Here is a 53,829-nt window from a genome sequence, read left to right as displayed (position 1 = left end):
TTATTTTCAGAAACAGTGTCCTGACTCCTGAGTGTCAAGACGAGAGTGATTGTAGAAGGTCATTTAATATTTCATATTTTGCTTACGCAGCAAAGGATGCTTGGACACACAATCCATGTCAATGTGTTCAATATCAGAGAGTGCACTGTCACAGAGCTAGTTTGGATCTATAAGACAAGAAAACCAATGAACCAATTTCCCGACTCAGACAGATTTTGGCTGTTGCTATGGTAAAACGTTAAATGATCTTGGTCCCCACATGAACACATTTGCCCTCAGCCTCTCCCGGCGGCCCCCCAAAGCCAAAGTGGGACAGAACAACATCTTGCTTGGATGATTGATCATGTCACAAGTGTGTAAAGTTAAGTGTCTGAAGTCTGCGTGAGAAAGAAAACTCTCATAAATGATTCCGGGCAGGTCATTAAAGATGTAAAGTCAGCATCATTGTGCACTCGGGTAGTCGAAACAACTCCAGTCGCTGCCGAGCCCGCCACTGTAAATCTTCTCTTATTCTTCAAGAGAGCTGAGATGAAAATGTGGCATTTGCTGGCATCTTGAGCAGCTGCCTTTGGCATCAGTGTTTGTGTTTGTTTGTTTTGGGATGGATGCGAGTTCACACCCTTGCCAGTGCGAAAAAATATTGCAGCGGGGGCTGGAGTGTCTTGATGGTGTGTATTAAAAGGATCCAAAAGCTGTTAGTAGAATACAACAATTCAGCAGGTGTCCCATTGAAGAAGTTAAAAAAGTCAACCAAAAAAATTTAATCATACACCAAGGTGTTAAAGTTGTGAAGGTGTTCAAAAATGACAGCATAGACGATTGGTTGTGATAGCACCAAACGTGTTTATTTCCACACAGCGAAAAGACAATTCATTTAAGAAACGTATATACGATCATTTCATAGAGAGTAACAGTGATTAGCGCTAAAACCAGGACTTAAAACATTCCAAAGCTGGTGTTAATCAATTAGGTGATGGTGAGGCTCTGCTCACCACTGTGGTACTTAGTCATCATAACAACAAACATTACAAATTCAACATTGAATAAAATGTTGTGTATTCAATGAAACGACTTAAGTGATTTTAAAGAAGTGCTTGTCAAAAACATACATTTATATGGAGACCACTTTTTTTAAAGCGCACTCTTTGACATCATTTTTTATACACTATGTAGTATATGCGAAAGGCTGTTTACAAAAATGTGGTCAAATCGTATAAAAGCCATTTGTGACGTTCAACGTGAAGCCACCCCAGACATCTGTTGTTTACTTTATTTCACAATTTGCCCTAAATGCTAAATGTTGCTAATTCAAGGTATACCAAACCATATCCATGAACATTGCAAAAAAAAATTCAGACATACAGATGAAGAAAGTTTTCAGAGCGATAATGGCAACGTCTCTCTCCCAAATGTTTCTTTGTCTTCCCTTTGAGTTAAGAGAAGCACAAGCAAGACTTTGTTTTTGGAAGAAGCAGAAACTCTGTACACATTTCACCGTACGCACGTGTAAATCAGAAACGACAAGGCAATAAAGTTTCTAGTCGGGAAAAATGCTTTTTTTTCTGGTGACATAACAAAGTTACTCTGATGATGTCAGGATTGTACAAAACAAAAAGTGCACAACAGTTGCAATTTGCGATAAATGTTATGATGCTACAATTTTTCACCTGGATAATAAGGAGAAAAAAAAAGTTTTTCCACAAAAAAAGCTAAGAAGTAGTAACAGTGAATCCATTTTTTTTCACGTTAGAAAATGCACAACTTATTTTAAGATATTTTCATGTGATATTATGACAAACAGACAATAATAAGTGATATGTGTGGATATGGCACAATTACACAGTCAATTAAGGTCAACTTCATGCTTGGCTTGATACAAAGTGAGGTTCTATACAGTAAAGACAAAGATGAGACTATCACAGTGGATGGAAAAGTCGACCCATCCTTTTATAAATTTGTGTGAAATAAAAATGACTCAAAGAAATCATTTCAAGAATGTTCAACAAAATCAAAATAAACTGACAGAATCTGGTTGCACTAGTGTGTACACTCTATTCACCAATCACATTCACAATCAAACTCATGGTAAATGTAGTCAGCACACAACTCCCACCATTTAAAGTGCCTCTGATTAACCCTAAATAAAGGTCAGTTGTTCTTTTATTCTTGTTTTGGGGGGCTGGTATTCCATACAGAAGGTCAAAGGTTATGTTAATTGGAACTTCATATATCTTCATCTTTAAAAAAAAAAAAAAAACTCAGCTCCAGTTGAAAATCCCATTAGTGTCAAGATGTTATCAGCAGGAAAGTATAATGATCTTTTGGGGATGTTTAATCATGGCCAAAAGGTATGAGTACATATATCCTGGGCTTCATTTGAGACGTGTTTAGGCCTTAATGCACTTTGAAATTTCTCAAGCTTATTCAATGTTGCTGTCTGTCTGTCTCTATGCAGCTTGCCTGATCTGTTTTCTGCATTGCAAATCAAATTTGCAGTCACGTCCATAGATTTTCATACATTCTGTATGGGAGCTGAAAACATTGTGTCCAATTTTGAAGGAAGTTACAACGGGACTGAATCAGCAAAGGGTTCCTAGAAGTTTCAATTTGGAAAATGTAAGACATTTTAAGACCATATAAAAACACTCAGAGGAAAATTTAATGCCATTTGCAGGGAAAATTTCATGCCTAATGTTGGAAAAAAAACCTATCTAATTCCTACTTAGAATGTCATTGACAATTCCACAACATAACTTTGGAGTCACTTTTTCAAGATTTGTAAATTTAAGATTTTGTAACAACTTGTTCAAGATTCTTATTACATCCGCTTGTGTAACTTCAAGAACAAGTGTGTATATGTACAATTAAGTGAGTGCCATCTCCATTCCAGCAGTAATAAGTGAACACACTTTGATCCAGTGTGAGCAACAACATTAGAACACAGTGTCAGTGACAATTTTACATCAAACTGACTAGTAAATGGAGAAGTGACAAACATTGATAAATGCTTTTGTTTCTCTGATTGCGCAGTCTCTCATTTTCTCTCTTTATTTGGTACCTTCTTGTCAGATGATAAATCCTGACTTTTGGGTGTCTGGAAGTCCATCAGTGCACGAGATTTGGACATTGCCTGCCAAATCTCTTTTTCCATTGGACATGAGACACGTCCGGATGAAGGTAGCATTGGCAACGTTGAGCAGGCAACCAGTCTCCAGCTGAAAACCACAACCAGGGGGTCAGAAAAACAAATCATTCAAATATCTCAAAGATGAAAGCCCAATACAGATAAGTCAAAATGTGCTAAAACAGCTGACTAAATGAGAAGCTCTGCTTTAAAATTGCCTGGTAGTGAATGAATTCATGCAAAGATAAGAATTTGAAAGACCCGTGTTTATTATGTGCAGTCTTCCATGTACCATGTAGCTGCGCGATGCAAACCAATCCAATCATCATATCATAAGGCCTAGTGCTGAGGACATTAATGACTCACCACAACAACCCAGTTTTCTTTTCTCATCATGAGGTAAATAATGATAGGCAAATAGTAGGTCAGCAGTGGAGCACTCACTGACCCTGAAAAATAACACCAGAGGCTTGTGAATGAATATGAGCCAGGTCAACCATCTCTGGGGCCAAGCATCCTTTATTCCATTCATTATTGTACCCAACTTCACCATGGCCTCTACTTTTCTTTTCTTCATCTATTCCTGGCGCATTCTGTCACAAGAGCTAATGCTGCTTTTTGTGCTCGAAGCAAAACTGAGAATGTGTTTCCATTTATTGGTTTGGACAATCACACATCTCACTTATGTCCAAAAGATTTATGTGTGTACTGTACATGAGCTAGACAGCATAAAAATAAAGGCAGTTTCTTATTTAAATAGCATGTCTGGCCAAATCATCACATTTTACAGTGAGCTTCATGCCTTAAGGTTCTATGAGCTGACTTTCTATGACAGCCAAACAGCTTAGCGAGCAGTCACTATTTTAGTTGACATTTCAAGGCAGCATATCAGACCTTGCCAAAGGTTCCCAACGCAACCACAGAGAACTGCATAGGGCAGGCGTGGGCAAACCGTTCCTCGAGGGCCGCTGTGGGTGCAGGATTTTGTTCCGACTGATCCAACACAAACAGTTTAACCAAAGAGATTTCTGCTGAAACAATAAGCACCTGACTGCAATCCACTGATTGCACTTCTAAGATACCAGATTGCTGGATAGGTTTCCTCTTATAGTTTGGAATGAAATCCAGCAACAACTGCGGCCCTTTCTGGAATAGTTTGCCCAACCCTGGCAAAGGGCGCGTTTATATATGTGCATTTTTTTATTTTTCTGAATGGGAAAAAAATCTGATGAGAACTGTTCTATAGCAATAGTACTTGAAATGTTGTCAGAATTCTTCCTAATTTGTGCAAGAGAGAGTTGTGACGTTCACAAACGAATCTCATCATTCAAAGGGCTCATTAACTTGAACAAAGGAAACAGAGTCGCAGATGGTTGGGAGCTGTTCATTTTTTCTCTCATGCATGCTCTCTCTCCATTGCGCGTGCTTGCTTTCTGCCATCAGTCTCTCGGCCTTTCACTCTCTCAACCCTCTCTCACCCAGAGTGGTTCACACACAAGATTAGGTTTTATAAGTGTATGGTCGGTATTCTTGGAGCCTATCCCAGCTGACTTCACTTTTACATACTATATAGAGAGAATTTAGAAAACAAGAAAACAAAGGCAGTACAGTTTACAAAAACTGCCCAGTGCCATATTAAAACTGTTTTAGTATCAAAAGGCATTCAGTTCTATCATGCTTCTAGGCGGCTGAACACTAAATGCAACGTAAAAAAAGGGAGCCAAATGAGGCATTTGTTTGAACGGATCTTTAAAATGAATGGCTCCACAAAAGCTTTACTAATAACAATCTTTATAAAAAATATCTTAAAATGACGCTACGGTATAAAATATTAGTCTAACTCTTACCTGGTTGTGGGCACCCTGTGTGGTGTTGCTGGTATTGAACAGACTATAGGCCTCGACTGAAGGTTGCGTCAGAGCCACTAATTGCTCCAGCTCCAAAGCAGCGCTCTGTGAAGGAGCCAAAGATGGCCGAAGAGGTGGACTCTGGAGCTTGTGAGATTGCCGAGCCTCCAGTGGGACTGGCTCCACAGTGTCCAACAAACCATTATAGGGACAAACATTTGTGGCATTTAGAACTGGTCCACCAGCAATTGGTGTGTTTGATACAACGGAGTCCACATCATGAAGAAAAGCATTATGTTTATTGGCTCTAAAGTTAGACTCCAGGGTCTGGAAGTTGGGAAACAAAGTGTTACTGTTTTCCATCTGCTCCTCCTGCCAATGTTTACTTGAGTCCAGTACTGAGATATTGTTTTTATTCTCCTCGTTGACAAAAGGATGGTGGTGGTCTTTCCCTGTCATAAGCATCAAGTGGCTGTTTCCAGAAAGGATGCCAGTGTCTACACTTCCTGAGAGGAACTGAAGCCCGCCTTCACTGATGGGCAGCTGCTGTGTTTGCCCGCTGATGGACGGAGTGGCAGGTGTAGCGTGCTGGGTGGCACTTTGGCCAGAGTTAGAAGAAAAGTCATAGAGTCCGAACCCAACGATGTCATTGGGCTCTTCTCTATTTGGCACACTGTCCAAAGACTCATGAATGTGGGAGAGGATTTCATTGTTGGTGAGCTCACGGAGTGTTGAAACATGACTAGAATCCATTTCAACCGCGATCATCTTTTCATCCAATAGCAAAACCTCCAGGTCCTCAGCATTTAGGCCGAGGTTTTCCAAAGCACTGAGGAGTTCACTGTTGGAGCATGTTTCCTCTCCATTCAGAGACAGAGAGTCCAGGGTGGCCAGCAGTGGGTCACACATAGACTTTTCACTGTTGCATAATGCCATCATCTGTGAGCCATTTGCAAATCCAGCTGTCCCCCCTTGCTGTTTGCTAAAAGTACTGCAAGGGTAGGACATGTGAGCCTCTGAATCTGGTTGGCAGACATAAACAGACTGATCTTGACTCATCAGCGCTTCCAGTAAGGACTTGGGATGCATGTCTTCTGAAAACCTCTTATCCAGGATTCCCTTCTTGGCTTTGGCTTTGCCCGTGAGCGGTTGAGGAAGGCCATAATGCAGGTAACTGGTCTGGTAAAGAAGAGCCTCACCCGTTGCAAAGGTGAAGGGAAGGTGCATGGAGCGTTTCCTCAGGTGTTCTCCCCCTTCCTCGTCCCTGTAGGAGGAGAAACCATTACCCCCAAAATACGGCCAACATTGTTTTCAAGTGAAAATCCTCCACTTACACCAGAGGCCTCTGTGTGGCTATAATGTAGTCTGGTTTGCCATTCTTATAAACAAGGCGGGCATTGGCTTGGACCCACTTCCATCTGTTGTCTTTGGTGAGCAACCGGAAGACTGTGAGGCCGCTCTCACCAGTTTTTATCACTAGAAATAGAAAAAAATATTAAAGACAATGCGCTTCTAAAACTCATGACCAGGTATTTATGTGTACACATTTATGTGAAGCTCTAAATCTCATTGTACTTGTATAATGACAATAAAGGCATTCAAATCAATTGAACTTTCCTCCTGTCAAACTGTATAGGTTACATATCTTTCTTCTACTTACATAGTGTTGCCTTGTCTGATTTGCGTACTGTAATGAGTAAGCAACTTACTTCTAATGTGATTTTCCGCACAGTGCAGCATGTCAGCAGCATGAATGAACTGATATCCTGAACCCCGGACACGCAGCTCTGCCTCTGTGTAACCTAGCACAATTTTACCCCTGAAATACATGATTGTGATAATCACTATGCATATAATGGCGTCTTCAATTCATGAACTGGTACTTTCTCCCCCCCCCCCAAAAAAAAAACCACACATACGTACTTTGCATCACAGGCCATTGGAGTGAAGTCAAGCTTGTGCTTGGTTCTGAAGATCATATTCTTTGTTCTTATTTCCAGGATAGATGGTGACTGCAGAGGAGTGGCAATGGCAAACAAAGCGAGCTGAAGTGGGCCACTTCGTACATTGGCACACTGCAATCCACTCTGCCCATGCAGGAATTTTAGTCGACCTTGGATGCTTAATGCCTAAAAAGGGGGGAGAAGTCTTTGTTTTCACATTGTCTGGCATTGAACTGTCTTAATCACTTTACAGGAGCAGCACTTAAATTCTTGTATTTTACATGCCATGACAAAGCTATTCAATACTTAAACCTGTAAAGTAAATTACAATGGTTTGTAAGAAAAACATTATATTACAATTTTTTTTACGTTGGTTACCTGTCACATTTATACTTGTAAACACGTAATGACAGTCATTACAGGACAATAAGAGAAAGATGATTTCAGGAGCGCTTTGAAGGAGCTATGAAATGCTGCAGCGAGTGACTTTAAAATGAAAGCTGTCCGTATTGTTGACACAATAAAAAGTGAAAGGAAAAGCTTAATAATTAAAGTAGAGCCTAAGGAATTTTGATTTGTAGTGCAGCACTAGAAAAACTAGACATGATCAATAATTTTATCACATCCTGAATGGCTGAAAAAAAGTGGGCGTTCCCCAAAGCATTGTTTTTAGATGGAATAACTATGAAATGGTAAAAGGCAGCGTGATTTTAGTGCCACATTTGTTTTTTTTTACATGTAAAATTACATTAGTGTAGTCAGAGTTGGCACTTTTGTAAACAAAAAAAAAACAAATTTTCCAAGTGAATTTAAATTGAATTATCCACCTAATAATCAGCACATTTTGATGCATTCATCACAACTCATATGAATGTTTACAGAATAAAAAATAGAAGTTGTTTTTTTTGTTATGCTGCATATGTGAAGCAACATTAGAAAATTAATGCAAACACTTTCTCCTAAATCCTCATTCCTCACCCCACCTGAAAAACACATGGTGTTGTCTGGTGTCGCTATGTTAACTCTGCTTAATTGATCTAGGTGGGATTATGAGCCGTGATGTTAGGAATCTGGTCCTGAATAGCAGGAGGGATTATGAAAACAAAGCCATAGTGACTAGTAGATAGAAGCATAAAGCAGGCTTATTGCTCACGCAAACACTTTGGGAGGGAAGAGAGGCACAAGTTTGAGTGGGCCTAGGAAACTATATGCATGGAATTGCAGCTGTGAACTTTGACCTCTTTAATGATAACCAAACTACATGAAAATGTAGTTGTCTAAGACAGTATACTGCAATAGTTTCACAAAAAATATTCAGTTCCATTTTGTGAATCAAATCTCACCAAAAATCCAGAAGAATTGTCTAGTAGGCAACGGAAACGGCACACAAAACATCTCTCCAAGAAGGATGAGTTTTCAGGAGGAAGCTCATCAGGGTTGCAGCCCACATAGTAGGAGGGAGCTGATTCCCCATCTACTTGAGTAAATATATGACCACAAAACAGAGAGATACTAAGTACATCAAGACTCTCTTTCACCTGCGTGTGCATCAACAGTGTAATGTTAAGATAATTGGAATTGGCACGTCAACAAAATGATCAGAGTTTGCATGCTCAGCATCTCTAGAGGTGAGAAGCCCTTTCTTGACCTCCAATGAGATTAAGAAACAAAAAGTGATGTACGGCAAGTTGAGGTGACTCTGTCTGAAGGAAGGCTACCTGCTGTGATGTCCAAATGGGATCCAACGTCGATGGCAGGGTTCAGGGCCCAGTGCAGGTTCTTCTTGAACTCTTCCTGGTCTTCCGTGTGGATCAACTCCAACACACTGTGGTTCATCACGTCTGTCTGACAGGAAAACGCCACAACGAGGACTTTTACGCTGTGAATTTAAAACTCCAAGGGCAAAATGACATCTGATACTCTCATTTTGTAACGATTTACATACGATTAAAGTTGGAACTGTACGTGTATATGATGCACTTCAAGACAAGTTTAGGGACAATAACGGTCTGATATGGTCTCTATACTGATAGCTGCTTTTTTGCTTATAGTATCTGAGTACCTGATGGAAGCCAAGGTAATCCTGGATGGTATGAGAGCAGTAAAAAATGATTCCCTCTGCTGTGATCACCAAAACAAATCCACTCAGAGCCTGCAGGGAAAAGAAAATTAGGGACTATCAGAAAACGTGACAATTTGGCTCCGCCAGATTCAAGATTTGTGTCAGGCATCACAAAAAAATGATGTTCTAATACTTATGTTCCAGGAAAAACATGCTTACCTAATTTGGTGTACAGAAATAACATCGACACATTACAAGTTTCAAAAACTCTTAACGAGGATTCAAATCAAGTTTTAGGGGATAGGTCACAACTCGCGTGATTCTGAACACCAAATGGTATGAAAAAATTGAGTTGGTGTGGCATCTGCTTGACAAATGAAAAGGTCTTTAAATATTTAATGTGCATGGACTTGCACCTGATGTTAAGAAGCATTTCTGCTTGAGTTAAATACTTTTATACCAATACTTGGATCCATAGTCGCCTTCAACTGAATTCTGATTTATAATAATGATTGATTAAAACATTTCCGAACAACATTATGTTGCAAGCCAAATTACATATTGTGCATGAATTCAATTACACACTTGAATTTGACTTCCTCTACTGTAAAATGGTGTGTCTTGCATTTGTGCTCACAGCACAAAACAATTAAACATCAGCCCATAACTGGAAACACTTGTATCATGGAGCACTTGTAAGTCAAGGTTCCAATATACTATACTAAAATAAAATGTACTGTATTTACCTGAAGCAGCAGTTGCCCTTCTGGCACACATTGAGCTGTCTGTTCTGGGGGCTTACTGTCTTGGTGATCAGTGATTTGGCTCGTGCCATTGGAGGGATGCTTTTTCAAGGCCACTGGAGACAAGCGAACAGGAAAGAGAAGATTGACTGTTGTTTTGTTATGTGGGAAATTTGACTGCAGGGTTGCAGGACAACCTCCGAAAATACACGAGAACCCAAGAGAAAACGTTTTACCATTTGGAGAACAAATGGAAGGAAGACCAAAACAGTTTTAGATGCTAAATGTCAAGACAAGACAGGAAAACCCTTCTGTTTTAAATACAGGCCTCACTTTCCTCTACACTCAGACAGTCCAAACCGCTTATAGGGGCTCCTATATGACCTCTGACCTTGAAGACAAAACCACTGAGGCAAGGAATGTGCCTCAGGGCCTGGGGATGAAATGAATTAAAGCAGGATGAATCTGCAGGAAACAAAGAGCTTTTCTAGGGCAGCAAGGGAGATGTTAATAGAGAAGGAAGTCAGTAAGAGCTGCTTACAATGAGGAGGCCCTTAATTGCTTATTTGGACCACATCTATGTGTAATTGTCTATTGGGTCTTTGTCCACCTCACAGCATGGGGAAAAAAGTAAACACTGATGTTTTTTAGTCTGACCTAAAGTTAATCTTTTCTATGAATAAGGCAAATTTAATGAAAAGATGCTCAACTACAGCTGGAACTACAGCAAACTATTGAATGAGAATTGCTGACAATATGTTTTGACCCCATTAAACTTTAATTAAAGCTAAACAAACTCAACATTATTATTCAGACATTTTCACAATAGATAAAGGGCTTTGTAAAAAAAATCAAACCAGGCAAAAATGGAAGACTATTACATTTAAATCTCTATTGATCGGTATTTCTCGCCCATTTCAGGCTATTCTTACACCCTGAGCCACACCTTACATTTTCCGATAACCCCACAAAAATATATATATATCGACCATTGTCATAGCGTACAAATGAGCGAAAGTAGCCAGATATTAAAACTTCCCTACTGGTTTTATTACAATTGCTGCTGTATCACTGTCAGCAATGTTTCCTCTAAGCTGCGCGCGTGCGCAATTGCGCACTCCTCTCATCTTCTCTGCACACAGCAAATCATATGGAGCGCACAAAATAAAATCCCTTTTTTTTTTTTTTTGCTGTGAGGCCGACGCGCGAACCAGTCATCCGCCGGCCCGCCCATTCATAGATATTAATCATTACATTTTATTTTTACTAAATCATTTATGTGTAGTAGACATACACCTGCTTATGGCAGGTGTGATACTGGTGTGTGTCCATAGCGAGCAATGATGATGTTGCTCACACCGGTACTCAGTGTTCTCAGGGAGGTTGTCTTTCTGCCCAGACAAAATTAGAGGGAACATTGACTGTCAGTATAACATTCAGAGTCATTGATGTAAATAACCCGCAGCCATCTTGCATCAGAGTTATTATTTCTAGTAGGGTTTAATAACAAAGTGCACAAATATTGTGTTCAGTCACATTTTGCTACCCATCAGAAATTAAAATTTTCTGCATGCATGTATAGGTTCTTTATGTTACGCCCATTTTTATTTTTTCCTTTATCCAAAAGCTCTCAAATATCAGGGACAAGAGCACTCAACACGATTTATTTGATAGGGTCCAGTTTATTCATTCGTTCATTCATTTTCTGTACCACCTATCCTCACAAGGGACACGTAGGGTGCAGTTAAACCATCAAAATATGCTCCCACAGAAAAATAACGATTAAAAACAAATCCAAACTAGCTGGGAATAAGGTCGCAAGGGGTATTGTGGTGAATATTATTGATCTGTTAATGTAATGTGTACTGGCAACATTTTCTGATAGTTGCATCAATATATGCACCCAAATAAACCGAAGATTTATTCACTTAGTAAAATTATCAAGATGAGATGGTCACAACTATAAAGGATGCAGATATAACAGTGGTAGCAAAATTTGACAGAGCAAAAATTGATAGACAAAGCTTAGCTGGAGACTATCCCAGCTGACTGCAGGCAAATGGAAGACTGCACCCTAAACTGGTAAACTAGAGAGATATGCAACCATTCACACTCAGAATGACTCCGCCACCAAGTGGCAATCGATCCCACGCTGCCCACATTGAAGTCAGGCAAATTAACCAAGGCATTATCGGGTGGCCACTATAATGCAGAGTGCAGAAATATCTACTCAGCAACATGAGAATTTATGCATTACTTTAATGAAAGAACCAATAAGCCAAGGTCAATAGTACATCACTACCAAAGAACATCCAAACAGGTGTTTTTTTGTCAATTGGGATTCAAATCTGTCGAGCAGTAAAAGTAAATAATTTTAATGTAACTGTTTAAAAGAGTGTGTGAGAATGTGTAAAAACACATAGTATGCATAATTCAACTGCTTAATACGTGGGAAACATCGAAATCCCACACTTTCTCGACATGCACACTTTTCATGGTTAATAGCATTGATTTTGAAACACAGTAGACGATGGGCTGTAGTTTTAAAACCAGTTTGAGAAACCACTTGAACCGCCACGACAAGAACATCAACTGGGTTGGTGTGCCTGCAAGAGTCAAAAGTTGAAAAGGCAACCAGCCCCCCCACTCCACTGCCCCCTTTGACAACGTGTGTAAAGTAGTGTGAGTGGATTATCTTGCTGTGTATTTATTCCCCAAAGCTTTCATCTCCTCCTGCCACCTACTCAGACCTACATTTCTCTGTGTCTGAGACTTTTTAGGAGGGAGGTCATGGCCACAGGCTGACCTACAATCCATTAACAAGTGCATTCATACACTAAGCGGCAAGGGTCATCCAGGGGTAATGCACTTGTTCTGAAGGATGAGAAATATAGGCTGACCTACTGTGTCAGTCTCCTCTATATTTGTCTTCCACTCATTGCTTTTGACAACTCCAAAATATCTCATGTATCAAAAACGTTAAGAAGCTGTGTTGTTTTTGTATCTCAGCCTTATTTTCCTTGTCGTCCACAATTTGTAGTCTTCATTGTCATGTAAATCTCCACCAAAACTCACTTCTCAAAATCTTTCTGTTCAACTCAAAACTCTTTCTAACTGAATGTGACTATTGTGCCCTGTGATTGGTGGGCAACCAATTCAAGGTGTGCCCTGCCTCCTGACTGTAGTTAGACGAGATAGGTTCCCGCATCCTCACAAGCAGTATGGAAAATGAATGAATGTGACCGATGGGTAAGGTCGTTCCCTTCCTTCACATTGTATGAACATTTTTAGGATGCCATTTCATACCTGAAAAGAATCTCTTGGTCCGGATATAGCTGACACTAAGCCTCAAAATTGACAGTTTGTCGAGAGTGGAGATGACATCCTCAGGGAAGGGCAACAAGCCTGCCAGCCTGTCCAGCTCTGTGTTAAGACGGTCACGGTGCCGTTTAGACGGGTTAGACTTGTCCCCCTCAGTTGGTGTTAGTTTGGTCCTGGATGTGATGACAGCAAGAATTTCAAAATGACATTTAGACTCTTTTTAATTTATACATCCGTGAAATTCCGCAATGAACTATTTCTCATGAAAATATTTCAATGAATCAAAGGATGAGTCTGATTGACACCAATTAAATGTCGCAACTATTTTTCACATTTCAAGTAACCCATTTTCTACCTTAGATATTTCTTAGAGTAATTAATTCTACTGCATTTCAGTTTAGCTGTTAAACATTCACTAGCAAATACTACAGAAACTGCATTCCCAATTAGTACTTTTTAGTAGTGGCGGGCTGTCAGGGCCTTCAAGGCCTTCTCTGCTGGCCTAAGAAATATCATATGTTATATTTTGGCCATCAATACTTATTAAATAATTCCAAATTGTCTGTTCGCTTCCTTTCATTGCTTTTCCCCCTGGTTGCATTGCTTCCAGATGTGTGTTTTCAATTTCATTGAAGCATTTAACCAATCACATTTCAGCCATTGACATCCATCGCTGTCTTTTCCCGGGGAAATCACCCCCCTGGCCCGGTTGTAATGTCTGAAAAGCTCCAGTATTTGTATTTAATCAATGAATGCTGCTAGGAAGTGGATTTTACCCCATTTTAGTGCAATTTTTGCCGTTTCGCGTATGGACGTATATGGACGTACCAACGTTTATCGCTGTCTTTTTTTCCGGGGAAATGATACTCTGGGCCCGGTTCTGATGTCTAAAAAGCTCCAGTATTTGTATTTAATCAATAAATGCTGTTTCCGGCTGGATTTTACCCCATTTTCGGGCAATGTTTGCCGGTACGCCATTGACGTTCATCGCTGTCTTTTCCTGGGAAAATCACCGCCCGGCCCGGTTGTAATGTATGAATAGCTCCGGTATTTGTATTTAATCATTAAATGCTGCTAGGTAGTGGATTTTACCCGTTGAAGGTGCTACGAGAAAATGCACGGACCACCACTGCTTTTTACTGACACAGACATATAGTGACGAAAATTTGCTGAATTTATCACGACTTTAGGCCACACATGGATTTCAAACCAGTCCAAAAGCCACAAAAGATCATTAGACATTGCAAAATAAACACAAAAATCCAGTTTCACTTTTTTGAGTCCCTAAAATATATATTTTTTTCAGGTTCATTAAAATTCATTAAAATAGTTCATTAAAAAAGCCTATCCCAACTGACTCCGGGCCAGAGGCGGGGGACACCGTGAATTGGTGGCCAGCCAATCGCAGGGCGCAAGAAGACAAACAACCATTCATGCTCACACCCTAGGGTCAATTTAGAGTGTCCCATCGCCATACCATGCAAGTCTTTGGAATGTAGGAGGAAACCGGAGTACCCGGAGAAAACACACGCAGGCCCGGGGAGAACATGCAATCTCCACACAGGTGGACCGACCTGGATTTGAACCAAGGACTCCCACTGTGGGGCCGACATGCTAACCACTCAACCGCTGGGCCGCCCCATATTAAAATCTCTGTGTTTTAAATGCTCTCAGTCAAACTTTCAGCATACTACAAACCTACTGAATTTGGCAAGTTAGGCGGTTCTTTATGTAAAAATTGCTTCCATATTTAACCACGTGCATTGTTTAATTTGGTACAGCACCAGTGGTCTTGAGAGAACAAATGATATAATAATATAATATACTAAATAAACCACCCTTTGGCCACACTGGTTGGACATAATCCAGTTTCATTTATTTGGTCTAAAATGATTTCTTTACTCCAAATTATGTAGCTTTGGTCACCTATGAATAACGACACGTAGCGACGGACGGACAGCGCCTTTAAATACTAGATGACAGATGATAGATAACCCACAGGAGATAAACAAGCACTTTTTGATTGTGTGGCGTGAGATTGTCAGATTACCCTTTCTGGAGTGGTTTTCTTCTCTTGCGTCCGGCGTACATGATGGCTCCAGTTCAGTCGCAGTCGAGCGGCATGTCCATCAAGAATTTATGCAGGCCGGGCGTGTTCAACTGTCCGACCGGCAGCCTGAAAAGGGTCCGGCCGAATGGGCTACAAGCACGTGACCTTTTCCTGAGCCAGTTTGAAATGGCGTACGAGTTGACATCAAACACGAACAATCCAAGTCTTCCACCATTTGAAATGACGTCATTCTACAACTTGAGGGTCTCCTGTCCCGGGGATGCTCAAGGTTGATGAGATCACATCACATCGCGTCTAGACCGCTCCGAGGAACACATCAATCGGGATTGAGGTCAGGCCTCGCCCACTTCTTCTTCCTTGGAGTCCACCACCGACCAGCTCCTCATCCTAAATCCTGTTAATGCTGACCGGGTCGCAGCGGATGGAGTTTTAAGTGGACTCACTTGACGTTTGACAGAGAAGGGGAAGGGAGGTGCATGAGAGGAAGGGGGGTTAGTGGGTGGGGAATATGGTGGATTTGGGTGGAGGGGTCGTTTCCATCCCCTCACCACCTCTCTCCCTGCCACGCTTCATCCCCTCACTTCAATAGTATGCCCGCATTGCTATGTTATGTTCATGTGGACATAAAACATGGAGTGTATTCAATCAATCATTAAAAATATATTCTAATCCGCTGCCTAAATTAAGACTATTGTTCAAATGTACTATTAAAAAGGTCACATATTTACATCATCGGGCGATTTCAGAGCTGCTTCCACGAGTACAAATAAAACTAATCCTTCCACTGTCTCATACAATCGGCTCTCTTGAAATTATGTAAACCAACATACACAAACATCAACAAAAAATACAAACAGAGTAAATAAATCATTAACACCTACTTGCAACCAAAATAAGCATCCTCTTTATTAGTCAATACTGACACCAAGTGGACGGTGCAAAGCAGCGCCATCAGTAAAAAAAATGTTAATAAACCAAACGATATTTTTTCAATCATTCAATTTCCCTGTCAACTCAACCCTTAGTTGGTGTCGATTAGTTAATTTCCTTCAATGAGAAGGCTAAGCAGACATAAATGAACACAAAAATCCTTCAAAAGTATGGTGTAACTTATAATATATTTGTGCCCATCCACCCATTTGGAATTGAAATGAATCAAAGTTCTATAACGATAATAATAATTAAACAACGAACAAAAAACAAACAGACCCAAAAAATTGCATCCATCTGAATTCTCCAAGGGTGTCAGCTGTGCGTGTTTATCAGATTTTAGCGGATTTAGGTCAAGTTCATCCGTCAGACCTACTTGTGAGTATCAATGGTTAAATGATATTCCCTTTGACTAATATATGCAGGAACCAATCACATCAATGAACAATTTTGAAGTGTTCTAGTATTAGTTTACCTTGCGTATTTTGGAGTACGTGGGAGGAAACTGGAGTGCCCAGATAAAGCATGGGGAGAAAATAGCAATCATCCCATTAAAACAATCCTGTTTTTCAGCCCTTCATAATAGCACTAGATCCAAACATGATCAGTTTCTTATGGTGAGTTATTTTGTTGGACCTGCATAAAAACAAATGAATAAAATTTAAAAACAAATGTTAAAACAAGATTTCCCTGCTTCTATTCTAACTTCTGTAAATATTTGTAGTCCAGTGCTTTTTTCTTTTTCTTTTAAAAGGCCACTCTCATCCTGTGTTTTGTATACCCGTTCATGCACAAATTATGATTTGTTTTTCTCTCTCAAGTGTCTTTATCACCTTTTTATAGGGCAGGATTTCAAACTTAGCGGCCCATGGGACAATGTTTTACAGTCTACATTTGACATCCAAATGTAGTAATTAATTAGAGTTGCGATGGCCAATCAAAAAATATATATGAACATTTTTAATAAAATGAACTAATTAAAGGATCAATTATTGAAAAAAATATTTAAATAGTAATCAAGTGTTAGGTAAAAATGAGAAATTCTAAAGAAGCCATGAGTAATAAATGTGAAATTATAAAATAAAATAACAACAAAATAATAAAATAAAATTGTAATAAAAAAAGAAATTACTCAAATAAGTGTAGCCTGTGTCCGGTTGGATTTTCTTTTCTTACTTATTTTATTTTGTTTTGTTTCAATAATCTCATGAAAGAGAATTACTGAATTGAAAATGGCATTGCAATGACATTCCCTTCCACACTGACATTGTATATTGTCACCATCACTGCACAATTGTTAGGTTTCGCATGAGTGAATTTGAATTCTTTAATAAACAACCTAAGATAAACCTCATACAAAACACAGGGAAACAAACAAAAGGCAATCCCATACCAATTTAAGTGGGAAAACGTGAGCAGACACCATGAACAGGACAAAAGCAGATCCAAAGCAGATGATCCAACAAGGGGAAGAAAATGAGAATGAGTTTAATTAGAGGTTGACAAGACTATGAAGAACAGGTGGGTGACATGAGGCTAAGAACACAAGATCACAGCAGCAATTAGTGATCACCAGGACAAGCGATCTGAAGAGAAAAAAAACTCAACATAAACAAAACCCCATAGTAACCCCCAAAAGACTCCAAACTAACAATGAAGAAAGAATTGGAGATTACTTTTTCCCCTAAACTCTGATTAATTTAATCTGTCAAGATTTCTCCAGTGTGAATTTAAGACCATTTTTTCTACTAAACCTCAGAGGCCTCCAACAGCTGGATACACTGATTACTGTTTGCCACACTGTGGTTCTGCATACAACTCCATTATTAATTCACAGAAAGAATAACATTAAATTGACATTTTCAACACAGAAGATACTGATATGTCTTGACGTTGGCAGCTATGGAATCTGATTACCTCTCACATATTAATTTTCTCTTATTAGGTTGGATGGATTTTTATTTTATTTACAAAAGGTATGACGTGTTTCTCTACAGTGAATGTAAAAGGGCAGATCAAATCACAAGTTATTGTGATAGATTCATAGATATACAAAAACTGGTCAGAATATAATTATAATGTTTTGACATATTTTCCCATCAATGTCAGCCAAATATCCAAGAACATTTTCTGCCATTATTTGACTGATAACCAACACAATTTAACTTTAAAGGGACTCTTCTAAGCTCCTATTCCTGTTAAGTGTTAATTCTTTTGATAAACACACATATTTGGAGAATAATGTCCATAATGCTCAATTGAGGCGCTTGCTCCTCTATTTGTATTGAAGTTTTGTATCAGAACAAACTGAGTCGTCATCCTCTTCATCTTGGTTGACCGTCTCATGAGTGACATAGGAGCCCTTTTGTCTGGATCGGTACCACAGCACAAGTGCCATCAGACCGAAAAGGATTAGGAGTGATGCACCAATGACACCTAAAAGAGGAGACACATGTAAAGTACATTACGATACAAGAACTCTTTCATTTGTCATTCAAAACAAAATATTTGATGGTTCTCTGACTACACCCCAATCTATTAAATATTTCAAGAGTTTGACACCCCTTCCAATATTTGCCACTTGCCAAATAACCGTGCACAGAGTGTAGCGCCCTTACTGTATAGCGCTTACCTCCAATCACGGCTCCAATGTTACTGCCATCATTGTCGGGGCCTTCGAATGAGGGAGAAAACACACACACAAATTGAGTCAGAAAGGTGCATAATTAATGACCCCACATCCAGTTTTTATTAACATTATGATGGTTATTTGAATGATTTTTTTTAATTTTGGTTTTAGTCCAAGATCTATTTATAACAATAATTTGGTTGTAAAATCTAAAACATTAGTCATGTTTTTATTCAAGAGCTTACCTACTGACTATGTTATTACTACATGCTGAAATAATATGACTTGTGAGTTCTAAAAATTCCCTGCCACCACCTTACAACTCAGTTGTGCAACAGTATTAAAAACATGCACACATAATACAACAGAACTTTTGCATAAGAGGCAAAATGCTCTGACATGGAAAAAAGAGCAGCTGCTATCAAAGTTACCTCTTATCTCCACGGCAACAGACATTGGGGAATTCATCTTACACAGATAGGACTCTGACATAGGGCTGATTAGACACTCCTTCACTGATGTCTTTAGTAGTGATGTCATTGTTCTATAATTCTAACACCCAATTCAGTATTTTTTTCTTTGTCTTGTCAATTTTATTTCTTGATTTATGATCAAAGAAGTCCCACTAGATAAAAAGCTTTGTTTATTTTATGCCAACCATAAAAACACTTCATGCTCAAGTTACAGCATATAAATATAAGACCTATGATAAATAAGGAGAAAAAGGGGTGGGATTTCAGCAGGTAGTTGAGAAGCCAATGAAAGTGTTCTGGTAACAAAAGCAAACATTTGTGGTTTGTGGTTTCACGGCATGACCAATCTGCTTCAAGTCTTTGTTGACTCTTATAAATAATATTTAACCTAATGTGTTTTTCTTTAACATCGAGATCTCCTTTGACACAATGAAAGTGTTTTTGAGAACTCTGTCACTTTCGAGCACTTTCCTTACTTTTATCCACATACCGATGGTGGGCTTGATCACTACGCTTGGACCCTGCGTTGCTTCCAAGGCGGGAGGTGTTGTAAAAACTGACATCTCTTGAGCAATCTTGACACACAAAAAATACAGATAATTACATTTTGTACATGTTTGATATTAAAACATTGCTTTGAGATTATAAACACAATAAGAAAGTCAAGTGAAGTTCACAACAAGCCTCAGTGTAATTACTTTTCAGGTTGTATATTTTCGTGTTGCATGTGCAGCAGTCAAACTCTCGACAAGATCAATGTGAACAAGGACACAGAACACGACCAAAACTTACCAGTCCAGTGAGTCTGACAGGAACAAATACAAGTGCATGTAGAGACGCACATGCGCACACATATAGATGGGTGTGGTGGATCTGGATCCAAGGCAACTCCCACTGGTGGTGATGCTACTCTTTTAGAGACGTCAACTTGGAATGCAAATAAAAGGCTTTTCTCCTTCCAGTGGTTGAAACAAACTTCCTCTTCTTAAGCTCACTTAAGAGGGAGGGAAATTGAAATGAAAAATAGAAAAAGGAAACTGTCATAGACATTCTCGGAGGTGCTGATGAAGTTGTCGTCATGGCAATGGGTATGTAACTGAACTGGGTCTAGTCAGCAGATTGTATCCATCAGTAGTGGGAAGTTCATTGAACAGTGCGTTTTTCAGGTGTCAATACTATACTTTTTTGTTAGACAAAATTTTACTTTAACTTATGACATTTGAAAGAATATCTTTCTAATTTTGACTCTTTACACTTTGTAAAAATGTATCTCCCTGTGACTTCACTGTGGCAAGGGGAAAAAATGTAAACAGAAAGAAGTGTATGTATAAGTCTTTATCCTGCACCCACTCGGCCTGTGGTTTGAGCAGCTGGTCAAGACGTTTAACTGAGCAAGTGATCTGGATGTCCACTAGAGAGTAGCAATGTGCTGGTTTTATTGATTGAACAACTTTCCCAAGAAGAAAGAGGGACCCTCCTCAGAGGAAAGAATACAAAGGTTTCACAACTTGTTTTAAACCTTTGAAAGTGTCTCATGATAAAAAATCAATTTTTAAATGTGCTCAACAAAACTGAAAATTCATTCGTGAAACACATGCTATAGGGAAGAGAGAAGTATATATCCCCCGAAACAAATGTTGAATTTTCTGGAATTAGATGCAGACAGATACACTGAGTTGCATGGGCGTGTGTGTTGTCAAACACATTACGTTCATAAATATGACAACAGCAGGCAAGTATTTTGAATTGTTCTAGAAATCTTTTTTATTTGTTGCTTTATTTGAGATGTCGCCATTTGAAATGAAAGCTCACCACAACTAAAGGGATATGAAATATAGTGTAACATAGTTTTAATCCTCAATGTGGAATATGCCAATTTAAGAGTATTAATATAATATAATATAATTGATGTAATATAATATAATATAAAATAATATAATATAATGTAACGTAACTTACTATAATATAATATAATATAATATAATACAATATAATATAATATAATATAATTTAATTTAATTTAATATAATATACTATACTATACTATACTATACTATACTATACTATACTATACTATACTATACTATACTATAACATAATATAATTTAATGTAACGTAACGTAACGTACTATAATATAATATAATATAATTATAATACAATACGATACGATACGATACAATACAATATAATATAATATATTATAATATAATATAATATAATATAATATACTATAACATAATATAATATAATGTAATGTAACGTAACGTAACGTACTATAATATAATATAATATAATTAGAATACAATACGATATGATACGATACGATACAATACAATATAATATAATATATGATAATATTATATAATGTAATGTATTATTATTATAAGATTAGATCATAAACATTTTCATAAAGGGTATCCCTTTTCTAAAAAAATAAAAATAGATAAATAAAAGAAAAACACTGATGGCTTGTTGGCACCGAAAACCTTACAATTGACTTCATGCCACAATGCAAATGTGTTCAATCGCATTTTAATGAAATCTATTTAAGAATTTTTGGTCACAACAGAAAACGACTCATGTGCCATACTCCCCTCCTAATCTCTTAATCCTAAAAAACCTCCACTCTCACAACTCCACCCCGATCGGATTAGAGGCTCCTGAATAAGAGTCACTCCCACCTGGTGGCCCATTTATCTAATTCCCTTTTCCAGGTTGGACTCATTGCACCACCAGGAACTGAATGACTCATGGACAGCAGGTTGCACTGCAACTTAAATTTAATTGTAATTCAAATTCAAACTTTATTTCTAAAACTCCTAATTCATCATGTTCTTAAAAGAGATCTGTGAAAAACAGCACCCAATAAATAAATAAATGAATAAACAAACAAATACATGAATGAATAAACAAATACATAAATGAACTAATAAATAAATACATTAATTAATGAATAAATAAAATAAAACACTTTCTACATTCATCGTTTCAATGAAGGCTTTTACTTCCCCTGCCATTGACAGCAATGTACCTTTTATCCATTTGGCTTCAGAAGGTTGACGATAACAGCCAAAAGAGGGGGTTTGCAGTTAATAATAATAGTATTTCAGTCCTCACTGAGAGCTTTAGATATTTGAGGCACGGTAGATACCTCTACGTAATGTGAGTTTTTCGTCTGCGCAGCATTGAAGCCCATCAAACAGTGGCTCTGAATTGGAAACAGAAAAAGCGAGATCTCATTAAGATAAAGGGAATGGGCCACTCAGTGAATTTGTCTCTTTCAAGCAGGTCACACTTTGAAATCCTGCCAGTGAAATTAGATGAAAACCCAACAAGGATGTCTGCTTCTGTGCATTTGAATGAAACTCATTTGTAAATAAGAAAGCTGATTTGAATGTTACTTGGCAGTTTTATCCTTCAAATGTGTCTGGTGACAAACTCTGTGTGCCATTTTGTTTGGTTGTGTGCAATGAGATTGATGTTAAAATTGGTGCCCATATTCAATAGATTGTGTGAAACACTGTATTATCCAATAGGAAAACGCATGTTGATTCTGATCCTATGCTAAAACTGTGTGTGTGTGTATCCATGGCTCCACCCCAGCTCTAACATCAACACCCCCTCATCTCATGGTGCAGTAGCATTCTCCAGTGCAACACTGTTCGAATGACTGAAACTTCTGGACCAGGTAGAGAGTAGCAATTAAAGCTATTCATCTTTTTATTATAGCCTTGAAAAGATATGAATCAAGACAGAGACAAAAACTAAAATATGAGGTGAGAACTAAAGATTATTATGGATTATTAACCCAGTCAAAGTGGACGAGATTTCAACCAGTAACCGGTCAGTTCACATTAATTTCAATGTCTTTTCTTGCTCAGTTCTGAGTATAAACTGTATTCATGCTAAAATATGTTTATTTAAAATGTTTGCTAAACATTATTCAAACTTATTCACACTGTCCATCTAGGTTATTGTGCATATGAGATGTATATTAGAGTAATATGCTGCAGATGTTTTTTTTTTTTATGTTTTAATTTTTGTTTTTTATTATACCGAAAGTTACTAGCAGATTATATATATTATTACAATATTACATTTAACACTCAACTACGGCCATGAATCATAAATTGGTTGATTGCGTGAACTACGCTGATTCTTCTATATACTTTGATTTCCCACAATATACAAAGTCTTGGATTAATTAAACTCCTAATGCCCAAGAATATTGAATATTCATGCCACAGCATATTAGTGAGTATGCCTAAACCCGGCTATTAAAGTCACCTGTTAATCTGAAAATCTTTAACTAGGCACACACACATTGATACTCGCATACACTCAACTCACGCACACACAGAAACACATTCTATCCATTCAGTGGGAGGAAAATTGAACCCTTTGTGGAATTTCTAAAAAAAAAATACATCATAAAGTGGGATCTGAGTAAGAAAATCACAAGACTAAACACAAAGAGTCTAGTTAAAGCAATGAAACAACAACATCCATGCATTTTCAACAGCACTTATCCTCGTCGGCGTCACGGGATCCTGGAGTCTATCCCAGCTGACTTGGGGCGAAAAGCGGACTACAGTCTAAACTGGTCACCAGTCAGCCATAGGGCACACAAGGAGACAGACAAGCAATCATTCATTAATTCATTATCCATACCGCTTATCCACACAAGCGTGGTGGGGGGCGCTGGATTCCAGCTAACCACGGGCACCAGGTTGAATTGGTGGCCAACAAATCGCAGGGCATAACCATTCACGCTCACACTAGTACCTAGGGGCAATTTAGAGTGTTTAACCATGCATGATTTGGGGTTGTGGGAGGGTACCCGGAATAAAAGCCACACAAACCCGAGCAAACAAGCAGGGTCCACACAGGAAGGTCCGAAACTGCGATTGCACTCTCGATTACAGTCAACCATTCGCTCTCATAATCACACCGCCATCGCCGATCTCACGCTGCTAATACTGAAGACATGGGAATCTACCACTACACCATCAATAACTGAAACACAAACAATTACGTTCATATTTTGAAAGTGAATAATACACAGAAACATTCGCAACATCCTGTCTTTGTAGATCTGACATGAGTAACCATTACCTTTCCTTTGCCAATGACATGCTTTCATGCACAAAGTTTACATAAAAAGATGAATAATTACTTTTATTTCTTAGGTTTCCTGGCTAACAGGGAATAAATAAAGACCAAAGGCACCATGGAATATTTCCCAACATTCGAACAATGACTTCTTCCTTCATGTTCAAATAAAAGCATGAAATGACCGGGGGACCCTGCAAAGTTTGGCCATGGCTGCCCATCGAATCATCAGCATGACCAGCAACAATCACTTCCTCCCTCGCTGCAAGTCTGAGGGGATGCTGGTGGATCTTAGTGAGGGGGGACCAGCCGGCCTCACTCAAGTCAGAGGTCAGGATGAACAGTTTGCTTTTAATGCAAATGAAACAACCACAGATACTGACATTAAATGTATCAACTGAGCATTTCCATCCGTTTTCCTTTCTCTACATTGTTGGTCTACATAATATTCAGTGGAAACGTTGTACATATCAACATTTTTAAATATAGCTTTTTTGAAAGATTCATTTGCCAATATATGCTTTACATTTACTGCTTTGCTGGTCTAACTTCATTACTGCTTCGGTGAAAGGCTCGATATGCATTAATGAGATGAACTCAAAATAATATACTTCAATTCAATTATGCATTCTTGCTTATTAAAGTATTTTTAGCACTACTTTGATAGTGAAATTACTGAGTGCGACTTCAGAGGAAATTCCTTTTCGCTTTTCATCCCAAGAAAGTATACATGCAACGCCAGAGGAAACAGTCATTAAAAACTAACATTAGCACCAAGAGAAAAAAGTATGCCAAGGTTGTCTCTATTTTTGTGTTAGAACAGTAGTGAAATTTAATCTCACTGATGTTGACTTAGATGTATTGTTGTAGTTAGAATACATTGTTTAGCTCAACTCCTCACTGCCTATTAGTTTGATGACCGGATACATTTCAAGTTCTACTGTGCATATTGTTCATTTAACTAATGTCAATCTGTTTTGCTTTCAGTGCCTTCGCCGAGTGCCTTCAAACTGAATCACACGGCCTCCTTTGGGGCAGCACAAGAAGTCGTCGCCATCAAAGATTATTTCCCCAGAAGTTTAACCACTCTAAAAATTACCAAAGGAGATCGACTTTTTGTTTTGGACACATCAGACAGCGAGTGGTGGTACGTCCACAATAACAGCGAGATGGGCTACATCCCTGCATCTTGTGTCAAACTGCTCAACTTCAGGAATTGCTCGCTCAGTGACAGTGGAATGATTGACAGTCCTGGAGATGAAGAACAGGGCCTAAAGGAGTTGGAAGGGTTAAGTGAGTGGACAGATGTGACTTCAAAATCTTTTCCGAAAAACTACAACCACCTCTTTTCTGATAGTCCCTTTATTCATCCATTAGATCAGAACTGCAAAGAGCCAATTTCAGCTAAGTCGTCTAATATGATTCTTTGTAACACATTTCCATGTCAAAAAGATGAGCACTTTGATGCTAGTACTGTCAAGTTTAGTGGCCTCAGCAGTTGTCCCAGCCAAGAAGCAGCTCAGCATCTCCAAAGGGATAATCGTCTGTTCAGGAGTAAACGTTCAAAGAGTCTTTCTCAACTCACTGTTCTCCAAGCACAATCAAATCCAAACATTCCCTCGTCTAGTTACTTTACAGGCCTGAAGGCACCCTGCCCAGAGCAGTTTCAGAGCCGAGAGGACTTCAGAACAGCGTGGCTGAATCACCGAAAGTTGGCCAGGTCGTGCCATGATCTGGAATCTTTGGGCCAAAGTCCCGGCTGGGGTCAGACTCAACCGATGGAGACCAGCATCGTATGTCGATTAGATAGCAATGGAGGTGTGGTTCAGCTCCCAGACACCAGTATCACCATGCACATTCCTGAAGGTCATGTTTGCCCAGGCGACCATCAGCTGATCTCCATGAGAGCTTTACTGGATCTTCCTGGAGAGCTCAACAATGATCGTTGCTCCACTGTCAGCCCTGTGGTGGAAATCAAGCTCAGTAACATGGAGACAAAGTCTTTCGTCACATTAGAGATTAAAGTGTCAGTCATGATCAAGAAGGAGTGTAGCACCTCTGCTGAGGTACTTTGTGTTCGGAGCAACTGCAAAGATGGGCCTTACACACCCATTCCTGGTTGCTACATTTATAACGACATGGTCCAAGTGCGTTTGGATAGTCTTGAACCATGCGTCTACGTGGCAGTTGTGGTTCAGTCTTTGTACATACACAGCATGACGGTGTGGGATCACATGCATAGGAAGATAACACTTGGCGTTTATGGACCCAAGCACATCCATCCTTCCTTTAAGACAGTTGTGGCCATGTTTGGGCATGACTATGCCCCTAAAACCCTACTGATGAGCGAGGTGGGTCGCCCAGCTTGCTCCACCCCGGCAGTAACCCTCCAGCTGTGGGGAAAACAAAACTTTATTCTGGAGTTGCCCCAGGACCTTCATGTAGAGCTGTACCCCAATGTCTCCAACTATCAGGTAGTTGCCTGCGATGGCGCTGGAATGATCCAGGGATTCCAGCTCAAACTGGGCAAGGTCAGCCGACTCATCTATATGATTTCATCGCGCGACCCTAATAGCATCTCAGATTTTACTCTCAGGGTGCAAGTCAAGGACACACTGAAGTGCATCCTCACCCAGTTCTGTGTACGTACGCCACAACCATTGCCAAAGTCTGAAGTGAGGATGACCGGCCAGAGGAGATTCTTGAAAAAAAGAGAGGTGGACAAGATCGCCCTGTCGCCATTGGCTGTCACCTCGAAATACCCAAAATTTCAGGACCGCTGTATTACCAGCCTGAAATTTGGCAAACTGATAAAAACTGTAATGCGGCAGCAGAAGAGCAATTACCTATTGGAGTACAAGAAGGGCGATGTAATTGCTCTCCTCAGTGAAGAGAAAATCAAGCTAAGAGGGCATTTGCGCAGTAAAGAGTGGTACATCGGATACTATCAGGGGAAAATGGGCCTGCTTCACGCCAAAAATGTTTTGGTTTTGGGGAAGGTTAAACCCATTTATTGGTCTGGGCCAGACCTGACCACGGTGACGCTCCTTGAGCAAATCCTTAAACCTTGCAAATTTCTTACATATGTTTATGCCACCGTTAGGACAGTCCTGATGGAGAATGTGGGAAACTGGAGAGCTTTTGCTGATGCTCTGGGCTATGGGAACTTGTCACTTAATTACTTCTGTCGGTCTGAGCTGGACAATGAGCCAGAAAAGGTAGCATGTGTTCTGGAGAAACTCAAAGAGGAGTGCACTAATACAGAGAATAAGGAGAGGAAGTCCTTCCAGAGAGAGCTCATGATGGTGAGTAAAAAGACTGCCTAATGAATGTGAGTGTCACTCAGATGATTGTGTTAACACTATCAAAAATGTGAGTGACCCCTATGTAGTAGTAATCCCCAAAACATGTCAACTCAATTTCATACTGCATCACTTCTGTATCAGAAGCAAAACAGTAGAGCCAAAACGTTCAGTATTTGTCTGTCTCTATCAGATACAATTTGTCCAGAGTGTGTTACAATAATTGGGTGCAGTAACATTCGCAACTTTGAACTTTAGCCCGTCTTTCATCATTATTGCCCCATGAAACATTCCCAGCTGTACAAAGAAAATCCTTGTCTAAAAGACAAGCCTCTCATTGTTTTTTTTGTGTTTTCTTTTCTGGCTAAAGAGTGAAGAAAAATCCAGATTACAATTTATTAGCAGCTTTGGCCCAAACCATTTTGCCATATAGAGATGTTCCCATGAAAAACTGTGGGAAGTGATAACTGAGACCACTTCTGGCAAACAAAGAGGGTGGACACACCCCGTGAGCCATGTCATTGCATTATTAAGCAACACATGAATTCTATCTATTATCACCATCTTAAACTGGAGAAATAAGCAACTTTAGCCAATCACTCACATACAGACAGAAAAAAGTAAAGACTAGTCATTCTGTCCACATCTTCTTTGTAGTAAGTGCTCCCCTCTATGGAATATGAGCAGGATGTTTAGGGAGTATTTGACACTGGTCAGGCAGATAGATCTCTTCAAGCGTCAGATTGGGTTACAACACGCAAGAGTATATTAGCAGTGGCTCACAATGAAACACAGTGGCGGTCCGTGCATTTTCTCGTAGCACCTTCAACGAATCAATCCAACCCTCAAAAACTATTTTATGGCCATAAAACCTGGACTGCAGCTACAGCTGCGACAGATAAAAAATAATCAATAAATCTATGCCCAAAAATGGGGTAAAATCCACTTCCTAGCAGCATTTAATGATTAAATACAAATACTGGAGCTTTTCAGACATTACAACCGGGCCAGGGGGGTGATTTTCCCGGGAAAAGACAGCGATGAACGTCAATGGCGTACGGCAAACATTGCCCGAAAATGGGGTAAAATCCATCCGAAAACAGCATTTATTGATTAGATACAAATACTGGAGCTTTTTAGACATCAGAACCAGCCCCGAAGTATCATTCCCCCGGTAAAACGACAGCAATGAAGGTCGATACGTCCATATACGTCCACACGCGAAACTGCAAAAATTGCACTAAAATGGGGTAAAATCCACTTCCCAGCAGCATTTATCGATTAAATACAAATACTGGAGCTTTTCAGACATTACAACCGGGCCAGGGGGGTGATTTCCCCGGAAAAAGACAGCGATGGACGTCAATGGCAAAATGGCAAAAATTTGCACTAAAATGGGGTAAAATCCACTTCCCAGCAGCATTTAGTGATTAAATACAAACACTGGAGCTTTTCAGATATCAGAACCGGGCCCACAATTGAAATATTATTTAGGAACATAGCCATATTTTACTCACCAAAAATCCTTTTTAACTGTACACAATATCCATCCTCCTTTCTTTCTTCCTTCTTTTCTAACGCCATCGAAGCTAATGCTGAAAGTCGAGCCTGTCCTGTCGTATTTCTGGTATAGTCCGTCTTGAAAATGGCTTTAAATCAACACAACAATATATTTGCTTGTGCAGCTAGCGCCAGATACAGTTTGGTAGCTAATCATAGTTGGTGAAAGCGATGACGTATCCCTACGCCTGCGACAAGGCAATGATGTATCCCTACGCCTGCGACAATACATTGTGGTGTTGCCAACTCGAAATCTGATTGGTTAAAGCAATAGTTTTATCGACGCTTGTTTAATGCAGCAGAGCCCGCAGAACTGATTGTGAAGGCTTTGAGGCAGATTTCTGACCCTGGCAACAAATAATGGCTGAAATGTGACTGGTTAAATGCTTCAATATGAAAACACACATCTGGAAGCAGTGCAACCAGGGGGAAAAGCAATGAAAGGAAGCTAACAGACAATTTGAAATTATTTAATAAGTATTGATGGACAAAATATAATATATGATTCAGATATTTCTTAGGCCAGCAGAGAAGGCCTTGAAGCCCCTGACGGCCCACCACTGATGAAACATGACAAAAATGCCCTTTTATATGTGTATTCTAACAAGCATCAGATGCTGGATAAGACCATCTAGAATTGAGCACAGTTGGAGTTAAGTAGGCATCTTAACACCTGTCCAGACATCTATCTGGCGCATTGTGCCGATGGTGTGCATGAAAATTGTAAATTGACTGGTGGAAACTTCTATCACCGTCCTTCATAGTATGAACTCCCTGATCTTTTGTTTTCAAACTGTTTCCTGTTTCCCTTGACATCTTGCTCAACTATCCTTCCCAGCTTAAATTACACGACCGTCCTAAACAAAGCTCTTTCGTTGCATGTGGGGCTATTGTGCTTATGCCGGGGGCTGAAGCCTTGTGTACAAGTGCACGTATTTGTCCAGCTATATTTAGACTCAAGCCTTCATGCAGCTTAAATCAGCAGATGAGGGACCGCATGTTAGAAGGCCACTGTTCTGCTTGGCCAGGTGGCAGAAGGAGACGGGGCTAGGGAGGACTGTGGGTTTATGTGAGATAAATGTCACCTGACCTGGTGGAGTAAATGTTACCCGACTGCCTGACATTTTCAAAATTAGAGCTGCAAATAGGGGGAAATTTCAGGTACATATAGTTCCAAGACATTTTCATGAGAAGCTAGACAACAAAAAATGCCTAATCTATATATTGAATAAAAATTCCCGGAGTTTTGCAACCCTATCTTTAAACTCTATTATGTCACATTCACGTGTGTTTGCTGACCCCTACCTCTTACTCTATAAGGCCTTGCTCAAGATGGATTGCCAGGGTCTGGTTGCCAGATTGGTTCTGGACTTTGTCCTGCTGACTACGGCAGTCGAGGTGGCATCCCGGTGGAGGGAACTTGCAGAAAAACTGGCCAAGGTGTCCAGACAGCAGATGGAGGCTTACGAGGCACCGCATCGTGATAAAAGTGGTGTACTGGACAATGAGGTGAGCTGTTTTTGGCATTCAGGTTGCACATCAGAAGTTGCATTAAGGCTTTTTGAATACTCAACATCGTGGAAATGATTTACGCAACCAATAATGTCACGGTAAGTAGTAGGCTTGAAAAAGGGGTGGAGGGAGATTTTGTAAAATAGCTTTTTTTCCCATTCCAATTTGATAAAACTTAAGATTGGAAAAAGAAGAAAATCAGAATCCACTTGGCATGTTTGACCACAACTAAGCTTTGTTTAAGCTCTCAAAAACACATTTCTAAATAACCTTTGTTCTTCCACCATGAACTGAAACTCAGTCAATGTGGAAACCAGCATATGACTTCCTGTTGACCTGGGCAGCGCATGTAGGGGACAGCTACCGTGATGTCATCCAGGAGCTCCATGTAGGCCTGGACAAAATGAGGAATCCCATCACCAAGAGGTGGAAGCACCTGACCGGTACGCTTATTCTCGTCAACTGCCTCGACATCCTCCGAAGTGCCGCCTTTTGTCCTACTGGCTATGGTGACTTTGCTATCTGAGTTGCACTTTTATCAAATGACCATTCCCATTCAAACATTTGCTCTCCATCATCCTGTACCCATGGTCAGTTCCACCAGTCCAGTATTTTTTTTCTTTTCTTAACTCCTTAGGCTCCAGGTGGGGATACTTTTCCTCAGAGAGGATTGATACACAGCAACTCTAAGAACCTTTTACTGTTTCTTTTTTTTTCTTTTTAATTGAAGCCAATTCATCAAGCAGATATTCAGGGACCTGCGGAACTGCCCTCATTATTGTAGGCATAAACCATACATTTGGGGAAGCTAACAATACAAGAATGATTTTGAGGGGGGAAAACAAACAAACAAACAAAAATACAAGTGTGATACTTAACATAGAAGTAGTGCATGAGAACATTGGGAATTAAAGCCAAAATTATAATGATAAGGTTCCTTAAAATCATTTTTCAATTGTTGATTGCGAGATTTGTATTTCTTCATTGGGTTTTTTGTTCATTTATTGCTGCGTTTTTTTTCGCTTTTAATTAAATGACTTAAGTAAAATATGAGGTCCACTCAATTTGTTTTTCATCAATGCATTGGTTTGTGCTTATAGCGTTGGTAGTTCTTTTAGTTTTACCAGGGTACTTCTGTTGATCTATCATTTTGATATACAGTGGTACCTCGACATACGATCTTAATCCATCCCGGGACTGAGATCGTATGTCGAGCTTTCCGTAACCCCTAACCCTAACTCTAACCCTTCCACGACAACGCACTCATAACGCAACAAACACATTTAAATTAACTTGGATTAATATATACAGACACACTCAAACATACATTTAATGTAACTTTACACAAAACTCAATTCTAATTTTGTTTTAATTTTTTTGCCCTCGTTCTGGCCAGGTTAGCTGTTTGCCACACCTCCACCCTCACGTTCACTATCGATGGGCTGTTTGCTGTTGTAATCCCTTCAAAATGTTCCGAAAATGATGCACACAAATGTCCTCACAATAGGATAACGCACGACCACTTGCCAACTAGAAGTAGTCTTGAATGAGCGATCGCAGGAGCTAAGGCTAAGGAAGGAATAACAGGAAATGCAACAGCTGAGCTTACCCACGTATTGATAGTTGGGAATGAAGTTTTATTCTGAGAAAGGGTGCCATTGGCTATCGGTGTTGTGTGCACGAGTATACTTCATTACCCAGAAAGCCCTCTTTTTGTCCACGCATGCGTGTTGTGCGTTTCCTGGTCGATGCATAGGAGAAACGAGTCTGAATAAATCGTTCAGTGCTCGTAGATATCTGTTATACATGAAAGAGATGCGCCAAAAAAAGACAGTGCGCTACAATGATAAACAGCCTCTCATGTCATGGCCACCTGGCTTGGTCGCATCTCAAAATTTTGATTGTATTATTCGATCGAAACTTTCATCGTACTTCGAGCATGTCGTAGGTAGAGCTGATCGTAGGTCGAGGTACCACTGTAATTACTAGTACTCCTACGTGAGCCCGGTGAGCAAGTGGTTGGTGCATTGGCCTCACAGTTCTGGGGTCGAGGGTTCGATCCCAGGTGGGTCCTCACTGTGTGGAGACTGAACGTTATCCCTTTTCTCCAGGTACTCTGGCTTCCTACCACATCCCCAAAAACATGCATGGTAGGATGGTTCAACATTCTAAATTTCCCCTAGGTATGAGTATGAATGTGAATGGTTGTCCGTCTCCTTGTACACTCTCAAGTGTTAGCTGGAATAGCCTTCAGCACTCCCTGCGACCCTTGTGGGGATAAACGGTTCAGAAAATGAAGAATGAATGTGAAAAACCTTTCACACTTGCAACCGCAACTGAGGATTTAGAATCTTGAACCCTGCTGCCATCTTGTGGCAATAATTAGGATTAACCCCACGTGTAGAACAAAACTGTATCTAATAGGAATAAAATGTGAGAATAAGGATAATAAAATACCAGGAACTTCGAAGTTAATAAGATTATTATAATGGTCAGCTAACACGTTTGTAAGGACGCGTTCCAGTTGTGACATTTTTGTGCGCAGAGGAAGTAACGAGCCCGGCGTTTCAGAATAAAAGCACTTGACTCGCCGTTGTCGAGTGAGCAGCTTGATCGCAATTCCAACCTTTATGTTTTCTATGACGAACACCGGATATCACAACCCTCGCCCACCCGACGATTTTGCTGGCTACATGGCTTGTTGTTATTGTTTTAATCCACGCGTCACGCACTCGCGCGGGTTACCAAAACTTGGCACATGCACAACCGCAGCGGACACATAATGCTGGGGACATAATGTGACATCTTTCCGTGCGGGACTTGATGCCGTGGTGCTTCCAGCATGGGGACTAGTTTCTCCAACCTGGCAGCATTCCAATCCCTGCACATCGTCATGCTGGGTTTGGACTCTGCGGGCAAAACCACCGTGCTCTACCGGCTCCGGTTCAACGAGTTCGTTAACACGGTGCCCACCATCGGCTTCAACACGGAGCGGATCCGGCTGGGAGGTGCGGGCACGTCCAGGGGAATCAGCTGCCACTTTTGGGACGTCGGCGGCCAAGAGAAACTGCGGCCCCTCTGGAAGCCCTACAGTCGCTGTACGGACGGCATCGTGTACGTGGTGGACTCGGTAGACGCCGAGAGGCTGGAGGAGGCCCGGACCGAGCTGCACAAGATCACCCGCTTCTCGGAGAACCACGGAACCCCGCTGCTGGTCATCGCCAACAAGCAGGACTTGCCGCGGGCCCTGGACGTGGCGGACATCGAGCGGCAGCTGGCCCTGAGCGAACTGAGTCCGTCCACGCCGTACCACGTCCAGCCCGCCTGCGCCATAATCGGCGAGGGTCTGCACGAGGGCATGGACAAGCTGCACGAGATGATCGTCAAGAGGAGGAAGTCGCTTAAGCAGAAAAAGAAGAAGCAATAATACATTTACTACATCCGATGGGCAACAAAAGGCACGCACGGGGAGCTTCCGTTTATGGGCGGGATCAATTATATTCAGCCAGGGGATATAGTCAGTGCATAACACATTGAAACCACCAATGGATCAGGAACGTTTGTCCAAATTTATCTCCAAATTTCTGTCCAAATTTGAGGTCTTCACTCTGAAGTCATGAATGAATTAACAGCACAAAACTACTTCTCCATCATTTGACATCGGTAGAATTATTCATCCTTTTAATTAGTGTCTGCAGAGCTACCAACTACACCGGAATTCCAAGAGTTTACCCTGAAATGCAACGCAAACTCCGAGACTCCGGATAACCTCCGTAAACTCCGGAAATCCCAAAAATGTATCACTTATTTTTTTTGGAAGCCGCCATTTCAGAAAAGTACCACATTTTCCAATTTAAATACCTCGAAATTCACTTCGGATACACTCCGGAAATGGGACAAGGGTACTCCTGAAATGGGGTTGACGGAGGTTGGCAGCTCTGTGTCTGCCTTTTGATTATTGTGGTAAAATAAGGGCACATTTCAAGAAAAGTAACAAATTATAGATTAGCTTAACATAAAAAATAAGCAAAAGATTAAAGAAAGAAAAAGTACTGCAGACTGGTAAATTAGCCATCACAGAAACTGTTCATTCGTAATGGTATGACATAGATCAGGGGTGTTCAAACTTTTCAGCTCCAAGATCAACTTTTCTGGGAGTCAACTTCATGTGCTCTACCTCTATTTCTAGGCTCTGACAAAGCTCAGCAGTCATGTAAGTTGATATAGTTCACAAGAGACTCTATTGTGAGGTTTATCAACATATATGGTAGTGGGAGGGAACCGGGGTGAAAATCCACTCCCACCCGATTTGTGCACTATCTTACTGTAGATATGCCAAATTCACAATAGCGTTGCTAAGGGAACTAACAGACTGAATCAAACTTGTCATCCTGCGATCTACCAGTTATACCGTAGCAATCCACTGGTAGATCACGATCTACGTATTCAGCACCCCTGAACTAGATGATCAAAGTTGTCTCCCACTTAAAAACTATACAAACTATAGGGCCAAGTGTCCTTGAATAATCATAATTATTGGCCAAGTATGTTAGAAACTGAGCGTGTAAATTCAGGCATTTGATAAGCATTAATAATATACCATTTAAATCATCCTTAATGATGACGATTAAGGTATTGAGTCAATTGTGGTGTAAACTTTACATTGGATTAGATTGGTGGTTCATTACATGTTTTAAGTACTGTAAATCCTCTAAATGGCACTTTATTGGCAGGGAACACATCTCAGATCCCCCGTTAAACTGACATGCAAATGCATGAGCAATCATTGCAGTCTCAGATATACGAGATGGACATTAACTGCAACCTTCTCCCCAACAACAAAGGCTAAAAGACCCGTGGGAACATCAGCACCTCATCTATTCGTCCTGGATGTCAAGACTTTTTGTAATGCAAGTGGCGTTTGTGTGGATCTGTTCACCTTGAGACAAGATGATGTCAAGGTCATAAAGCCTCCAGAGACAAAAGAATGAAAGAAAAAAAATAATGTTAGGAGGCGTGAATGCCTTCGAACTGGAACAACTGTTATTATAGCAACTCAAGAAAGCTGATAATTAAGTGCCATACTTTCAAACAGTGAGACATTTGCACTTTGAGAAAAAGTGTCATTGAAAACCATCCTCATCTCTTCCAACATTAACCAAGAGTAGCAGAAGATACCGCATGCAAGCTAAAGATGCACAATATCTATTGATGTGCCAAATAACTTTGGGTCACCTCTGCAACATTGCAGCTTCGGCAAAGTTGTGTCCAAACTGCTATGCAGAGTATTTTTTAAACAAAGAAAAATCTCAAAATTTCATTTGGCTTAAAAAAAAAATCTCTGTATTTTTCTTTTTAAATGGAAGAATTTAAACATCCTTCTTACTTTGTGTTTGAGAACATTCTTGCATCTAAAATGAAGTACTATTCAGGTCCTAACTCACAATGTAGGCTTTAGAATTAGTTTACCTTACTCGTACATGGATTTCAGGGCATCCTTGAGCAACGTGTAGCTTGTTGCCACGTGGCTTTTGACAAATAAAGCCATTTTGAAGTGAAATCGCAATTGAATATTGATGAATGTTCTCATGCAGCAAAACGAGTGACCAGAATCTGGACTGTTAATTACCACGATACTATAATGAAGTGGTAGGAATTGCAGTATGTGATACTTAAAAGTGCCACCAGATGGCCAGCTGTGAAAGTTGACTGAACATGTTTCAACAAAACCAAATGTGTTGTGAGAAGGCAAATTGCAATAAACAAGTATTTTGGGAATAAACCACTTGGGTGCTGATTATATTATTTCATTTTGAACAACTTCAAACATGGAAGAGAATCTGTTTTAAACTCATACCACTCAAAAACTATGTTTTGTATAGAAATGAAAGTGCAAACATTGAGTGGAAATGGGGAAAAGCTAAGTAAAGCCTAAAATTCACTAACTAGTTGACTCTTCTTGGGCAGCAAGAAGCTCAAGCAAAAGTTTCTTGTAGTTGCAGATAAGCTCTGAAGAACTATCCGCATAAACTTGGAATCATTCCTCTTTGTTGCAGTTCAGCACAAATTCTGAGAATTGATTCAAAGTTTCCCAAGAATGTTCAATGTTTTGCATGTCTAATGTATAATCTGTGAAGACAACCATGGAATGCTATTTTCCCACTTAAGTTCCAATGACAGGTAAAAAAAAAATCAGGCTCAGGACATGGAGCATGCAGATGAACTTTCCCGAAACGATTTCTGGCAATTTGTGCGGATAAATTGTTTGGCTTTGCAAAACCGATTCAGAGGAAGTATTTGGTTATTTCCCAGCACTGCCTCTTTGTAGGTGGCGATTGTCAAGTTTCTGTTGCTTGCGTCTCCACTGGTGTTTTGTATCACAACTGCGAGTAGCTACTGACAGTTATTAATCTTAATTGATGTTCATACTCCTGATCCTTCAATTTTTTACTCTGAAACGGTAATTTTAGATGATTATTTAGGGCCAGTGAAGTAAAAAAAAGTCCACACTTGAGAATTCAGACTCAATAATCAGAATTCTCACTTCATGAATAAATTAGTCACATTATGAAATCAAAATAGTCAGAACTTAGTTTTAACAGTCAAAATTAATTCAGAAGTCTGGTTATAGAACTTACTTTTTTTCCTTTGAATTCTGACTTTAAACTGAGAATTCTGACCAACTGATTTTTTCTTCACTGGTCCTAAGCCTCTTCCAGAGAATTAAAATCCCGTGATTATTTGTTTTTAAAATGCATGCCTCAGGATTTTGAGATCTAATGTTCAATTCCACACTCTAGCCCTCTTGCGTGGTGTTTCCATGTTCTTTCTCCCCGTGCTTATGTGTTTTTCTCTGGGATTTCCTTCCCTATCCACAAGACATGCATAGTCAGATGATTGGACACTTTGAATTCTCCACAGGTGTGAAAGGTTGCATGTCTATATGTGCCCTGTCATTGGCCAGTAGCCAGTTCAGGGTATAAACTGCCTCCTGCTCAAAGTTAGCGGGGATAGGCTCTAGAAACCTCACAACACATAAGCAGGACAGAAAATTAATGTTTAATTTGAATCTTCATTTTAATACTGAGCTGGAAGTGAATGAATTATTCAAGAAATTCGTTAAGGAATAGAACATATTAACCTGGGAAAGTGTGATGCCTTTGTTTCAGAGTAGCGTTGAGCAATCATTTGTTTATTAAACTGGCAAAAATTGACTAATCAAACCTAAGGACTGTTTTTTTTACAGTATTTTTCACATTGACCGATGGATTTTTTCATGTTGAAATTGGTTCAAAACCAGACTTTTTTAAATTAGTTTTTTAAAAATAGTTTTATTCTACACAAACTCTTCAGGTGCTTGTTGACACAAAATGGTAGACAAGAATGCCTTTTAATTCTGTAACCTGGGGATTGCGCATGTGCCCCTAGGGGGTCCAGTTTGCGGACAAGTGTCAAAAACAAATACCTATATGCGTTGATGCATGGAGCTTAGCTGGCTAAGAAATTATTTAAGTTTGAAAATATCTTTGTTCAAGTTCTAGGGGTTTAAAGATATGAAAAAACAAACAAACATGGGGACTAGGGATACAGAAACATAAATTAGTCTTCACGCTACCCAACTTTAACTAACGTCACAAAGTAGTCACAACATAATTTAGCAAAAGAAGCTTTAAAATCTTTTCACTTCTTTCATTTTTGTTAACAGCAAACCTTTTGGCAAGAATTACGGTCCACTGAATTTCTGAATTTAACACAATTAACATCTGCCTTCTTACCTATGCCGTGATTATGTGATATTAACTCCTTTATTTCACTGGAATGGTTATTCATTCCCTTTGGCACGATGGAGACGAGCAAGATGAGGATTATCCCACAAGAGTTGCACAATAACTTCATCCCACCCACTTTTGAAATGATAGGGAGGACCCTGCTTGTGCACTGTGAAGCCACATTTCTCATTATTTGGCTCAAAAGTATTATGAGCAATCAGCATTGAATTTTGATAGTGGACTCCTCAAAGTGAAAATGTCCACAGGAGCAGAAAGCGACACTTTGCTTTTCTTTGTCAATGGAAAAAAGGTAAGCTTTTCTAATTGAATCTCATTTTCCCAGTGTGGCTGCATGTTTACCAACATTTCGCTTTAATAGTGAATGTTGCAAACAGGCTAATTAAATTAGAACAGCAACATTTTCAACCACTTATGTACGTAAGACATACACAATATTTAGAATACATAATCACAATATCAAAACAATAATACCTCTCTTATGATCATCAATCTGAATTCAGTAAAACATATATTTGTTTCCTAACACACTTGATTTGGCAAGTTGAGGTATAATGACTAGGTCAAAGTTACTATTGTATAACAAACACATGCAATTTATACTATAGGTTGAAATTCTTTGGTCAACGACATCAAAAAGTAAACATGTTTGTAAGATTGGTCAAATATTGCACAGGTACAGCTAAAATGACTGGAAAAATCATGTAACACTTCTATAACAGTCAGCAACTACTGGATATAAATTCTGCAGTAGAAAAAAAATACACATCCCTTACCACATAATGTAACAAATTATCTCAACTAATATTCACCGAACTAGTGGTTTGCAAACTGTGGTACTTGCACTCGTATGACATACGGCTCTGTCCATTGTACATCTCTCTAAATGGAAAATGTTAAGTTTAATGTTATACAGTGACTTTGAAGTGTTTTGAAGTACAGTAAATTATAATAACAGTTATAGATGTAATTACTTTTTACATATAACAAATTTGAAAATAATCATTTGGAACTGCACTCTGCTTATTGAGAGGATTTGATCCCCTTCCTTTGTGCTTATGTTGTGAAATTAGTGGAAAAATAACTAGGTTTATGCATTCTACAGGTGACAGAGAAACATGCAGATCCCGAGACGACACTATTGTCTTTCCTCAGACAGAACCGTATCCTTCGTTTGTGACTGCAGAAAAATGATTTTGTAATCAAATTTTTACTCTAAAAAATATGATGCATGTCCTTTACATGCTCATGATTATTTTTCCTTGACCGTGACGGCAGTGCGGCTAACTGGAACAAAGTATGGTTGCGGTGGAGGTGGCTGCGGGGCTTGTACTGTGATGGTCTCACGCTATCGACCTGGCGACAAAACCATTTAGTATCCTTCACATTGAAAGACTCTTTCCATATTGTGTGTATATAGAGTATTGTATCAAAACATTTGGTTGATTCATTTAGAAACAAAGATTGCGAGAGACACTACAAGCAGCTGTCAGCAAATACTGATTAAGCCAATATTTGTTTGCTGTGGCATGGACTTGATGAAGCAAGAGGACAATGGTCAAAAGCATTAGATGCTGTATTTTCCAAACTCTCTTTACTGTTTGTGATTTCTGTTTAAATTGTATGTGAATGTTGAAGTATAGTGTGGCCCGGCAGCCTGAGTGGTTAGCACGTCAGCCTCACAGCTCTGGGGTCCTGGTTTCAAATCCAGCTCGGTCGACCTGTGTGAAGTTTGCATGTTCTCCCGGTGCCTGCGTGGGTTTTCTCCGGGTACTCCGTGTTCCTCCCACATTCCAAAAACATGCATGGTAGGTTGATTGGATACTCTAAATTTCCCTTACATATGGGTGTGAGAGTGAATGGTTGTCCGTCTCCTCGTGCCCTCGCCTCTGGCTCGAAGTCAGCTGGCACCAGCACCCCCCGCGACCCTATTGAAGATAAAACAGTTCCGAAAATAAGATGAAATGTTGAATTATACTGTTCAAAAGTAAAATTCAACCTAGAATGATTTTGATCTGTGAGGAAATGTATGAAAATAATTTGTGTTAATAAATGTTATTCTGTAGTGCATGTAAAGGTTTTATGTCCAAAGGGCTGTAGGCGACGCGCTGGAGGAATGGGTAGCACGTCCGCCTCACAGTTCAATCAAAGTCTGGATTTTCTCCGGTTACTCCGGCGTCCTCGCACATCCCCAAAACATGGAAGGTTGGTTTGCTAGTAACTGACTCTAAATTTTCCCGTAACTTTGAGTGTGAGCATGAATGGTTTTTCATCTAGGTGTTCCTTGTGATTAGCTGGCAACCTATTTAGGGTACACCCTGCCTACTGCCCACAGTTGGCTGGGATAAGCTGAAGCACCCCCACGACTCTTGTGAGGAAAAGCAGTATGGAAAATGAATGAATGAATGGGCTGTACATAGGCATCCAGGGATTCACCTCTTGTCACCAGGTTGCCGTGAAAAACATATTAGGTTTGGAATTGCTTTAGTTTTCCAAGAAAGAGTAAAGTGACTCCATATCTAGTTTGATAAACAGAAAGATTGTATCTTCATCATCAGATTTATGTACAAATAGTGCCTTTACAACAAGAACAACTGTGCTTCACAAAACACTTAACAAATCATAACAACCGGCTAACCCAAAACTCCCCAGGGTCTGTACGAAAGATGAAATTAGAAAAACTGATGGGCTTCAGGAAACATATAGATGAATAAATGGGAGTGTTGCAACATCCCTTATGACAACTACAAAAAGTGGAGGAATGATAAACAAGGCCCATTTACTACATCATTTTAATGCTAATTTCATTTTAGTGTGCCAATGTCTAAATAACCCCTACATGGTGGAGGATGTTTTTAATTTTCTTGGTGCATTCCCGCCTCTGGCCTGGAGACAGCTGGGATAGGCTCCAGCACCCCCCGCGACCCTAATGAGGATAAAGCGGTTCAGAAAATGAGGTGAGAGGAGATTCCTTTTAGCTTTAGAATGACAAATTAGCATGTGGATCCTTGCGTATTTTGGTTTGCAACCCTTTAAAGACAATGTTTGGACACCTTTACAACCACATCAGTCATTACTCTGCCAACGCTTGCTTGCTTCCACTCTGCCAGCTACATGGAGCTGCCATCACCACTGTGGAAGGCATCGGTAGCACTAAAAACAGGATTCACCCAGTCCAGGTCAGGCCTGTATTGTATAGCTTACTATAACAATGCAGCATTAGACACCAAACTTTGGTCAGTCGCTGTTTTTGGAATCATTCACTCATTTCCCTTCTCCCTATCCCAAGGGATTTAATTGGCACTGTTAATTACATTGTTAATCTTGTATTTTTACAACACTCAAGGATGACAGTGTCATCAGCAGGCATGATTTGTTTCCAGGAACGAATAGCAAAGGCACACGGGTCACAATGCGGCTTCTGCACTCCGGGCATGGTCATGTCCATATGCACCCTGCTGCGAAACAACCCTCAGCCAGCCTTGGATGATATCACCCAGGCATTGGCCGGTACTTCTTGATTAAATCAATTTGTATTTCACCCTCTCAAAATGTTCATGAGCATCGGTCATAATATCCCCCGTCAAACATCTTACTTTTGACCATCGCCTTCATATTTCAGGGAATCTGTGCCGCTGCACTGGCTATCGTCCCATTATTGACGGCTGCAGGACTTTCTGTCAGGTATATCCGATGTCATCCAACAAATTCACACCAGTTTTTTAGTTTTTTCGTTTCTGAAATTCTAATGGTATTTAATCCTAAGCAGGAAGTCAACTGCTGTCAAGTCAACAAAGGCACAAATTGTGGCATCGAAAAAGAACAAATAAATGTCAGTTGAACTAGTGATGTTCACTGTTCTTGATATATCAAATGAAAACTATTTTAATCTACCGTGATGAATTCTTTATTTGCCCGTGTCTTCTTTAACAGGAATCTCCTTTGTTGTTTGACAAATCTGAATTCATGCCCTTGGACCAAACACAAGACTTGATCTTTCCACCACAACTGATTGTAAGCATCCTCATGTACAAATAGTTTCTTTTACCATGTGCATAAAGGGTAAGTACAGTGGATGGATGAACAGTTAGCATGCCTGCTTCACTCCCCAACTTTTTCGGAGGTTTTTCCATGTCTTCTGGCTTCCTGCCCCGTTACAATATGTTTTGGGACTTGTTCAAAATTTGGGGGGCAGGCCGGTAGACATAATAGTTAGTGCGTTAGGCTCGCAGTTCTGAGATCGAGGCTTTAATCCCCAGTGGATTTCGACAATCCTGTGTGGAGTTTGCATGTTCTCCCCAGCCCTGTGTGGGTTTTCTCTGGGTACTCTGGTTTCCTCCAAAATCCCAATCACATGGAACACTCGAAATTGGCCCTAGGTATGAGCGTGAGCGTGAATGGTTGTCCGTCTCCTTGTGCCCTGCGATTGGCTGGCAACCAAATCGGGGTCCTCCAGCGGTTTCTACCTGTATGAATGGAATGTAGCCACCCTGTGCTTAACCTCTAGTTAACAGGATCACGTGATTAAGCGACATAGAAAATGAACGAATGAATAATTAAAAAAAAAATGAGGTCGATTGGTCGCCGGTCTTTTGGTCACCGATTTTTTGGTCGCCGGTCTTTTGGTCGCCCGGAAGGTAAGTGATAATTACCATTTAAATCGTTGCTCAAATTCCCTAAATACAAACTGCCAATTACTATTTAGTCATACTTAATGCCCTAGTAATTAGTAGGCTAAAGAAAAGCTCCAAATTTCCCAGACTTTTATTGTTTTTTGTTGGAGAACTTGTTAAGACCCTGACTGACGTAGCTTCTTAAAGGGACAACGCATGTACATAAAAAACTCCTATACACTCACACGTCGGCTCAGGGAAACTGCTCATGGCCATTGTTGGCTTTTATTGACGCGTAGGCCGTGTTGTTTTACCTTGTTTTGTCGCCGGTCTTTTGGCCGTCGGTCTTTTGGTCGCCGGTCTTTTGGTCGCCCGTTGTCGCGGTCGGGGTGACCAAAAGACCGGCGACCAAAAGACGGCGACCAAAAGACCGGCAACCAATTGACCGCACACGAAAAATGACAGGCTAAAATTTCCCCTGACCTTACTGAGAACAAGCAGTGGAGAAACTGCCTGAATGGATACTGTGTCACTCATCTGACCTGTTTTTTTCTTGGGCGTAGCTAATGATGGAGACCTGCAAGCCCCAAACGCTCACCTTTTATGGAGAGAGGGTGACATGGGTGTCCCCTGTCTTACTAGAGGAACTAGTGCAGCTGAAGGCCAGCAACCCAGAGGCCCCACTGATTATGGGAAACACCAATATAGGTAAAAATTAATATAATGACACCTGAGGAAATAGTCAGATGAGAAAAAATATGCATGTGCTGACCTCTATACTTTGTTTTAAGGCATCAATATGAAATTTAAAGGGGATGTGCATCCACTAATGATCTCTGCCATTCGAGTAAAGGAGCTTTATGAGGTGACTGAGACAAAACACGGTGGGTAATAACCGCTAGTCTTTGGTTTGACAGCCATTAATTGATAATGTGACTAGTTATTGGCTCTCTATAGGTGTTTGGTTGGGGGTGGGTTTAACCCTCTCTGAGATCTGGGTACTTTTAAAGAAGATGTGCCATCAGTATCCAGATGAAAAGACTGAGCTGTTCAAGGCATTGATCAATCTGCTAAGGAAAGTGGGAAGCCAGCAGCTCCGTAACGTTGCTGTACGTACAGCTTTTTGAAAAGATATTGCATAAGGAGGAGTCATGAAGAAGTCACTGTAGAACAATAGGACACTTGTCACGGGAGATTTTTCTTTCTTTAGACTCTTGGAGGAAACATCATGAGTGCACTTCCCAACTCAGATTTGAACCCAGTTCTGGCGGCTGGGAATTGTAGTGTGAGCACTATTTCCTGTGGTAAGAGTCAGAATAACTAGAACTGTGGATACTTCAGGAGAAATCCTCCCTTTTATACTTTTCTTAATTGTACCTCTCTGCAGATGGACGACGGGAGGTTCCTCTCAATCAAGAATTCTTTTTGAGCTTTGGAAAAACAGTGCTCAAGCCAGAAGAGATAGTTGTCTCTGTGCTGATTCCTTTTTCCAGACAGGTAAAAATCTTAAGACAACATACCAAGATTCATTAAAGCCACTGTAGCTAGCACGAATATTTATCGCACATGTCATTTGTGTACCACAGGGAGAGCTTGTTCGAGCATTTCGCCAAGCTCCAAGGAAGGAGAGTGCATTGGCCACAGTGACTACTGGGATGCGAGTGTTGTTCTCTGAAGGATTCAGCCTAGTGGAAGATCTCAGTATATACTACGGAGGGGTAGGACCAATAACAGTCAGAGCCACCAAAACCTGCGCTTCCATCGTTGCACGGCCAGTCAAGTTTTATTCTTATTTTCAAAGTTGTGTTGATTCACAAATGTTGGGTCCAAGGCAATTCCACATATTCTTGGTTTTTGAAGATGTTTTAACTTAAAGCCCACCCATTTGTTTGTGTTAAATCAACGGTATCTTTTCCAGACCTTGGAATGATGAAACGCTTGGCCGAGCTTACGATATCCTAATGAAGGAATTTGATCTCCCACCTTCGATTCCGGGCGGAAAAGCAGAATTCCGCCGAGCTCTGACTGTCAGCTTCCTCTTCAAATTCAACTTAGAGGTCCTGCAAATCCTTAGAGCAAAGGTGACCACTTACCTCATAGTTCAGCTTGTTTAAACTGTGGAAGTTATTAACGAACTACATTATGCAGAAACTGACAGAAGACATTGATGTGGTGAAGATAAAGCCTCTACCCAAAGAAATCCAACAGAGTCAGCAAGAGTTCCAGGTATGGCTTGGCTGTCGGACCAAATGTAACATCCCCCTGTCACTGGAGAGTAATTTAGGTTATACAAAATAGTAGTAATACAATTTGTGAGAAGACAAGGGGACCCAAAATGGACTCTTCAGGCTCACTGATGGAGACAAGCGACAGACAGAAGGTGAATAAGTAATTTGAATAAACTGAGTCCGCCAAGTTAAGTATTCGCCCCAAAAAAGATTCAAATATTTTTAAAAATCTTCCCTACTTATTCGAATACAGTAGAGAACAAGGCGGCCCGGTGAGTGAGTGGTTAGTGCATCGGCTTCACAGTTCTGGGGTCGAGGGTTTGATTTCTGGGCAGTCCTCAATTTGTGGAGTTTTCATCTTCTACCCGGGTTTGCGTGGGTTTTCTCCGGGTACTCCGGTTTCCTCCCACATCACAAAAACATGCAGGGTAGGCTGGTTGAACACTCGAAATTGCCCCTAAGTAAAGTATGAGTGCGAATGGTTGTCTGTCTCCTTGTGCCCTGCGATTGGCTGGCCACCTACTCAGGGTATACCCCGCCTGGTGCCCGTAGTTAGCTGGGATAGGCCCCAGCACCCCCTGCAACCTTTGTGAGGATAAGGGGTTCCGAAAATGAATGAATAAAAGGTTGTCCTTTGGGGTTAGGGTTAAAATTGTATTTTACATATTACGTACCATATAAAAATATTCCTTGTGAGGATACGTGGTTCAGAAAATGAATGAATGAATGAATGAATGTAGAGAACAAGAATACTGACTCATTCTCATCGATATGATATTTTATATATTCCGCAGCATGTCTAATTGAATAACGATGCCTTATGTTATAATTCTTCAGGATTGCAATTTCTCTGCAGTAATATGCATCAGAGTCAGAATTTCCCTGTACTCATAGGGGAAAAACAACAATTTGTTCTCCTTGGTTCCTAACCTTTGTCTACATTAGGAGAAATATCTGTTTGTTGTTCTGTCTGTCTATGAGAGCATGACAACATATTTCATGGCTGGCAATCATGAAAAACCATGACTGTCTTTCAGGATGTGTCTGTGGGTCAGAGTGATGAAGACCTTGTGGGCCGCCCCATCATGCATAGTTCCGCCATAAGCCAGGCCACGGGTGAGGCGGTTTACTGCGATGACATTCCTAAGATTGATGGCGAGCTTTTTCTGGCTCTCGTCACCAGTTCCCATGCACATGCTAAGATCATGTAAGGAAAACAATCAAAATATTGTCTCACTTCCCACCGGCTTCAATCATATTTCTAATTTTAACAGAAATGTGGACACGAGCAATGCCCTGCTACTTCCTGGTGTCGTCGATATCATCACAGCTAAAGATATTCCTGGGAAGAAAACCCGTGTCATCTTGGGTTATGATGAACAAATACTCGCTGAGACACAGGTAAATAATTAATATTGATTCAACTTTGTTGTGAAAATGGTTTTAGAGTTTGGTGGTCATGAATGAAGGCGCAGTTGAATGTGAGATTTTTGAATAGGTTTCTGTGTATTTTGTGGAACGAATGTGTTGCTCTTTGATTCAAAATGTCAGAACATGGGCAGGGAAATTGATCTGTTTTCCTAAGTCATCTGATGTTGTTGAATGCCATTTTGCTAAGGATATTTACAAATATGATTTGCATCCATGCAGGACTAAATAAGTTAGAACATATTAACTTTTAAGAGGCTGAACCAAGATGATTTTTACTCTTTGAAACAATTATATGAATGGCTCAAAACATTTTGCTTTTGTGTGTAGTAGTTTGTGTGTATTAGGTTTGATGGCAAGAACGATGTTTTACTTTATTTTTCCAAACAGGCTTATCGGGGATTCACACTAATCACCTGAGCATTTATTTTCTACTATTATTATGTTTTAACTTAGAGTTTGCCACTGTTTAGGTGACTATGGAAAAGAGCAGTGGAAATATGGTAAATTGGTTAACAAAGTTGGTTTCTTCTTTAAAAATGTTCCCCCCTCTCAACTTCTGAAATGATGGCTATTCAATTGCATGTTTTAGCTGCTTTTGTGTGTATACAGGTGTCATGCATTGGTCAGATAGTGTGTGCTGTATTGGCGGACACAAGAGCCCATGCAAAAAGAGGTGCATCAGCGGTGAACATCAGTTATGAAGACTTGCCAGAGCCCATTTTTACTATTAAGGTGATTTTGAAGTAATATATGTCAGGAATATTTCTATGAAAAGGGGCATTTCTTAAAAGTAGTCTGTTCTTTTCTGGAACAGGACGCCATCAAGAGTTCATCCTACTTTGAGCCAAGGCGGAAGATTGAAAGAGGAAATGTGGACGACGCCTTCAAAAGTGTGGATCTGGTTCATGAAGGTAAATTGTGTTTATAGCCGATGTTATAAAAATGACTCCAAATGGTGAAGCTTTTGATGTTTTGTTCAGGGACGATCCGTATCGGAGGCCAAGAGCATTTCTACATGGAGACTCAAAGCATGCTAGTCGTCCCGGTGGGCGAGCAGACAGAGTTTAAAATTTATGTGTCGTCTCAATGGCCTACAGCAGTTCAGGTACTTTGGTCCTGTTTTGTTTGCCTTTCCTCACTCATGACGTCAAGCGGGCCCTCAAATTGTCTGGCTCTAGATGGCAGTTGCCGAGACGTTGGCCATCCCGGCGAACCGAGTAAGCTGTCATGTCAAGAGACTGGGTGGAGCATTTGGAGGGAAAGTTGTTAAAACCAACATACTGGCTTGTATTGCCTCTATTGCTGCGTGGAAGTGGGTTTTCATAGATCATAAAATTAAACAAAAGTGATGACCCTCAGGTCAAAATACGAGGATTATTTTTTCTTTTAAGGACTAGTCGTGCAGTACGCTGTGTTTTGGAGCGAGGTGAAGATATGCTGATCACTGGTGGACGACACCCACTGCTGGGAAAATACAAGGTTTTAGCAAATTAATTGTTAAAAATATGCTGATTATTGAAGTTTGGTAGCAGTTTGTCAGAATGTGTGTGTTTTTTTTAGGTTGGCTTCCAAAAAAATGGAAGGATCGTCGCAGCGGATATCCAACTTTGGACCAATGCTGGCAATGCGGTCGATGAATCCATCTTTGTACGTAGCTATTCTTCTGTTCTTGATACTGCCCAAATTTGAACCCAAAGTGAACAAATGAAGTACTTGCATATTAATCTAAGGTTTGTTCACAAAATCATGTCCCTTTCTAAATTCAACAAAGAATCCCTGCATGTTTTCCAAACATACCAATATAGGTCATTACAATATTAAATTAATTAGGATTGAGGAACATAAACTGGTTTAAGACTTCAAGTCCCTTAGAGTCACCCTTGAATCACTTTCACTTTCAAAAGTCAAGAAAATAAAATTTCTAAAACAATAAAATTCAACCTATTCAATTTCAAATATATTTGATCATCTCTGACATTTGAAACAGAAAGGTGTTTTTACATGCTTTGTTGTTTTCTCAGTGGTGTTTTTAAAAGTGTCTACTACAAATGAAACAACATTTAAACAAAAAGAATCATTATATAAGATAGGAATGTAAATATATCATTTAATCATTACTTGGACTCTTATTTTTATTCATCTTTGTTAATTGGTGTATTAGGCTTTTTGTGTTTCTCTTTTTTTTCTGTGATCTGCCTCAAGACAAGGGATGGACTATTTTTCTTTACTTTAATTTGATGTGCTGTGCGTACATGCAGGAGTCTATTGTTCAATAGCAAATCATTTGAATTGTAGTGAAATAATAAAAATACAGTTGTAGTAATAATTATAAACAACAACAAAAATATGATAAAGTCAAGTGTACTGGTGTTTGCCTTGTTTCTGATTTTGATAAATCTCCATTTCCAGATGACGCAGTGCTGAAAAAAATGTTTATACTTTGGGTACAACAAATTTATTTTGTTGAGTTTGACACCATGTTTTTCATTTATGGGTTGACGTATTTTTTTTAAACTGTCAGCTCTAACATCTATCCATTTGAGGGGTTACTCTATATTGCACCTCCAAAATGTCATTATGATGATGATAATAATAGAGCAAGCTAAATCAAGTTTTATATTTCCAAATGCTGAAAAACCTCATCTATACTGAAAATGTGTCTATATTGTAAAAATCACATGAGCCAGAGCTGATATATTTTGTTAATCTTTCAGGTAGTAGAGAAGATTCTGCTACACCTGGATAACGCATACAACATTCCCAATCTGCGTGGCCGAGCTGCGGCCTGCAAAACCAATCTGCCTTCCAACACCTCTTTCAGGGGTTTTGGTGTACCTCAAGTGGCCTGCGTTGTAGAGAACTTGATCAACGATGTGGCACTGGTGCTTCAGTGTCCTGCCGATCAGGTCAAAACCTTGATTTATGAGCACTTCAACTTTTTTAAGCATGAGTTTTGATAATGTGATGATAAACTGAAAAAGTCCAACTAATGGATGATTGATTAGGTTCGGGAGAACAACATGTACAAAGGGCCGTCGCTTACCCACTACAAAGTAGAGTTCAGCCCAGAGAATTTGCTACGTTGCTGGGAAGATTGTAAGATCAAATCGGACTTCAGTGCTCGCCGCGTTGCTGTGGACATGTTTAACCAGCAAAACCGTTGGAAGAAGAGGGGTCTCTCAATCATCCCGATCAAATATGGCATTGCCTTTGCAGAGGGCGTCATGAATCAAGTAGGTCGATTCTGTTTATGTGGTAGCTTTCAAAATCATGAGGAATTTGTTCTGGCTTTTTAGGCAGCTGCTCTGGTGAACATCTATGGAGATGGCTCTGTTCTAGTAACCCATGCTGGGACAGAGATGGGTCAAGGAGTTCATACCAAAATTCAGCAGGTGAGGAGTTGATGGTTTAATGTGAGGTATTCCAGAAGCTAACCTCGCCATAAATTTGAGGACAGGTGGCGAGCCGGGAGCTTCACATCCCATCTTCAAAAGTCTACATCAGTGAAACCAGCACCAATACAATTCCCAATGGATTTCCCTCTGCCGCCTCTTTTGGCACTGATGCCAATGGAATGGCTGTCAAGGTCTAAACCATTTGGACATCTTATTTTCAATGATTAATTTCAACCACCAGCATACAGGCCTGTTTCGAACCAAACGTATGGTTTATTGTGTAATGTTGTTTTAAAGCTTTGGAATGATGATATATAATGGTGGGAGCCTTATTTGGGATCTTATTAATTCTGGCTCTTTGTAATGAATTATTAAAATTATTTTCCCGATGTGTTAGCTCTAAACGTCAACATAGACATGAACATGTTTTATCCAGAATGCCTGCCAGACTCTATACCAGCGACTCGAGCCAATCCGAGAGAAGGACCCTAAAGGAACTTGGGAGAGTTGGGTGCGTTGGGATGAGTGATGTGCCTATATGTCACTCACAAAACAGTTCTAGTAGTACTTCATCAATTTCTTTACAGGTCAGTGAAGCGATTATGGAAAAGATCAGTTTGTCTGCGACTGGATATCACAGGTGAGCCCCTAACATTGTACCAGTCAGTGAGGTAAGCCAGTACAATCAAGATCTGCTTGGAGTTCTATCACACTCTACTTACTTTAAACACAAGTACATTTCCGAATATAAACTTTTTTACTTTGCGTGAGTGAACTTTTTCCTCTTCTGTCAGCACTCGGCGTTAGCATCTAAAACCATTTCAATTACCATTATTATTATAATACCATGCGATCCTTGTGATGATAAGAAAATGTGTGAATTATTATTTTCTTGTTGATGTGATGTTGCTTTTCTAGCCATCCATCAACTACACTTAATAAGTTTCTTTCAGTTTATTTCTTGAAATTAACTTTTACACTAACTTCTCTTTTGTTTGAGACAGAACTGTTTTTACATTGAAAAATCAAAATACTAGTTAGAACCTTGACAGAACGTTGATTCTATGAGTAATTTCAATTACAATTTCAATTCCAGAATTGATGCACAAATCTAAACAAGTAAGCTTAGCCCATAAATATAGTCTTGCTATTTGCATCTAAAGGGGCGCAGACAGTCACATGGACTGGGACAAAATGGAAGGTCGGCCTTACCCTTACTACACGTACGGGGTCAGCTGTTGCGAGGTGGAGCTGGACTGTCTCACCGGAGACTACAGGGTCTGTTCAATTCCTAAAGTGTATGTCTTTTGCTACATAGAAGACTCTTATGTTGTTTATTTTGGCACATATAGACTGTGACGACAAACATTGTAGCTGACATTGGCCAAAGTTTGAACCCCTCTGTGGACATCGGCCAGGTGAGTCCTGAAAGCGATCTGGGCCAGCTTTTTTGTTGAATTCCCTCCAAAATTATTGCTCTTCCTTATGGAATATAAAATAAAAACCGTGTGTTTTGTTGCAAACTGGCTGGTGCAGATTGAAGGTGCCTTCATGCAGGGTTTGGGTCTGTTCACATTGGAGGAATTAAAGTATTCTCCCTCCGGGCTTCTCTACACACGAGGTCCATCTCAGTACAAAATCCCTGCGGTGTGTGACATGCCGCTGAGCTTCAATGTCTTTCTCCTCCCCGACTCCCACAATCCTCATGCCATCTACTCCTCCAAGGTTAGAGGTCTTGTGGAATCGGTGTCTGCTGGCTGCCGGTGATCTGTGCGCACTTTCACTGCTGATTGGTTATTTCATTAGGGTATCGGCGAACCCATCCTCTTCTTGGGCAGTTCAGTTTTCTTTGCCATCAAAGATGCGGTCGCAGCAGCACGCAAAGATGTCGGCCTAACAGGTCCATTTTCTCTGGACAGCCCAGCGACTGCAGAGCGGATTTGCCTTGCATGTGCATCCCCCTTCACTCAGGTGTGAAGATGTATTTTTATACGATGTGATCAAAAAGTGTTTACCTACTTGATTAAAAATGACTATTTATTGCATTTTTTTACTTGGCCATTTGGGAGAAGTTAATCTATATTCTTTTCCTGATATATTGATTTGTTTTGGGATGTGTGAGGCCTTGATGAAAGATTGTTTTTGTAAATATTTTTGTTTGTTTCATTGTTTGATTTTCAGAATGGAGAGAAAGAACCACAGCGTTCACAATCACAACCTTGGGCCATAGATATCTAAATGGCTGAATTGCCTCAAGTGACCACATTTTATTCACAAGTTGTTTTATTTAACTAACGCTCTGATTATTTGATTTGGGTCTGTGCTTAATGTTCTTTATTGTTATCAATTATAACCTTGCTCCATCATGTCATGCCAAAACAATACACATTTTGACTTTTGTTGGTCTTTTTTTCTTCCTCTTTTTAATTTATAGGAAACATAGCCTCCCCCTTAATTTGGGTTACCTTATTAGAGCAGGGACCCCATCACAAAAGTAGTTTGAGGGATGGAACCCGCGCCCAATGTTCCCTCTAATTTTTCGTTGGTCTGAGCAGAAAGTCAACCTCCCTGAGCGCACTGAGTACCAGTGTGAGCGACATCATTGGTACTCGGATGATTCGCCTAAAGACGTTTCGCCGACGGACGTTTGACAGACGGGCAGGTCGCCGAATGGACGTTCCGCCGAACGTTCATTCGGCCGAACGGAGGTTTCGCCGAAACGGGATTCGCGCGCTCGCCCCGCCCCCGGATCGTGTGTGTACACGTTTTTCAACCTCGGCCCGCGGGCCATATACGGCCCGTTAGGATTTTTAATCCGGCCCGCCGCCGGTGTTGTCCAAATTATAGTAAAAATCAATGTTAGTCTACCATCAATGGCAGCCCGGGAATAAGCACTCTTGGGCGGGCAGATGTAGCAGAACCGAGCCGTAAAATGACAGCAATCGGGTCAAATCCATCCTAAAACAGCATTTAATGATTAAATACAAATACTGGAGCTCTTTGGACATTAGAACCGAGCCCAGGGAAGTGAATTCCTTGGTAAAATGTCGTGATGATATCGCGATGGAGGCAAAAAAACGTCTATATATGTCCATTCGCCAAACGGCTCAAAATGCTCTCAAATTCGGTCAAATCCAGCCGAAAACAGCGTTTAATGATTAAATACAAATACTGGAGCTCTTTGGACATTAGAACCGAGCCCATCATGAAGAAAGGGGTAAAAAAAAAAAAAAAAAAAATCTGTTTTTTTTTTTTTACTGCGCGCCATAGGATTTCTGCTGCGCAGAGAAGACGAGAGTAGTGCGCAATTGCGCACGCGCGCAGCTTAGAGGGAACAGTGCCCGCGCCCTCTAAAAACAAACCTCAAGATTTATTTATGTAGCGCGCCCTCTAAAAATAAACCTCAATATTTATGTAGTTATTGATTTTTCTTTGTGATATGGTATTTCTCATCTAATCTCATTTTCTTAACTGCTTTATCCTCATTAGGGTCACGGGGGGTGGGGGGTGCTGGACTTTTATCCCAGCTGTCTCCGGGCCAGAGGCAGGGGACACCCTGAATCAGTGGCCAGACGATCGCAGGGCACAAGGAGATGGACAATCATGCACACTCACACCCATACCTAGGGGTACTTTAGAGTGTCCAATCAGCCTACAATGCATGTCTTTGGAATGTGGGAGGAAACCGGAGTGCCTAGGGAAAACCAAAGCAGGCCCGGGTAGAACATGCAAACTCCACACAGAC

The 53,829-nt window shown here is 40.2% G+C and overlaps 4 protein-coding genes across 6 annotated transcripts; 3 read left to right on the top strand and 1 right to left on the bottom strand.

The window, feature by feature from the left end:
* Positions 1-864: 864 nt before the first annotated feature.
* Positions 865-20,100, bottom strand: LOC144071335 (aryl hydrocarbon receptor-like). Of its 2 annotated transcripts, XM_077596348.1 has the most exons (16): positions 19,936-20,100; positions 19,634-19,718; positions 18,674-18,715; positions 17,435-18,477; positions 16,517-16,677; positions 15,091-15,553; positions 13,026-13,213; positions 9,723-9,835; positions 8,977-9,066; positions 8,633-8,759; positions 8,258-8,388; positions 6,895-7,100; positions 6,681-6,790; positions 6,306-6,447; positions 4,972-6,235; positions 865-3,215 (listed from the first exon to the last, which is right to left on the bottom strand). In XM_077596348.1, the coding sequence occupies exons 6-16, from the start codon at positions 15,129-15,131 to the stop codon at positions 3,066-3,068; spliced, it is 2,562 nt and encodes an 853-aa protein (XP_077452474.1). In that variant the 5' UTR covers positions 15,132-15,553; positions 16,517-16,677; positions 17,435-18,477; positions 18,674-18,715; positions 19,634-19,718; positions 19,936-20,100; the 3' UTR covers positions 865-3,065. The 2 variants fall into 2 exon arrangements, with proteins under 2 accessions (XP_077452474.1, XP_077452464.1); XM_077596338.1 differs by lacking the exons at positions 16,517-16,677; positions 17,435-18,477; positions 18,674-18,715; positions 19,634-19,718; positions 19,936-20,100 and having other exon boundaries at positions 8,258-8,391; positions 15,091-15,579.
* Positions 16,360-31,678, top strand: sh3bp4a (SH3-domain binding protein 4a). 2 transcript variants are annotated; one of them, XM_077596326.1, is made up of 7 exons: positions 16,519-16,658; positions 22,748-22,987; positions 24,334-24,586; positions 25,244-27,561; positions 30,439-30,627; positions 30,932-31,073; positions 31,268-31,678. In XM_077596326.1, the coding sequence occupies exons 3-7, from the start codon at positions 24,466-24,468 to the stop codon at positions 31,318-31,320; spliced, it is 2,823 nt and encodes a 940-aa protein (XP_077452452.1). In that variant the 5' UTR covers positions 16,519-16,658; positions 22,748-22,987; positions 24,334-24,465; the 3' UTR covers positions 31,321-31,678. The 2 variants fall into 2 exon arrangements, with proteins under 2 accessions (XP_077452444.1, XP_077452452.1); XM_077596318.1 differs by lacking the exons at positions 16,519-16,658; positions 22,748-22,987 and adding an exon at positions 16,360-16,419 and having other exon boundaries at positions 30,932-31,678.
* Positions 31,679-33,280: 1,602 nt separating this feature from the next.
* On the top strand, positions 33,281-36,400 carry arl4ca (ADP-ribosylation factor-like 4Ca). The gene has a single exon (XM_077610530.1). The coding sequence runs from the start codon at positions 33,473-33,475 to the stop codon at positions 34,055-34,057; it is 585 nt and encodes a 194-aa protein (XP_077466656.1). The 5' UTR covers positions 33,281-33,472; the 3' UTR covers positions 34,058-36,400.
* Positions 36,401-38,583: 2,183 nt separating this feature from the next.
* Positions 38,584-52,483, top strand: aox6 (aldehyde oxidase 6). The gene is made up of 35 exons (XM_077610547.1): positions 38,584-38,709; positions 39,523-39,580; positions 39,696-39,792; positions 41,488-41,596; positions 41,801-41,927; positions 42,040-42,101; positions 42,187-42,249; positions 42,351-42,431; positions 43,594-43,738; positions 43,822-43,914; positions 43,988-44,139; positions 44,241-44,334; positions 44,418-44,527; positions 44,617-44,801; positions 44,949-45,111; positions 45,179-45,256; positions 46,296-46,465; positions 46,533-46,659; positions 47,299-47,421; positions 47,504-47,600; positions 47,670-47,794; positions 47,868-48,001; positions 48,081-48,168; positions 48,250-48,336; positions 49,404-49,595; positions 49,695-49,922; positions 49,986-50,081; positions 50,147-50,275; positions 50,521-50,595; positions 50,672-50,724; positions 51,248-51,362; positions 51,437-51,502; positions 51,621-51,809; positions 51,891-52,055; positions 52,266-52,483. Exons 1-35 carry the CDS (start codon positions 38,656-38,658, stop codon positions 52,320-52,322), a joined length of 3,987 nt encoding a protein of 1,328 aa, XP_077466673.1. The 5' UTR covers positions 38,584-38,655; the 3' UTR covers positions 52,323-52,483.
* The last annotated feature ends 1,346 nt before the right edge of the window (positions 52,484-53,829 follow it).

The sequence above is a fragment of the Stigmatopora argus genome, chromosome 1 (assembly GCF_051989625.1).
Source record: "Stigmatopora argus isolate UIUO_Sarg chromosome 1, RoL_Sarg_1.0, whole genome shotgun sequence".
Lineage (NCBI taxonomy): Eukaryota > Metazoa > Chordata > Actinopteri > Syngnathiformes > Syngnathidae > Stigmatopora > Stigmatopora argus.
This window is presented reverse-complemented; position numbering and strand designations above follow the sequence as displayed.

Excerpts from the sequence above, each read along its gene's own strand:
- LOC144071335 (XM_077596338.1), bottom strand. The coding sequence starts at position 15,131 with ATGTACGCCGGACGCAAGAGAAGAAAACCACTCCAGAAAGG. Across the intron at positions 9,067-9,722 it reads AAGGGCAACTGCTGCTTCAG|GCTCTGAGTGGATTTGTTTT; the intron begins GTAAATACAGTA and ends TTTTCCCTGCAG. Across the intron at positions 8,392-8,632 it reads CCATTTGGACATCACAGCAG|TAGATGGGGAATCAGCTCCC; the intron begins GTAGCCTTCCTT and ends TATTTACTCAAG.
- sh3bp4a (XM_077596318.1), top strand. The coding sequence starts at position 24,466 with ATGGCTGCCCATCGAATCATCAGCATGACCAGCAACAATCACTTCCTC. Across the intron at positions 24,587-25,243 it reads CGGCCTCACTCAAGTCAGAG|TGCCTTCGCCGAGTGCCTTC; the intron begins GTCAGGATGAAC and ends TTTTGCTTTCAG. Across the intron at positions 27,562-30,438 it reads TCCAGAGAGAGCTCATGATG|GCCTTGCTCAAGATGGATTG; the intron begins GTGAGTAAAAAG and ends TTACTCTATAAG.
- arl4ca (XM_077610530.1), top strand. The coding sequence starts at position 33,473 with ATGGGGACTAGTTTCTCCAACCTGGCAGCATTCCAATCCCTGCACATC.
- aox6 (XM_077610547.1), top strand. The coding sequence starts at position 38,656 with ATGTCCACAGGAGCAGAAAGCGACACTTTGCTTTTCTTTGTCAATGGA. Across the intron at positions 46,466-46,532 it reads CATGCACATGCTAAGATCAT|AAATGTGGACACGAGCAATG; the intron begins GTAAGGAAAACA and ends TAATTTTAACAG. Across the intron at positions 50,082-50,146 it reads TTCATACCAAAATTCAGCAG|GTGGCGAGCCGGGAGCTTCA; the intron begins GTGAGGAGTTGA and ends ATTTGAGGACAG.